The 72,089-nt window shown below is 39.2% G+C and overlaps 1 protein-coding gene across 2 annotated transcripts; it reads left to right on the top strand.

Moving 5' to 3' along the window:
- Positions 1-17,983: 17,983 nt before the first annotated feature.
- Positions 17,984-30,188, top strand: FOXG1 (forkhead box G1). 2 transcript variants are annotated; one of them, XM_033953448.1, is made up of 4 exons: positions 17,984-19,288; positions 25,135-25,206; positions 26,173-26,247; positions 30,145-30,188. In XM_033953448.1, the coding sequence occupies exon 1, from the start codon at positions 17,984-17,986 to the stop codon at positions 19,268-19,270; it is 1,287 nt and encodes a 428-aa protein (XP_033809339.1). In that variant the 3' UTR covers positions 19,271-19,288; positions 25,135-25,206; positions 26,173-26,247; positions 30,145-30,188. The 2 variants fall into 2 exon arrangements, with proteins under 2 accessions (XP_033809339.1, XP_033809340.1); XM_033953449.1 differs by lacking the exon at positions 26,173-26,247 and having other exon boundaries at positions 30,145-30,155.
- The last annotated feature ends 41,901 nt before the right edge of the window (positions 30,189-72,089 follow it).

Consider the following 72,089-nt stretch of genomic DNA (forward strand, 5'->3'; position numbering starts at 1 on the left):
ATGAGGTCCCCCGCTACCCCCCGACCTCCCAAGCACACCCGGGCCCCCAGGATAAGGAGGAAACGGAGGAGGGATTGACGCCCAGGGAGTTCCACTCCGGGGCGCGCACCAGGGACCTGTAGACCAGGGAGCCCACCCGCCCGCTGGGCCCGTTGGCCCACCTCCCCCCATTCCTGATGTCGAAGGGGTACCAGGAACAGCGGCAGACTCGAGCGCATTCCCCCCCAGCCCGATCTCATGGGGGACGCGGACGCCGCCGCAGGCTCTCTCCTCGGCCCTCCTCCCCCCCTGCAGGCAGGCTCCGGGGCCACCCCTCCCGGGTCCCCGACGGCCTTACTGAGCAGTGTCTAGTTCTGCATATTTCTTTCCATCAGTACCCTCCTTTTCTTCCAGAATAAAAACTGATTGGAACTGAGCTGATAATTTTGCAATGAATTGGTGCCACGTCAGGATCTCGGGCGTTTCCTAGAGGGAAACGCGCCCCTGGAGAAATAGACTCAATTATTTCGAGTTCAATAATATTCTTAAAGAAACCTGGGGCATTATCGTTAATATCCAGGATCGTCACCGTGATGTGAAAAACATTCAAAGGGTTTTCAACAATTGTTTCAATGTTTAGGAAACAGTGTGTGGATTCTCCACACATTTCCTCTCGGTCTATTCTGTCATTTACATACAAATTTCCATTTTCTGAATTTACGTTGAAATATTGTTTTTGGCACTTGAAATCATACGGAATTTCCGACTTGAAAAGTCTTTTGCGTTCAGACTCAGGTCTTTTGCGATGTTTCCCACAAATGAACCTGCTTCCATTTCTTCAGGAATGGAATAATGAATCTGTCCAGAACCCGCTTGAAAGAGCCAAAATAGAAAGGAAACAACCCGCTATAGCCGCATCGCTCCTCCCCCTTCCCGTGGCCGGGTTGCGGCTCCTGCCCCTGCGGGTAGACCCCACACCGTGGCGTGCACCCAGCGCCACCCCCACTACCTCCAGCGCTATAGCAGCCCGTGCCGATGCACGGGAGCGCCTCGGAGGCAACTGCCTGCCCCTCCCCTCCGCCGCACTCACCAAGAGGTCCTCGTCGAGGGAGTCGCTTGCAAGTCAGGAGATCTCCGCCGGGTCCGCGGCGGCGGCCTGTGAGCTCGCCATGCTCGCCGGCCACGTGGCAGCAAAAATTTTTTATTTTTTTTTTAAATTATACCTTGGCCGCGCGCGCCGGCGAGATGGCCCGCAGGCCCGACACGAAGCGAGCGACGAGGTAGGCCTCACCCGTGCGTTCGAACCCGGCCGGAAACCTGAACCCTGCCTAAAGCTGCTTCGGAGGACCCAAACTGTTCGGGTCCTCCGCGAGCCCTGCCTTTTAACCCTTCCCTCCCCCACAATTCCTTCCGGCCGCGACAACCAATGCGATCCCTTCTTAGCGACCGCCCCCTTTTGGGCCCGCTACCCCTACCCCTCCTTCGGCCTAACTAGTCCGATGGGCGATCCGGCGGGCCACCCAGCCCCGCGTTAAGTTCGCCCATCGAGACTAGCTCTTGGGCTTTTTAGTGTGCTGCACAATGAGCTAGCAAGTTGCATAGCAATTGTAAAACTAGGGCCTATTGACATTCTGCAAATGAATTGCAGGATGCCCATATTGAAGCCTCACCAGACCACGCCCATTCCACGCCCACATCTATTCCGTTAGCATGAGTTTTTCCAATGGGCGTCCATAAAATTGCGGACGCGCCTGCAAAGTGATGTCCACATCCATTAGATGTCCATGTGCCAATTAACGCTTGTTAAGACCCTTAAATGGTTCACTAGCCAATTAGTATGGATGCTTAAGTCCCGCTCAGTGGGACTTAGGCGTCCTTTATAGAATCGGGGCCTTAGTGTTCAGATCTGAATGTCTGGCATGTGTTTGAGTTGAGGGAGTAGGATTTGAGGTAGCGAAGGCCAAAAAATACCTCCTGAGATCCTGATTGTTTTCCAAACTAATGAAAAGCAAAGGAGATTCTATTTGAGAATACAATTTTTAGCCCTGAATCCATGCTTTATCATTTTTTTCTGGTAATATGACCTGCTGGACAGAGGAACACAAGTGTTATAATCCTAAGTAAAAGGCCTCTAGAATTTTCCAGCTGGGTTCATTTCTGATATCTGCATTTTTTATTACATATTCATTATATTTATTTAAGCATTAATCACCTGCAGTATCTTATCACTAAAGTTCAAGGCGAGGTGAGATACAAAAAACACAAACACACATAATATTTTACATTGTTTTGGGGAATGAGAACTTTAAAAACAGATCTGAATTACTGCAATAATTTTTTTTTGTTGCCTTCTGGGGGAAAAAACTTTTTGACAAAGATTAATAAATTCAGCTCTGTCTTCATGTCTTGCTCTTCAACATTTGGCCCAAATAAACTGCAAGAGAATGCCAAAATAGAGGCGGTGCTGAAAAGTTCTCAGCCCAACCAACCAGCTTCCTAAATTCTGAGCGTTATTTTACCGCTGTAGCTGAAAAAAAGTATTTCCTTAAGTGCCAATTTGTAGAAACCAAATTATCTGTTTTGACATTGTTTCATATCATTGAGTGAACCATATCCACACCATTCTCTTCTTGGCTGGGCTGAGAACTTTTCAGTACCTCCTTGTACCTAAAACTAAAAGCATAACTTAATGAATGCGGAGTGTTTGGGATCTAGTATGATATTCAATAAGGTGTGGAGCCCATTGATTGCATATGTGAAATTGCAATGAATGTCAGGTATCTCCATTTTTACAGATTTCTTACACATCCAGGGGGGTGGGGTGGGGTGGGGGAGGGGAAGGTATTTGGGATTGCTAAAGGTATTTATTTATAATATTGCAATTATATATGCATATGCAGTGTAATAGTTATGTGAGGAAGGGAGGGAGAAAAGGATTGGTAATGTATTAATTTTGTGTATTTTAAGTACGTTATGTATAATGCTCATGTTTAATATAGTTGTATTGCACTGTCAAAATTTGAAAATCAATAAAGAATTAAACATAAAAGCATAACTTCTAAGTTGCCAGGTTTAAAAAAATATATTTCTCTTTGATTATATATATTCAGTTGCTAATAGACAAAATGATTAAGATAGTGCACTTCTGATTCAATGTGATGTAGGAATATCTCGCAAAATCAGTGATTTGAAGGTTTTGAAGCCTTTTTCATGTTGTCCAGATTTATGGTTTAGAAACTGGGAGCCTCTGAGCTGTATGTCATTACCATCTGTTTCAGTACCAGTCCAATCCAAAGTGTGACCCCAGAACAAAGCTACTATATGATCTTAAGGAGTGAGAATGACTATGATAATAAACATAATTTTGTTAAATTAGATAAAGAAAAATAGAGGCCGAATGCAATCAGACGGGAAGGCAGACAAATATTTATTTTGAAGATTTGTAACTCTGGTACATTGTTTTAAGGTCTTTCCATACATTTCCTTAAAGTAGCATACCAAAGAGTCTTCAATATCACCAATATGCACAAAAATGTTCAGTGTTTGGATTTTAATAACTAACTCTACTCAAGTTTCAAGGACAAACGATTGTGGTACCGTTTTTAACATTTTGAATGAGGTCTTTTGGTTGAAATTATCAATGTAAAAAAATCTCATAAAACAAATAATAAAGGCTCAGAGCTCATGCAAAAGAAGGGGGAATTATTTTCATTAGTATGAATTTAAAGATTTGGAAATGATTTGCCCTTCTGCCCTTCCCTTTTTAACATTCATGCTGCTATTGTTTAAAGCAGGTAACTTGCGAAGTTCATGGTTGATAAAACATGTTTCCATCTTGTCATGGGGCTAATTTCCACTTAATAATACCGGAAAGACACAGTGAAATATTGCAATCTAACCCCTGCTTCATTTTCTCAAGTGTCAAAACCATTTAAGACTGTTAATTACTCTCAGCACATTGAGAAAGTGTATTTTAGTTTCATATGTTTTCAGAGACCTCCAACAAAGGCATCTTACAACTTATAACTTCTTAGAAAGCAATTAATAATGAATTATTAACATGATCAGTGATTATAGTCTTATACTGAATATGCTGTCTCTTGATACTTTTGTCCAGATGTAGTAACAATTCTGGATTCTTGTTTTTGTAGGATAGTGTGGATTTATATGTTCTATTATTATACACCTTTAAATAGTATTTAATGTTCAATAATTTTTACTGAGTTTTAAAAATAAAATATACATAACAAAAATCTTACAAAGAATATCATCTCAACTCAGTTAATACATTGTAGGTATATAAATTCAAAGAAATCAACAATCAATTATCATCACAATACAAACACGCTAAAGTACCTCCCAACACACCCTCCCCCCTTCCCGTCCCCCTCCCCCCTCCTCCCATCCCATTTCCAAATATTACTAATAAGTACTGGTGTAACTTAAACATATGTTTGTTTACACTGTATTCCTTTGTACTTGTTACTGTGCTCCTAGACAATTCTTTATAAGAGAATATCTGCCGGTTTTTTAATGACTCGCTTGTGTTTTTGTTTGTGTTTGTTAAATGTAGCTGTTATTCCTTTACACTTTGGTTATTGGCTGTTGGAATTTAGATTTTTGCATTCCATTTGGTGCAATCCTAACTCTTTTAACTGCTTGCTTTGTGTCTTATAATAAAGCAGTCACAGCTCTCTCTCTCTCTCTCTTTTTTTTTTTTCGATTTCCTGGCAATTTTTCTTCCCAATTATGAAAAATATTAATATTGTAACTGTCTTCCCTTCCTTTTTCTTTCCCTTATGTATCCGAGTCTGTCTGTTTTCTCAGTTTGTTTTTAACCCCTTTTAAAGCTGTAGAATGAACTCTAGATCTATCCTATATTTTACTGTTATTCGCTTAGTATGTAATAAGCGATTTATCAAATTTAAATAAACTTGAAACTTGAATTTACTCCATACAGAAGTTCCTATTCTGCTAAGTATTATATCTTTTTTTCAGTGTGTGGTTGTGCCTGAGAGGGGCTTAAAATAAGACCACCTCTTGAACTGTGCTATCCTTTTAACAGTCAGTTTTCCTGTGGAAGAACAGAATTTCTTGTAGGGTGTCAAAGTTACGCAGAGAGCCTAAGAAACTGCCTGCTAATATAAGAAACCTAATTCCAGACCTGACCTCCAGATAGATATAGAGATAAACATATGGGGCCGCTGAAAAGTTCTCAGCCCAGCCAAGGAGAGAATGATGTGGAGCCATGAAACCTGCAAGTTAGGCCACACTTTTCTTGACACTTTTCGTTTCATTTCACATCATTGAAACGAAAAGTGTCAAGAAAAGCGTGGAATAACTTGCAGGTTTCATGGCTCCACATCATTCTCTCCTTGGCTGGGGCTGAGAACTTTTCAGCTGGGGCCCCTCCTAGATCAAATCACTTTCGGTGGATCAGTCAGGTCACCCTCAATAGCTCTGCAGCCTTCTACAATAATAACAAAAAATAAAACCTTCAGCCCTAAATTGGAAACCCTCTGAAAGGTCAAAAGAGACCTATTCGTTGCAGAAAACACTAGACGTATGTCAGGGCATGCTGGGAATTTTTTAGGCAATGAAATCGAAACAGACTTGGGAGTGAACCTCTATACAGAACTGCAAGATAAAAAAAATTAAGCCAACATGCAAAATGCATTTTAGAATGGGATTTCAAACTCTGAATTGCGTATCCAATTCTTAGAGAGAAAAAATGCACAAATAATTATTGATCATTAAGTTTGCTATGTTCAAATAACTTGTGGCACACCATTTGTTTTTGTATTGTTTAGATTTATTTCATTCTTTTTGTGTCAGTATATGTTTATTTTTGTTGAGTTGAAGATAAGCTGTTTATGAAAAGGGAGATACATATGAAAAATAAAAGAGCTTAGGTTGTCCAACTCCTGCAAGTTGCCTTAGCACCAAGTTACCACTAGATGGCAGAAGTGTAGTTCAAAAAAAGGTCCTGCTTCCCTGCCACTATATAGCATAACCGCTAATGGAAAGTTGTTGATCTGTGTAAGGTGCAGTTTGTAACGGATCAGTTAATCATTCTTCCACAAAATTAGCAAAATATTGTATAAGGATGCCTGGGAGGGGGATTATTTCATATTTTTATTTCTCGGCTCTGTTGTGGTCTTGGTGTGCAATTGCATTAATATTCTCTCTCATTTTTCTACATTTTTTTTTTTTTTTTGGGGGGGGGGGAAGGTTTAACTGTCAGTGTTCTTGTTTTATACCCGAATCGTTTGCCAGGAGGATAAACACAGGATCTTTAACAGAGTTCTTGGGAGGTTACCACAAAAGTTCCAAACAAACTGCAAATTGTTGGAAAATGCCAGCTTTTGAAAACACGAGGTTTTCGCCTATTCATAGTCCCTTTTACTACCTATATATGACGTGCGGTGCTTTTCAAAGATGAGAACGGCTGTTGTATGAATTGGCTGTCAAAAATTGCAAAGCAGGAGATCGAGAGACAATTCCCCCCAACTCCCCTGGTTTCAGGTTTGGAATCCCTGGGGGAAACACTGGTTTGTGTGCAAACTTCTTCACTAGCTCTAGCAGGATTTGTCAACTTTACTGAGGATACAAAAAAAGTAGCAATACACACACACACACAAACAAAATCACGGAGGAACGGAAGAGCTGACTGGCATATTTCGCCAAGTATTCGGTTTGAGATTTTGAACCTAACACATGTCCCGCTGTGTGTTTCCGTTTTGCTCAGCAATAAAGAAATGCCTCAGCACCTCAATTTGTGTAAAACGATGAAAATTATGCAAAAAAAAAAAAAAAAAATCTTCAATGACTTTTTTTTTTTTTTCTTTTGTAGTTATGCTAATGCAGACATTAGCAGCCCAAACACGTAAAAATAAGGCCGACACCTGCCGTTTAATAAAATGAAGAAAGAGGATGAGAGACCTGTTAGCAACATTTATTAGTCCCCTCATGCTGCTGGTCACAAAAGAGTACTGCTCATGCAAAGAAGAGTAAGAACATCCATAATTCCTGCCTGGAGCTGCTATAAATTTTGAATTAAAATGTAGTTTTTATAAAATGTAAAGGAATAAGCAGAACTGGGGGAAAAAAATGCCGTGAAATCTATGAAAAGATTCGAGCTATACAAGTTGGAGGACAAAGCAATAAATGAGTCAGATTCCAAAATTACTCAAGTATTATTTTAGCTTTTGTAGGGGGGAAAGGATAAATTATGTGGGGGTTGTGTTTTTGTGTTGGTTTTTTTACTGTCTTAGTGAAAGATTAAATCGGATTAAACAAAACATTTGATATAGCTAATCTTAATAGCTTTATAAATTTATGGATCTCAAGCGATTGGCAGCATTATGCTCAAGAAATAACTTTCAAATGATGTTAACCTTTTCGACTGCTTCCTAATTTGCAATAATACAAAATGTACAGGGTAGTCGTAAGCGAATTGGCACCTAGAGACAACATTTTTTATCAAATATATGGATGATGGCTCTCGGAAAAAAAATCATTCCCCCATGTTATTGGTGAGACAACTGACTCATTTCGTGGACTGGTTTTCAAGCTCATGTAACTGAGAACTTCGAAATTAGTGAATTCTGTGCCTTTGAGTTAAATTGCTGTAAGATACCACACAAGTATTTGTTATTGTTCAATATGATCCATTGTGGTAAAGTATCAATATAAGTCTGTTTTGGTTAAATCGTCAATTCACTTGTTTTAACGTAGAATTTTTTTAAATTTACTTGAAGGGAAAAATAACAGCAGTGAACAACCGCTCAAATAACCGAAATTTGTTTATAATTTTAATTTGTTTATAATTATAATTTATGTTTATAATTTTAATTTTAAGCATGTTTATTTTCTAGTTTTTTTTTTAAATTTAATAAATAATCTGTGCTTCGGGTTTAAAGTGACTGAATTACTAGTAGAGGCTATTGGCCATTTTCACTTGCTGCCCAGCATTGGGGCTTTGCAGAATCCAATGGCTTATTTCCTAAAATAATTTATGCGATTTTAGATTAACCGGAGTTTATGAGTTTTTAGCAAGTTTGCGAGCACAAAAAAAAATGTTTATTTTACTTTGTACTAATTTTGTTTGTTTGTTTAATCGGAAACTCAAAAGATCTACGTTATATCATCCTTAACCAACAAGAAGCTCGTATTTTTAATCTAATTCCAGCAAATATTTATTTTCCCCAAGCTTTTTGTTATTGGGGCAAGGTTCCAAATGTAGGGAATAAGCCATGGCTTTATGACTACGGTTGAGTACCCCCACAGTATAGAGAGTTAAGGCCTTAGGGCTCCACCTGACCCCCAATGCATTAAGGCCATTTCCTAATTAATCTTGTTTGCATTTTCCAATAATTATTATTATTTGCTTTCAGTTGGGTTTATGAAACAAAGCTGTACCTCCAAAATATTCAGTAAAGATTATCAGATAATTATTTCTATTGAACTTCTACCCATATAATGATAAATTTGTTTTTCTAACCTCAGAGGTTTGTTGTATTTTTGTTCTTGTTGTTTTGTCCAGAAGATCAAAGTCACCCCCCTCCCCCCACCAATCATAGGAAAATGTTAAGGAATAGATATTAAATTATCATTCAATAATTTACTTTTTATACTGTGTTCTGTACAGACCCTTTCCTATAGGTGGCGCATTTTGAGTACCAGGAAAGTCTGTGATTCTTCAGAAGACCATAATAAAGCTTTCCATAGTTAAAAAATTAATATTGGCTCATCCTTTCTCTCTCTTCTCTTTCTTTCTTGAGTGTAAAAAAAGGCGTCCTCGGTTTTCCTAAGCAAAATGTGTTTCTTCTTCACTTGGTGGAACATTTTTTTAAAACTGTTTGAATAAATAGCTTATTTCTAAGCATTTTGTTGTCAAAGTGTTAAATGCTTCCGTCATTTTTATTCAAACACTAACATGATTACAGCCAATTATATATTCACCACTGTTCTTTATTTTAGAGTAATTGTGCCTGTCTCTAATAAAACAGAGACATAATGGATCGCTACTGTTCTGGATTCTACTGCAATTTTCTGTAATTTGATTGAATTATATGTCTTACCTGCTACGTCTTTTTTTATATATTATTTTTATTTTTCGGAATCCTATATTCTTGAAAATTGTAGCTATATTTGCCTATTCTGTTGCTTCTTGAGTAATATATACATCTGTAACATTTATAAATACAAATACTTCCTTTGGTGACACTACGGACTTCCACATTTCAAACGCTTTATGAAAAAAAAGGATGTCTATTTGCCAAATATGCATTTGTTTTCTCTGTATTTGCGTGAGACACGATTATAAGGGTGGGTTTTTTTTAAATTTTTTTTTTTTGGGGGGGGTGGAGAGTGATTTCCTATTTGTAGACTGTGCTTTACAAACAGAGCATAAAAACTCCCTGAGAGAGTTTTATTACTTTTAATGTAATGACTTTGTTGTTCTTCTTTGTGCTTCAAAGCAAAAGGAACATGTCGAGGCAAGTAGTTCAGATGTAATATTTATCAAGGGAGACTGTTATAGACAAAGTGCAACAAAAATTATAACGCCATTACATTCCTCCAAGCAATTAAAGCAATTATCTATATACTGTTCTGTTCTTTTTGGTGTGCATTACACAGTCACGGCTTAGCCCAGAGTGTTCTATATTTCTTTCCTTTAGACAGAGCTCTATTACTGTTGTATGGGAGAACTTCAGGTTGCAGAATTACAAATTGCTATAGATTTGTGTTTATAATTTTGCAAATGACTGCAAATAAATTAAAAATGCACTTTTATAAAACAGAGAAAAAATTCTGAAGAAACCATAGCTTAAAATAACTGGAAATTAAAATTAATATCGCTAGGTTCTGCTGTTCAAACAGGGGGATTCGTGAATTAAGGTCCATCTGATTGTTACCTAATATTATTAAAATATCCGCTTTCGGCTAATTTGTAAGGGGGGAGTATAATACTGCTTTGTTCAATTAGTAGAAAATAATGTTATGGTAGGGAGAATACACAGAACACTGTGGAAGATATGCAAGAAAAAAATGATTTAAATGCAAGAAAGCCATATTTTCCCTTCTATGCTTTTTTTTTCCTATCAAATCACTGTAAATCAAATCTACTTTATAGCGAAAAAAAAAAACCTGGCGTTTTAGAACTGAATTCCATTTAGTTTTGTATTTTATGTTGAATGGATTATTTCTTTAGCAAAGTGCAGAAACATATGAAACAATATAGGAATCTATCGAAAAAGCTTTTTTTTTTTTTTTTTTTGCATGTTGTGATTTTAGTAGAGGACTTGGCTATTCCAGCTTTCCCGTTGATTAATAGTGTACTTGTGTTGGAAGCTAAGAATAAAACCACAATTCCTGACACACCTTTTCGTGTCTGCCTTTTTTCCTCTCACCCAAGGGATAGTTATTTATTTCTTTGTTGTTTTTTGTTTCCTAAGGCTGTGCAATTATTTTAATGTCTAATAGCTGTTTATATCTTAAAGTTTACAGCATCAAATCTCAACCTTGATTTAGTGAATCTGTAGCTTGAAAACACAAACACCATAGCATTTGAAAACTGAAGACAAGAAAACAGATAAAAGAGGGAGAGTCTCAGGAGACACCCCCTCTCTCTCCTCCCCCTCCTCCCCCTCCCCCACCCATCTTTTTCTATATTGTCACCACAAGGAATGTCTGTTGCCAGCCGGGTTTGGTTTGTTTGGATAAATTAATGACAAAATACATATTTTTGACTTGGTGATACTGAGTCCAATAACTTCATGGAGTGGAACACAGTTGTCAAATACTGTAATTTATTTATTTATTTATTTTTTGCCAGTAACTATATTTCCATGATTTATTAATTCCTGTAGAGAATGAATGATAGATAAGAGTAGGCCTTGAAAATATGAATAAAGAACATAAAATATTACATTTCCAACCTACTAGAAAGCAAATAGCAATAACAAAGATGCATTTATTCCCTTCTCTGTCCCTATCTATTTAGACGTTTGCTTCTAGGTCAGGTACACTTTTCATTGGTCCATAAATGGTGCTACAATTGATCATTCATGTTCTGTTACGCAGGGAAATACAACACATTCCAATTTAGATTGGGATCAGTTCAGAAAACGTTTTGTAGAAACATCCCAAGAAAAATGCTCTCCTGGAGAACTGCTCTCTCTAGGCTGCCTGCTATTTTAACAGTCGGTGTAAACCGAGAAGCAAGAGGGACATTGCTAGTCCCCTGATACACTAACCTGAGACTGTCAATGAGAAGTATAGTATTGCCATTACATATGTTCTAAAATATCTCTCTCTGTGTATATGTATAGACCCTGTAAGTATATATTAGATCTAGACTTCAATTTTTAAGAGTTTTCAAAAAGTAAAACCATTTTATTAGGCTTTGAAAGCCTGCAATCGCATCCTCTGCAGTCCTTGGGTCAATACGAGGGGCCCCTGGAAAGTTCTCAGCTTAACCAAGAAGAGAATGATGTGGAACCATGAAATTTACAAGTTATTCCACACTTTTCTTGACAAGAGTGATATGAAATGAAACGAAAAGTGTCAGGAAAAGTGTGGAATAACTTGTAAGTGACATGGCTCCACATCATTCTCTTCTTGGTTGGGCTGAGAACTTTTCAGCGGCCCCTCGTTTGATGGTCCCTGATCCTTCTGACTTTCACTCGGGAGAGCAAACCTAAGCTATGATTTTTGACATTTCTTTCATTGCCTCCAATTGGATATTTACAATTAATTTGGTATCAAATTCTGGAAATCACTCTACCCCAAAACAAAAGACTTTTTGATTCCAGCCTCTTTTTTTTATTTTTAGGGAGTAATTTATATTTTCTTTTAGATTATTGAGCACTACAAACTGGATGATCCCCATTTTGAAGGGAAAAGGATACACTAATGCAAATAGCTTTGCCTTCCGGCATGATCTGAAATATATCTCGTTTTCTTTAGAAAAGAATACTCACCCGCATTTAAGGAACTGCCTGAATAATAGTCAAAACCTGCACAGGATATTTCCTCTAAGTATTACTAGCTTGCATCCAAGGCTGTTCCAAGACTACTGTAGAAAATTAACATCTTATGCCATCTCAAATAGCTCTTCCATAGATTTGTTGTTTCTTTTTTTTTTTTTCCTTCCATAGTTTTCAGGCAAATTTGCCTGTGCCACAATGTTATGATGGAAAGATGCTGAAATGACATACCTAGTAGACGTTTGTCTTAATCATTGGGTTCTTAATTTAGTTTTAGAACTGGGGTTTTTGTACGTGCATGGATCTGCATGTGCGTGTGTGTGTGTTTATGTGTGTGTGTGTGTGTGTGTGTGTACGCGCGCATCCGTGTGTGTGTGTATGCGCGCACCCGCGAAAAGCCGCTGACAACCTGCAGATTTCTAATGAGTGACGAGGCAGGGCTGCCGAAGAACAGTAACACTTCCCTGGTGTGAAGACCTCTTACTGGGAAGTTTAGTTCACTACTGTTCTCGCAAACCTAATCGTATAACCTGTAACCAAAACCCACAGAAGAAGGATACAACACGCTAAATAGAGTAACTTCTAATCACTTAATGTTAGCACCACTACCAGCTGTTGAGGATTAGATCAGACGAAGAGTTGTCGGCTCTATAAAGAGATACGACCCGCACTTATGTTTGTTAATGTATCTGTGCTTTTTGGCTTCATGGCGTACGGTTAAGACAACTGAGATTCTAAAGACAGAGGTAGACAACTTCAACCTGAGCTGATTTTATTTGATGAGAGGCTGCAATTTCCATAATCCGGAAAGAAAGACTTTAGTGTTGGATGGGGGGCGTTGGTTCACATCTCAGTTGAAGTATTAGAGAAATAGATCTTAATATCCAAATATTTGCTACTGGTTGAGAAGTCAGAGAGATAACGTTTAGAACAGTGGTCTCAAACTCACAGCCCGGGAGCCACCTTACTATTTTGAGGCCCTCGGTATGTTTATCATAATCACAAAAGTAAAATAAAACAGTTTCTTGATCATATGTCTCTTTAGCTATAAATGACAATATTATTATTAAGACTTAGCCAAAAGGAAAGATTTATAAACTATTAAGAGTTTTTACCTTATGCCAAACTGTCATTTCTTTAATAAGACATTAACTATTTTTTCTGAGGCCCTCCAAATACCGACAAATCCAAAATATGGCCCTGCAAAGGGTTTGAGTTTGAGACCACTGGTTTAGAACATCTCTTGAGAATGGCAAACAATCTCTTTCTTCTTTGACCAAAATAAACAAACACGGAGTCTCGCCAGTTTCTAAAAATGTCTACTCTGGGAAGGATTTGAGGCCTCAGTATTAAGGATAAGTGTACAGGTGGTGCTACATCTTTGATAGGATGGTGCCAGGGCTGCCTGTTTAAAATATGTTTTCTTAATCATTGGTCTTGGCCTCATTCAGCTCTGAAATTTTATGTTGTAAGTCTAAATCACTGTTATATACTGTTCTATGACTAAGTTGTTGGACGTACAACCAGTTGTTGTGATTTACCTGGTTTATTTCATTCTAACAGTGCTGGAAAGTTGCGGCATCCGCTAAACTTTTGAAGAATATAACAGTAGTTACTAAAAAATGAAGCGGGAGTAAGGTACAAACAATTCTGTGAAATACTCGTTTTCCATTCAGTTTACTGAGGGTTCCCCCCCCCAGTCATTCATTCATTCTTTCGTTCATTCATTTTCTTGCAGTTAACCTGCTTTTTTCCCCACCTTTCTCTAATTTTATTATGCTTTCCCACAATCAAATAGAAATGAGGGGAAACCTTATTTTCTTTTATTTAGCAGACAGAAATGAAAAGAGCCATAGAAAGCCTTACTCCGAGGTTCTCATTGGAATGTAAACCATGCTGGCACCATTACAGCGCCTTGTGTTATATTTTGAATGTGCGGGAGCAAATACATGAGAAATATTGGACAACCAACCATGCTGGTTTGACTCACTTGTACATCTCTCCCATGAAGAAGTGTGCGTGTGGAATATAGGATATCCACATCCATAAATACGTACATAAGCCCAGTCCTCCTTCTCCCCACCGCACGTGCCCACTTAGGGTGCCAACATTTCAAAATGATTGGGGGGTGACAAATGCAATAGAAACTACCCCTCCCTGGACACAATGGAGGAGCCTGTTTAATACTGGGGATGCTCAGCATCCACTGACACACACAGAGCTGGCTTCTGTGCCACATGCAGAAAGATATACCGACTGGTGTAGAAACGCTAGATGAAATTGGAAAAAAAAAAAAAAAAATTGATAGGATTTCTTCTTTTCTCTGCAATCATAAAAACACTGTGGTCTGAATTTCCACACAAACGCTTTCTCAAATCATAAAAAAAAAGGATGATTAGAACACCTCTGGTGGGCAAGAGATGCATTCGACTTTAAGCGATAGTGTTATTCTTATCCCTTTTCCTTTCTCTTACCGTGACTACATTCTTCACACACCAGGACGACTTCTTCTTTTTTTTTCTTTATTAATTTATATCATGTAGCCAACATACCCTTTTCAGGTTGAATTATAAAGTTCAAAGTACTGTATTACTACAGCTGAACCAAACGATCTTCTAACTAGCACCGTATCGGTTGGCCCTGGTAATAGATCCTATGACTTTCGGCAGGTGCAGTTTTAGAATGCCCAGTCACCCCTTTTACTGGTTAAGAAATGCATCTAGAGCCACGTCTAAATTAGCCTTCTGCAGCTACACAGTTCCAGGCACGTTCACCAGGCAATTTAATATCGGGTTTGATCCAAGAATCCCTCCCCGGATTAAAAAAACAACAAAAATCAACAGTCAGATTCAAGGCTACATTCAACCAGATCTGTTAGTGCGGGAACGGGATGTCAATGAAATGCCCAATGTTAACAAACAATAGACAAGCTAGGCACTTTTGTGTACTAAACTGATCAAACCGATGTTAGAAGGCACAATACACACTTTGTACAAACCTGATTGAGTTAATATAATATCAACAAATTCCACTGCAAAATGATTCAGCTTCATTTCTTTCTGCCTCAAACCAGCACAGATTACAAATTTTAATGATCTGAAAATGTTTGGTATACAAAATCATGCTTATTTCAGTATTAGCAAAAACACAAGAGATTTTTCAACACAAACACCCAGCTGTGTCTATTTTAAAAGCAGTTCAATGACAGCTTGCACTTATGAGCATGCAATCAGCTAATTTCCCTTTTTTTCCTTCTGTGTTAATCAACACTTTCCTTCCTGCATATCGGAGCACAAATAGTATAGTTAATCCACATCAGTAAATGTTTACGTAACCTGTCCTTTCCAAAGAATCCGGTTACACCAAACCACGTCATGCTAGACTGAGTTAGACTGAATGACAAAACGCACTGGGTCGAAGCATTTATGAACTCTGCAGAAAATACTACTGTGTGGATAACGACACCAGTGACACACACACACACAACACTACACTCTCATTGTGTGCATCTGTAGACAGATAATAAAGGAAGGAAATATATTCATTATTATTATTTAATCTGGGGTATTTTGTCTTTCAAAAATCCAGCACATAATAATTGTAGTTGGTTGTTTTTTTGGTTTATTTTTTAATTATTGCACGTGGGGAAGGGGCTGTCGATTGATGATGTTTTAATATTAATCTCTCCATAACAATGAGGGGAACTTGTTCGAAATTGTACTTTCCAAAATGTGGTAAATTGTCACACAAGCTAACCCTCGAAAATACAGTAACAGACAGGGCCATTCGAGGTTAATCTGAGGCACAGAGGTTAGTGGTATTCCTAAATTACAGTTGTTTGCTATTATAAATTCCACTTTTCCTTTAAGTTATATAACGTAGCTCAGTTTCCTGATGCATGTTGTGTGTCCTGGAAGTATTCTATTTAGCACTACTTTTCAATAACCTAAATATTTATTATAGAGCTAAAATATTAATGTTTTGTGACATTTCTCTTTTCATTTGATGGTAGCAGAAAGGGTAACGAGCATAAGGAGCAGTCCTATTTCATTAATTGCATTATAAACAAAGTGCGTGTATTATATATATCTATGTCTATCTGCGTGCACACACACACTCTTTCTTTTCATTATGAAATAAACATTTTGTATTTAAAATAGAGACGCTATATTTTACTCTTTCTCTCGCTTTCTCATTCTATGTATATTCACGCAGCATAGGATATTCCTGGATTCCTGGTCCATTACCGTTTCGTTCTTACTCCCCCCCCCAAAAAAAAAAAATATAAATAAATAAAGATCGTGCCTGTCAGCATGATTATTAAGTTGTTTAAATATTTCTATCAACAATATTTCAAGATCATGGATCCTACACAGTAACGGACTCCTCATCTCGCCTTCCAGCACTAGTGACCTGGAGCACAAATCCAGAAAGTCCTTTCATCGTCACAGCAATTTAGAAAGAAATTGAATGCAAACCGTAAGAAAAACAGCGTGGGTTTTTTTTTTTTTGTTTAAAAAGTATTTATTTTTTCATATTATTGCCATAGAGGCTTCTCAAAGGCAACACAAATGTATTCCTAAACAGAAGAAAAACATAAAACACAACAAAACAGCCGCAGATATATTTGCTGCTAATCCAACAAAAAAAAAAAAAATGGGGGAAAAATATCCTTAGAATAGGCAATGAATGATATATGAAAATGTGGAAAGAAAACCAAAGAGAGAAAGAAAATGAAAGGAGGGAGGGCAGAGGAACGATTCAATTCTAATCTATGAGAATCCTGACAGATCTTTGAAGAAGAATCCTTGGAAAACAAAAACGATGGCAGATGATCACATATTTTGAATGGAACTAAAAAATTACAGTTTGTAAGCAGACGCCTCTCTCGGAATACTGTTCCAGTTTAAACGCTATGTTTGCAGTGCACACTTACAGTATGAAGGGAAAAAAAAAAGAATAAAAAGGGAGTGTGTGTGTGTGGACGTGGGGGGGGGGGGGGTGGGGGGTGTCAACCGAAGGGCTTAAACAAAATAGTTAAGAAAAGCCCGAAACTCTGGGCTGATTCTTATTTGTTTGTTTGCTTCATCCAGGAGGATCTATATATTGAAATGTATAATTAAAAAAAAAATCACTCTAACATAAAGCCGCCATACAGTGGCTGTCTCCAGAAAGTAGTACCTCCATTTTAACCACATTTCTTTCTCCTCTTTCATTATTTCCCCCCTCTAAAAGGTATAAACAAACTTTAATCAATAAGAGAAAATATTGACGTATAAAACTGAAATTCTCCAATGCAATAAGATGAAAGCAATGTCATATATTTTGCAAAGGGGGATTTGCGTTGAAAACGAAAAGGGGGAGGAGGAGTGCGCCGTGATGCGACCTTCCTTAGGATCCATACGCGTAGCGAGGGCGGAGGGAAGAAGCAAGAAAAGAGGCGTTCCCGCGTCGTCTCGCAGCCCGATTGGCTGACGGTGTTCAAGGCTCGTTTGCATGCCCAGTTCGCTGATTGGTTGCGGAGTCCAAAGGTTAAACCAAGTTTGTCTTTTCTTTTTTTTTTTTAGTCTTTTTTTTTTTTTTTTTTTTTTTTACAGCCTAGTGTCTCTGTCTCGGAAATTAATTGTAGCTATAGCTGTCTCTGGTCGACGTGCTGGTGTTTTTTTTTTTTTTTGAAAGGACATGAAGTAGTTGAAGGTTGTGTGTGTGTACATGTGTGTGTGTGTGTCTGTGTGTGTGTATGTATGTGTGTGTGCGTGTGTTTTCCTGCCTCCTTCTTCTACATCTCCTTGCTCTTCTGCTGCTGCTGTGTTTGAGTGTGGCTCTGTGTGTGTGTTTTGTTTTGTTTTCCCCCCCTCCCTGTACTACATGACTTGCCAGCGATTGCAGCCTGCGGTCGAACCGAGCTGCTGCTGCTGCTGCTCCTGCTGCAACTTCACCTGAGCGCTCTGCCCCCGTCGCTCCTGCCTTCGGCTGCGGCCGCTCGTTCCCCTCCCGTCCTTCCCCGGGTGATGCTGGACATGGGCGAGAGGAAAGAAGTGAAAATGATCCCCAAGTCTTCCTTCAGCATCAACAGCCTGGTGCCCGAGGCGGTGCAGAGCGACAACCACCCCCAGCAGCACCAGCACCCGCACCCCCAGCAGCACCCCGCGCAGCACCACCACCATCGGCCGGGGCCGCTGCCCGACCCGGGCGAGCTGGAGAAGAGCCTCCTGGACGGCAAGGCGGAGCCCCTGCCGCCGGGCAAGGGCGACCCGGCGTCCTCCGACCTGCCCCCGGGAGACGAGAAGGAGAAGGCGGAGGACAAGAAGCCCGACAAGGAAGGGGAGGGCGGGAAGGACGGGGACAAGAAGAACGGCAAGTACGAGAAGCCTCCGTTCAGCTACAACGCCCTCATCATGATGGCCATCCGGCAGAGCCCCGAGAAGCGCCTGACCCTCAACGGCATCTACGAGTTCATCATGAAGAACTTCCCCTACTACCGGGAGAACAAGCAGGGCTGGCAGAACTCCATCCGCCACAACCTCAGCCTCAACAAGTGCTTCGTCAAGGTGCCCCGCCACTACGACGACCCGGGCAAAGGGAACTACTGGATGCTGGACCCCAGCAGCGACGACGTGTTCATCGGCGGCACCACCGGCAAGCTGCGGCGCAGGTCCACCACCTCCCGGGCCAAGCTGGCGTTCAAGCGCGGGGCCCGGCTCACCTCCACCGGGCTGACGTTCATGGACAGGGCGGGCTCCCTCTACTGGCCGATGTCGCCCTTCCTGTCGCTGCACCACCCCCGGGCCAGCAGCGCCTTGAGTTACAATGGCAGCGCCTCGGCTTACCCCAGCCACCCCATGCCCTATGGTTCCGTGCTGGCGCAGAACTCGCTGGGGAACAACCACTCCTTTTCCACGTCCAACGGCCTGAGCGTCGATAGACTCGTCAACGGGGAGATCCCGTACGCCACGCACCACCTGACGGCGGCGGCGCTGGCCGCCTCGGTGCCCTGCGGCTTGTCCGTGCCTTGCTCCGGCACTTACTCCCTGAACCCTTGCTCGGTCAACCTGCTGGCCGGCCAGACGAGTTACTTTTTCCCCCACGTTCCTCACCCGTCCATGACTTCTCAGAGCAGCGCCGCGATGACGGCCAGGGCGGCGGCGTCCTCCACCTCGCCACAGGCGCCCTCCACCCTCCCCTGCGAGTCCCTTAGACCGTCTTTGCCGAGCTTCACGACGGGACTTTCCGGAGGACTTTCCGATTACTTCACGCATCAAAACCAAGGCTCTTCTTCCAACCCTTTAATACATTAACCGCAGTGGAGTCAGACTGTAAGTGAACGTTTTACACACATTTGCATTGTACATGATAATTCCAAACAAAACAAACAAACAAAAAAAATAAGTACAGGTATTTTTTATGAAGTTCCCCATTTTCTGTATGTTTGTTCAGTCTTTAGGGTTGTTGATTACTGGAATACGGTGTGGATTGACAGCAAGGTGCAATGTGGGGGAGAGTACAGTGTAGACTATGACCTTTAAAAGTCATAATTATCGTAGACTGTGTATCTAAATAGTGACTGCTTTGCAATTTTATTTTATTTTTTTTTTAATTCAGATATAACTAAAAACCACGAAACGTCCATGTTTGCAGTATTATAAGTTATCATGGACAGATTGGTGGATGTTGACCGTGAAAACAATGTTAAATTGATGAAACCATTAAATCAAAATGAAAAATGTTTAATTTGTATTTAAATTGAAGACTCCCATATTTTGACCACTTACAAGGGAATGCTGAAAAGTTCTTAGCCGACCAACCTGCTTCCTACATTCTGAGCGTTATTTTGCCATTGTAGATGAAAAGAGTGTGATCTCGTTTGGTTAAGTGCCAATTTGTAGAAATAAAAATTCTATGAGTTGTTTTTTATTTTTACATTGTTTCAGATCACTGATTCAACCATATCCAAGTCATTCTCTTCTTGGCTGGGCTTAGAACTTTTCAGCACTTCTCCTATGGCGTTGTTCTTTTTCTTAAAGGAGCTGTTTTTTTCTTTACTTTACACCAAAGACTGGGTATTAGACAATTCACTCAGTGTACCAGAGGTTATAAAAATAAGAAACAAATCAGAGGAAATAATGTTTCAGTTTGCAGCACTGCCCGTTCAGATGATTTGGAAGGGGACAAAATTAACGACTGCCTTCAGTTTGCGTTGTGTATATTTTGATGTATGTGGTCACTAACAGGTCACCTTTATTTTTTTCTAACGTAGTGAAATGTTAATACCTATTGTACTTATAGGTAAAAACCTTGCAAAAAACATGTAACCTGTGTTGCGCAAATGGCGCATAAATTTGAGTGATTGTTAATGTCGTCTTAAAATTTCTTGATTGTGATACTGTGGTCATATGCCCGTGTTTGTCACTTACAGAAAATGTTTACTATGAACACACAGAAATAAAAAAAAAAATAGGCTAAATTCATATATATTGGATAGTTTGTCTCCTTTTTTAAAAAAAACATGAACGTAATTAAGACTTTTTTTAAATAAATGTTACAATGAAAATTGAAATCCTGCCTTCTAGGCCCATATTCAGTTAGCAATTCTTTCTATTTGTGTAGCTATCAATCCATAGAGCGAGAGACATGCATTATATATAAGCTATGAATATTCAAAGTGTGATTCCATTGTTTATTATCAAACTTAGGTCGTTTGTTATCAAAAATACAATATTTAAATCAATTAAGTTGTCAAAGTACTTTAGATTCTAGTTCCAGGAAAAACATATAACTGGAAGAGGGCAATTCCAGGGATTTGTGTTCTCTTTATGTCAATTGCTGACTTAAAATTGCTAATTTTAACAACGTTTTTTCATTTTCCTGCCTTATTGGAAATATTACAATTTTTTAGACTCCTCTAAATCAACAAACCTATTTGTACTTTCTTAAGGTACTGATTTTCAAATACTTTGTTTATGGATACCTGGTAGGAAAAGAAGTCTCTGGAAAAAAGGGGCTCTGTAGATATTCCTATGTGTCAATGCCAGAGATTTTTGCTTTTAATTGTTTACCACATACAAGTAATTCTGTATGGGGTGTTTTGAAAATGAGCAGATATGAATGAAATGATGAAGGGATTATTATTTTTTTTTTTGCCACAAATGATTATATTTTACAACTGTTACCAAGGAAATTAATTCAAAGAGTTCATATATTATAGGCCTACTTTTTACTTAACGTTATTCTTTGGTGATGAATGTTTAAAGCCAGATATTTTAGCTTTTACAAAAGACATAAACTTCCCTTTTTAAGGGATAGAACTGAGGATTATATTTTTTATAATATAAATGTATTTTAAAATGACGCGATTCCCATTGGAAATAAAAGTAATGTATTGTAAATGAGTTAAAAGAAAACCGACATATTGTTCTACTCTCTTGAAAATCATTAAACATCTTTGGAAAAATAGTTGCAAGAATTAATTGGATCCCGCGGTGATGTGAAGAACAAATTGTTCACATGTTACCACTATATAGTATTGAATTTGTTCTCCAGTAATGCAGTAAGCTGGTAATACTCACAATAGGCCCAATGAAAACTAATCTCAATCCTGGAGATGCTATCTTCAAATTCCTCACAGTACAAGATTTCAGACAGGAAAAGGGGTAGAACAATACACCCACACACATAAGAGAGAGAAAAAAGACTATATATATATATATATATATATATATATATATATATATATATATGTAAACAGAGAGAGGGAGAGATGTAGTAAGCAAGTGTGTAGATACATACAGAAACTGAAATTAGGATAAGGAAATAATGTATCAGTGATTAAGGGAGGGGGAGGAACAGCTATGGATCACCCTGCTTATTTCCAAGCACTGAATAATGGAATATCTGTAGAAAACCACAGTGTGCATATGCATTGTTAAGCCTCTTCTTAGGCAAATACATCATTAATAATAATATTAGAAAAAAGATTCTATAGAAAGATGTTAGTTAAACCAGTTATACCTCTGATTGAATATCCGCCCCTCTCCACCCCCAAGAGCCAATAAAGGCTAACCTTTGTATGGTTTCCTTGTGATGCTGGTGCGTGTTGTGTCTGTCCGTCTATCTATCTATCTATCTACACATGTACCACATATACACACACAGTAGAAAGCGTTCATTCTGTTATAGTTTTAATTTATGCGTTCAGATTCTAAAACATAAAAGGGGCCCTCTGAAAAGTTCTCAGCCCATCCAAGAAGATGTTGTAGAAGCCATGAAACTTAACAAGTTATTCCACACTTCTGTTGACATTTTTCATTTCAATGATATGAAATGAAACAAAAAGTGTCAAGCAAATTGTGGAATAACTTGTAAGTTTCATGGCTTTCACATCATTCCCTTCTTGGATAGGCTGAAAACTTTTCAGCGGCCCCTCTACAACTGTTTTAAAATATTCTATTATAACTTCAACTTGCAGCACACACAACTGATCCTCTCTCTCTCTTAACTAAACCAGTTGTGTGTGCTCCAAGTTGAAATTTGGTGCATAATTACGTATGTAATTGTTAAGAGGAAGGCAAAAATATGCCAATTTTGAATATGAAACAAATAAGCTATTTTATATTGTTTAAAAATCAAAATAGGGAAAATGGAATCTGAGGAAATTGACAAAGAAGATTGCTTACTATTTTATGGCTTACAATTTGTTGTATTTTGAAAGTCCATTGTAGCCATATTGCAGTTACAAAAGTTTGTCATTTTATTAAAAAAAACAACCATATTTTAAAATGTATAAGGCAGATTGGTACCTATTTGATTTAAACCATAAACCATAACAAAGTAAGCTTATAGATTTCTGGCATGCATGAGCATGGATATTGAAATTTTAAGAAATTAGAGTTTAAAATTCCTAGTGAATGCCTATTTTGATATTAATTAGGCCTATATAGTTTAGCAAATGGGAATGATGACTGTGCATTTTGAAAGAAGAATATTTTGGGGGAAAAAACCCTATAATAATTTTAATACTATAAAAAAAATAATAAAATTATGGGGTGCTGAATATAGGTTATTAACTTTTTCCTGTTGTAGTGGGGTCAAAAGAGTTTGATGTCCAAACATATTGATAGTACAGTTATCGTGTTACCTGAGCAGCAATGATGACTAGGAAGACTTTACAAAAGTAAAATCAAAGTACAATCTCAGCCGTAAAAGAAAAAAAAAAAACTAAAAATATTTGTCTTTTATTACAGATCTCTCAAAATGAAAAAAATTGGTTTATTTCTCTTGAAGAAGTTATATTTTAACATATACACTTATAATGAATTGTTTAAAGCTCATAATAATAGTACATATATACAAACACACAAACAATTTTCATACTTATAGGGCTCCTTTTACAAAAGCGTGCTAGGGCCTTAACGCACAGAATAGCGTATGTGAAAATGCCGCGTGCGCTAGCTGCTACCGCCTCCTTTTGAGCAGGTGGTAGATTTTTGGCTAGCACGCACTAATCTGGTGTGTGCGGTAAAACCCGTAGCGCACCTTTGTAAAAAGAGCCCATAGAGTTGCAATATTTAATATTTGTGTACAATACACACATTCTAAAATTATAACGCACATGCACATGCTTTCGTATAACATATTTATGCAAAATGGATTTAGAAATATTTATTTAAAAAAATCAGGAGTCGATAAGAATTTTTATATTATTGATACAAACTAGAGGAGGAGGTGCTGATAGATGTGAGCACAATTTATTGTAACATTTTTTTTCTGTATCCTCGCCTTACTGCGTTCGTACAACCCATAGTTGCTTTTGTTACCATCTTCCTTGCCTCCTTGTTACTATTGCTTTCAGATTCCCAACTGAATAAAATAATGCCTCAAGAGCCTAAATGACTTTAATATTTTTCAATGAACTATGAAGTGAGCATAGTTGGAATTATATAATGGAGGACTATTAATCAGGTGTGGTAAATGATTATTTATTTTTACTTTTTTTTTTAAGTGATTTTTTTTTGTTTGTTTTCTAATAAGGAAAAGGAAGTTGTAAGTTATAGGACCACCATCAAGAATAATAAAATTCACACCATACCATAGAGTCATTTTTTAACCACATTAGAATTGTGTTATGCCGACCCCATATGTATCTTATTTTTTTCAGAGTGCCCATTGATGGAGAATGAAAGATACATTTTGGAATAGGGGCTTAGGCATAAAATCAAGATAAGCTCAGTAGGTCGTCCTTTGAATGAGTCTTCTTTTATTTAATGCTGTTTACTTTTCTTAAAAATATACCACAGCATTAAATGTCAGGAAATCAATGTACTGTTACATGCAAGTCTAAAACAGATGGCAAGTCTAAAACACGTTTGTACAGCTTCTCATGATGTACTTAGTAGGTATGTCTCGTCCTGATTTTATTTGGAAGCATAATTATGGTAAGGTGTTAGATAAAGTGGCTGGGTATTTGGGTCAAAAGTGGCAAAGAACTGGGTTAGTAATAGGTGAAGGTGAAGATCATTTGAGGTTTTAGGGCTGGCTGTGGCTGACTTGCTGGGTTTGTATGACTGTGCCCAGAGGGCGGAGTTCCTACACATTCCTACCTCACCGGAGAACCTTCCCTCAACTCTGCTGCATCCTTCAGACAGATGGCACCCTCCAGAAGAAAAACCTGACCAGAAATTCGAGCAAGCCTCCCAGGTTCAACCAGGGTAGGTGAACTTAGAAAACCAAACCAAACTACACAATATAAAATAAAACTATTTTTTCCCCCTCTAGGTAGTACCTTGGAAAATTATTCAGGTTTACGTTTAACTATCATTATATCAAACTAACATATACAAATACTGTAAACAAACAAAAACCCCTGTAAAAAGGGGACTTTTTCCACATTTAATGTATTCAGTTAAAATTTTCACCAGGTATGGCCCTGAATTAGAAAACAATCACCTTTATAATCTTTGTGTATATGTTCTATGACTTATTTTTTCAGTTCTTTTAAGTTGGTCAAGGTAGCCTAAACAATATAGTAATGCTTGTTTGAGCATGGTGATTTTTTTATTTTTTTACTTGTGCTGTAATTACAATTTGCATGAAAATACAGAAGGACGGTTAATTATTTCTACTGAATTTTATTTTATTCCTCTTTCTTTTTTTTTTTTCTTTTTAGCTAAATATGAAATGCTTCATCCGAAGACAGTAGGAGGAGACTTACCTATTCTGTCCTTTCCCTACCGGACCGGTAAGAATGCTTTTAAAAACTCTGTTTTAATGAAAGGGAAGAGGCTGTGATAGATTACTTCTCTCATAATCTGACAAAGAAAAAAAAAAAAAGCTAGCATAAACACAAACCAAGTCAAATGGTCATGGCCCTGTAGAATGGTGTGCAATTTAACTTTTTCAGAGTTTTACATTTAAATAAGTACAATTAGAGACGCATAGCTATGGATTTAAGCATATATTTGCATACCATACTTTACTTTTATGGATGGTTTTGCTATCGATCTCTAGTATCCGTTTTTAGAACATCACTCATGTCGCTAATATAGAAAGAAGCAGTAAACTTGACACATCCTAAAAACACAGACGAGAGAATTCTAAAATAATTAAACGTGCATGCCGGGAGTTTCGATTCATTTGAATAAACCCAGAATTCCTCATTTAAAGTTATTTATGAACGTCATCAGTGTATATATTTTTTTGCAACTGAACAGAAAAAAATATATTGAATCTTATTTTTATGGAAAGGTTCTTCCTAGCATATTAAGTAATATGTTGTCAAAACAAGGAAGGTTCACTTAATATATTTTCAGATTTCGTAAGTTAGAATTTATATTCTCCCCAGATTTTGAGATAGACAAAATATACAAATACATAAATATTCACAGAATAGCACAGGTAAATATGGAACCAACGTATAAATGAGATTTTTACATACAAACAAGGAAATAAATAACTTTGGTGGAGTCTAATTTCTATGTAATTCGAAATTGTTTATGTTCATACTACTGTTTACAATGACACGTAAATTACAGAATCTGTGGCAAGCTTTGCAGCACAATTATTAAAAAAGTAAATGGTAATATTTTCGTGGGATATCATTTCTTTTTGGTTGATTTGTCCCATATTGCTATGAAGAAAATTCAATAATGAGTTTACGGTATCTATATTTTAGTGTTAAGATCCTATTTTCACAACTGTTTTATAGGGACAGAAATGGGTAGAGTTTGTGCAAAACAGAGGATGTGGAGACCCTAAAATCTCAGAAAATCATTGGGAAATTGTAAGCATCCACGTTCCACAGAATGATTAGCATATATATATATATAATTTTTTTTTCTTTGTATGCTGGTATAATAGAGGATCGAATTCCATTTTATTTATCAATTTAGCAAGACTGCATTGTTATTTATTTTGGTAAACAATTTTCAGGGTTTCTTCCAGTGGTAGTAAAGATAAAGGCAATATAAATGGACTGATGGACTACAAAGAAATGTACATTGGTACCAGAACCCGTTATGTGTCACCTAAGGAAAGCAAATCCAACCTATAAACTGTCTGTTTTTCAATTAGGAAAAAACTTGTACTTGAAAACTTGCACTGTAGAATAATCAGGGTAAATTATAACCAGTAAACTGTATGTTAGTATTAGACCCTAAATATGTACTGAAATTATGGCTAATCTAGTGTAAATTGTAACCTGTTAACTATATACCACGTATGTTAAACCTGTAACCCGTTCTGGGCTCTTTGGGGACAACGGGATAGAAATCGAAATAAATAAATTGCGATCTGGACCACTATTGAAAATGAAGTAATGCTACAAGATGAGGGCGCTATTGTCAAGGGATAGAAATCGTGGCTCTTTTGTCATAAATGTTCGATTTCAGATGGCAAGAAAATTGTCTGCATTACCGAGAGATTTTTTTTTAAAGTCGATCCGTAATGTTTACACGGTACTTGTTTCAGATCTCAGCACTTATCTGCCAGCTGATAAAACTGTTTTCTGTGATAGTCATTTTCTTGGATTTTTTTTTTTTTTTTGTAAGATTCTCTCCCAACCTCCTTTCTTTCACTGTTAGGTGTCTCATCAGTAGTAAAAGGACCTTTCTTAAATGAAATGGACTCCAATTTCTCCCTCTCTCTATTATATGATTTGCACATTTGTGTGTGTGTGTGTGTATGTTTATATATATATAACAAAAACAGGAGTAGCGTTGATAATGATATTAAGCTGCAGGCTGAGTCCTAGATTGTATATTAGTATGTTTGTTTTGCCCTTAAAAAGTAAAGCGAAATATGTTAAGCAATGCATAAAAAACCAAACAAACAACAGAACAAAAGAAACAAACAAACAAACCGCAACAGCAACAACAACACAAAGAAACCCACAACTAGATGTATTACATATCACAGGAAGTATCATAATGTAAATGTCACTGGACATTAATAGCAGCAATGAATATTTTTCTTATGTTTCAAGTAAATATTATGAAATAATCCATATATGAAGAAGATCTATTGCTTTTATTTCATGTAAATACAGGTAAACACAAAAGGTAGTTATAAAAACAAAATTCATTTGTGCACTAATTGACTATATATATTGGTATAAAGCCATCTAAAAGAATCCATTACAGTTGCTTTCAACATATACATTAAAATTGTCTAAATGTACAAATTATGAATGGTTTCAAATCATATATCCGAGTTAACGAATATTTAATTGAATAGCAGGGTCTGATACACCAAAGGGGTTTTTCTATTTGGAATCTATAGGATAAAAGTTCACTGGCCCCCATTTATTTGCTATATTTTGACCCTGTATCTAGACTGCAAATTAATGTGAAGGAGAAATAGTTTAACTTTGAATTCCAATACATGGCGAGGAATGTTTTAAATAGATTTTGAAAGATTGAATTCTTCATATTTTTCCCCCTGAAAATAAAGGCCTAATAATACTTTTGGAGCCTTAATGGCCATACTTTCTAAATGTAAAGATATATGTGACTATGTGGATATATCAATATTTATTTATTTAAAAAAATCTATATCCATTACATCCATCAATTCTGTGTGGGGTACAATAAAATATAAATAATAAAATCACAATAAGAAGAACTAAAAGAAAAGAAAAGCAAAAATTAATATGGAATTAATACTTTTCTGTCTAGCATTTTAACAAAGCACACACAGATATGACAGGCAGAATTCACTATCTCTGCACTAGTAAAGAATGGGAATTTTACCTCTATCTAAAACTGCACATTATACCTCCTTAAAAATATTAGGGTTGTATATATAATTGAAACTATGTTGCTTTGTTACTGTATGTTTCCGTTTCTTAGAATAATTTTAAAAGCATTGATTAATAAAAACATGTTAAGGGAGTTTTAGAAACAACAACAAAATCTATATTCTGATAAAGCAAGATAAGAAAAGATAAATGACTCATACATAATAAAAAATGTAATTTAAATATATCTTTATTTGTTGAAAAACACGTTATTTAGTTGGGATACAGACACATGTTTCAAGCAAGAATACATACAAGACTTCTAATAATCTAGAACATTGTGTATAGTTATATATTTGATTTTCCTCTATTGTTATACTGTCAAAGTTAAGTTGTAAAGGTAATAATGGTTCACAGGATATCTTGTTCTTAACATATCAGAAGCTACTTGTCTACTCCTCTGCTTCTATCATTAACATTTGCAGACAATCCAGTTCTTAAGTATAACCAGAAGATTTAGAAACACCAGTAATTAAATCTCGATTACACATTAGAACAGCAAAATCGATTGTTTCCTCAGCAATAAGACAAGTGTTGGCTAGTTTTATCGATTTGTGTGTTGATTTAAACAGTGCTTTAGGTATTTACTTATATATATATATATCGGGATTGTTGTCTCCTAATTACTATAACAGCTTGTTTTTATGCCACAATAGAACATGAATTTTGACATTCATCCTAGAAAACTTGATATGGAGGATTATTTCACTTCAATAACTTTAACAAATTACTTTACATAGGTGGCTTTCAAATAGCTGAGAAGTTGTTTCAAGATTAAAAATACAGTATGTACTTTTTGGGTTTACATGAAAACAGGCAGTTTGCTACACAGCACCGTTTTCTAGTTCAGTCTTCATAACAGTCTGAATTAAATGAAATACAATAAATCGGAGTCTGAACTATTTTCTTGGGGAATAAACATGCTTACTTATAACATCGTTTGTCTGAGGCTTTTCTTTCGCTTAAGTAATAAGCTAGCTTTCTTGGCTTGTGTGGTGCTCTTGTTTTGGAGTGATATTTTTGAATACATAAGTTCATACACAACTTTCAAATTTTAACAAATCTTGCATAAAATATATATATATATATATATTTTAGGTAAACATTTATTATAACTAGGAGCTCTTCTTTTTTTCTAATGGGGTTGTTTACAGAATGAGGGAAATTCTTTGGATTACTGATCCCGCTTGCAGCACTGTCACCAATAATGAGTAATGTATATAAACAGCATATTATTTGTAATATGTTTTCTCCCATCTAAATGTCAACATGGGGTTCTTTGGTAAAATCCACGTTGATTTGCTTTGTTTATTTTTAAATAAGCCATTGTTTTCAGTCATGGAGGGTTGATATCTTCTTAATACAACAGTAAGCCTTGGAAGAGTAGATTATTCTTGGTACTATTCCAGTCTGCAGAACTTCGGAGGGATGACTATGAACCCTGTATGGATTTCAAGATACCAACTCATAAGGAGATCATAAATGGCAATGACCATAGCTCTTCATTCTGCGTCACCCAGATAATATCATAAGGATTGAAACAGTAAGCCTTTCCTGTGAAAGCACTAGAAAACACTCGACAGGTCGTGAATAATCGCTTTAATGAGTGTGTAGAGCTTACAACGGGGTGAGCGGGCTGTCTGGTTAAAAACAACTTGTACTCTGTTGAAACCCAAAGTGCAAAATAGTTTCATTCCAGTTTCTATCCAGATTCCAGAAACAACAGATCAGTTTAGTTCTCCCATTAAAAAAAAAAAAAAAAAAATGAACAAAAAGGTCACAAAGGTGGCATCTACAACACATTTATTAGGTGATATTTTACTGAACATTGCTGTAAGATCAATATTTGACTGCAAAGCCTCAACTATATCTCTTTCTCCTTAGATCATGGGGAGTGAATGATATGAATAATTTCAAGTTATCCCGAGCCATTAACTAAGGTTTGTTACTTTTTTTTTTTCCCTTTGTAAATTCATCTGTTGTTTACTTATCAGGTTTATCAGATAAATATTGTCTATTACCAAAAAATGTATGCGTATCTCGTTTATTAACTTGGAGTCTAAATTCTTAAACCTAAGTCTGGGTCTTGGTCTCTCCCATCTAATCCATTTTCATGATATCATATTGCATACAGGAAAAACTGAAAATTACAAGAAAGAAACGTCATTTCCAACCTATTGACCTCTACAGAATATTTACACAGTTCTGCTTTAGAACTTAAAGGGAGGGCTTTAGTACCTAAGGGCAATAACATTTGCTCTATCACCATGTTTTCTCCTCCCTCTCAATTTGGAATTCCATTGTATTTTATTAATTTTCAAAAAAGATATGATCATCAACCCTACAGCACCCAAATGTGTTCATGAAGTATCAGCATTAGCATGTATTACATTTCATGCTGTAAAAGTTATATAAAGCAACGTTTACTTTTGGAAAATACAAAATCTCATTACAAATTATTGTGAGCTATAATTGAAATAAAATGAAAATTAGATGATTGGATTTAGAGATTATCTTAAATAGATTTTCTATAGTTTTACTTCCGTCAAATACAGTGGGTACCATCTTCTCTAATCTGGTGCTGTAACCATCTGCTTGCTAATTTGGAAAAGCAACATCTAAAACTGGACAGTTGTTATTGAAAATAAGATTATATTAAATATATTATATTCACATAAAAACTTTATAATTTGGAAATAATTTTAAGGGCTCCTTTTATGAAGCTGCGTTAGGGCATTAATGTGCGGAATAGCGTGTGCTATATTGCTGCGCACGCTAGACGCTAATACCTGCATTGAGCTGGTATTAGTTCTAGCCGCATAGCACACGGTGTAGTGCGTGGTAATATCCTGCATGCACTAAAAACGCTAGTGCACCTTAGTAAAAGGAGCCCTAAACGATAACGCCCAGACTGAGACTTTCAGAATAAATAGGCAAACGATAATTTATTTGGAGATGTTTCAAATAATTAACTCTAATAAGTACTGCAGTGGAATTTGTAACGAATGTTGGGAGAGCCGAGATGTAGGGCTCCTTTTATCAAGCCGCGCTAGCGGGGGTTAACGCGCGCGATGTTTCATCACGCATTAACCCCCGCGCTGGCCTAAAAACTACCGCCTGCTCAAGGGAGGCGTCAGCGGCTAGCGCGGCCGGCGGTTTGGCGTGTGGTATGCGCGTTCAACCGCTAGCGCGGCTTGATAAAAGGAGCCCATAGTAATCGGTAGGGGGCTCACTGTGATTTACCAAAGTTTTCCTCTCCACCTGCGTCTCAGAAGAAAATCTTCAAGAAACGGGGCTGCTTTTGGTTTATGGTCATCACCGAGAGATCCTGTTAAGGGCCTAGTTTTTGAAAAACATTTGCATGGCAAAAAAATGGGGAAACTCCCATTTTGCAAACAAGTAAACAAGAAAGGTTTCAGCGAATAATGCCTGAACCGTCCTTAAATATTGATAACAGATAAGCAGTAGAAAAGGATGAAACTAAAATCAAAAGAAAGGATGTGTAAATCTCTCAGTATTTGTAGATAAGAAATTAGCGCAGTGAAGGATAACAGCAGCCGATTTAAATGAGATTCGGAACTGACATTTGTTAATTTATTTCTTTGCTGCTGGTGAATAAGGATGATTTAGGTCCATAGCACTTACAAGGGAAAGGATAAAATTACTAATAGGAGAAAATAAAAACAGATAGTGGCTGATCAAAACCAGAGGCAAGTTGATAGATTACCACCAGCCAACAACAAATCACTTTCTTAAGCTTAATTTTGAGTGTAAACGATTATTATAAAAAAAAGAGATCTTTTAGAATCCGACATATTTGTCACTATCACTTTACTGTAAATTATTTTCTGTTACTGTTCATTTATTTTAAGGTTGCAGGTTGTGATGTGTTGTGATTTTATACAATTTCTATATTTGATATAATTTAAAGAAATAAAAATATATACGGCTCTAAATTACTGGTTAATATGCGACCTAAGCAAATGAGATTCAAATTATAGAAGGGGAATGAGATAACTTTATTCCCTGACAAACAATATTCTTGAGAATAGGTCCGTAGACCTTACGTAAGAAGATGTTTTGGTAAGGTCACTTTAGCTCCTGAACATCTATGTTCTCATGCCAAATGAGGCCAATTACAAACCTTCCAGCTTGGAAGAAATCTTTAAATTGCGAACAACACAGTAGATCTAAACATTTATTTTGCTAGTAAATCCCTAGCTGTTCCGGATTTGACGTCACTATCAGGGAGCCCTCCGGCACTTCAGACTATTCAATCTGCAATACAAGTTTTCAATGGCATTCCAGAAAAATGTGGGCAATTTTTTGAATTAGCAAGTTCATTATGGTATCATGCTAGTCAGCAAATAGTAACTTTTTTTTTGTAATTTATTTAGAATTCGTGTTCCGAGATTCGGTAAAATAAGTCAAACTACTTTTTCCTGGAACATTTCTTTGGAGTTGTGTAGAAATCAAAAACGGATGAGCACTGTCCAATTTACTGAGTATTTTCTGTAGCTGTATTGGTTTCTGGGATGTATTTCTTTATCCAATCAGGTACCATGGAATTGATGAGGGTGAGGCAGCCCACGGGAGAATGCACCTGATGAATGAATGAAAGGAACCCCACCATAAAAACTAGAAGTCCAGCAAAATATGTATTTTGTCTTTTCAACTCCTTCACTGAAAAAGACAAAGGCAAAAAAAAAAAAAAAAAAAGGAAGAAGAAAAAAGATAGCTGGAAGAAGTGGCTGTAAGAGGTGTAAACACAAGCTCATCTCTGTAGGAAAGATGGCTTTTGTTAAACCTGTTAGTGCCATTGTGGTGAAGATAAAAGCAAAAGGACACAAGACCAGCCAGGGATGAGGATTCAGACTTAAATCCGGAGCAGCAACTATTCAGAGACTTGACACGGAGGGAAAAAAAAAAAGAAATTAGGCCTAAAATCTCCAAGGCAGATGTCCGGGGTTAAAATAGGTTATTTGTTAATTGCTTTTGTATTCTGGGGGCGGGGAAGAACCTGCTGAAGGCAAACAAAAAATAAGCCTTCAAATACTTTCTGGCTCCTGTCAGAGACCTCGTTTTCCAATAAATACCATTTTGAAAGTGCACCAAGTGTTTAATAATGTTTTAAATCATTAATTTACGGATAATGTCAAAGGTGTTTGTGTCGCTATCATCTGGATTTTGAAATGTGTTTTGTGAACGAAAAACAAAAGCATTTTCTATGAAAATAAATACAAATATTTTAAATGCTAATTTTCAAATGTGTTGTACGTGAAAATTTACTCATAGTTCTAATAAAAATCTGAGGCAATTATTACGCATTTATTTATAAAACATTCCAAACACGTTTTTTTTTTTGTTTTAAGTCATCTCACAGTAATTAAAGTGACCATAAGATACAGGGCATTACACCACAGAGTAGCTTAAAGAAATTCTGATTACAATTCCTTTTTTGCCACATATTTTGTTGTTGTTTTACTGAATTCAATGACTTGCAATGTGAGGTTTCATCTTAAGTTCGCTGCTCGTTTTATGCTGACTAGTACAAATATGGGCAAAATTCAGAAGACATATGAAATAACAAAACTTGTGAAGTCACTTTGTCTGTTCGATGAGTACCACCAGAAATGCTAAACTATAAGGTTTGTATAAATTAGCACAATCCTAAAAAAAAAAAAAAAAAAAGCCAATTCAATTTATGACTGAAACCCACTTTCATACTCTCTCTTTCTCTCTCGCTCTGAATTATTTGCAACCAAAATGCATTGTTCATGTACAATATAAGGGGGTGCTGAAAAGTTCTCAGCCCATCTAACCAGTTTTCTAAATTCTGAGTGTTATTTTGCCACGCTATCTAAAAAGAGTGTTACAGTATCTTATTTTGTCAAATGCCAGTTTGCAGAAATGAAATTTTATGCTTTTTTTTTTGACATTGTTTCAGATAATTGTTTGAATCATATCATTCTCGTCCTGGTTGGGCTGAGAACTTTTCAGCACCCCCTCATAAGCATGTCTCCTTAATATAAAACCACAGGAAAAAAAATATCCATGTAGAGCAAAGACATCACTACTCCATAAAATAGATAATGGTGCAGAGACACATTGGGCTCCTTTTATCAAGGTGCGCTACGGGGGTTAGTGCGTCGGAGATTTCATCATGCGCTAACCCCCGCGGCACACCAGAAAACTAACGCCTCGTCAATGGAGGCATTAACGACTAGCGCGGCAGGCGGTTGAACGCGCGGTATTCCGCGTGTTAACCGCCTCCCGCAGCTTGATAAAAGGAGCTCATTGTTAGGTGGTATTTATTAAGCAGTTAAGCATGATTTCACTGGTACAAGCCTTGAAAACCAAAATAATTCACTTGCCATCAGATAAAATGGGGAGGGGGAGGGGGAGAGATAATAATCTGGATCAATCAAAAATAATTTCAGAAGGTTTGATTACTAATTTTAATTCATTAAAATGCTCTTGTTTAGTAATCCCAGTAACAAATAAGGCTAGGATAGTTTTGCCCAGTTCTTCCACGGGACAGTAAAACTAATAACTCCAGGGCAGGCCTTTGTAATTGTGCAATCAAAATTACCCAATAGAGACATGAAACAAACAGGCTGTTGTTTTACCAGGAGGTGCTGAAAAGCTGTCAGCCCAACTAACCAACTTCCTAAATACTGAGCTTTATTTTGCCACAGTCGCTGAAAAGCGTGTCATCTTATTTTAAGTGCCAGTGTGCAGAAACAAAATTCTTTGTTTGGATATGGTTTCAGATTGAACCATATACGCGTCTTGGTTGGGCTGAGAACTTTTCAGCACCCTCTTGTAATTTGTCACTTACCCCCTGTTTTACTAAGGTGTGCTAACTAGATTAGCGCATGCTAATTGAATTAGTGTGTGATAAACGCTAACATGTCCATAGAGTAACATGCACGCATTAACGTTTAGTGTGCACTAAATCGATTAGCGTGCACTAATCAGTTAGCGCACCTTAGTAAAAGGGCCTTAAAGAAAGATGACGCCTAAAGGTGAATTAGTTCAGACGTACTTTTAACTTTCATAATAACAATCATAATAATCAAGACATAGCTTTTGCAAGTCTAGATATTATCTTTCTCAAGCAAATGAGCAAACAAGATGTCTAATATAAAGGGGATAAGATTGCCCAGGACCCAGAATGTTAGAATAATGGTAAAAACAAAATAAAAGAAACAAGCAAAACAAACCCAATAACAGCAACAAAAAAAACAAATTGAAGGAATGCTGAAAAGGAATTTGTCCGTTTGCATATCAATTTACAGAAATGTGATTTTCACAACTGTGTATTGTTTTTTTTTATTTAATTTGCTTTCCAATAATGAATCATTTATTTTTCAAAAAAAGAAAAAAGTGGAAGAAGCAAGTTTTAAAACAACTAATTCAGTACATTATTCTAAAATTGAATCTCTCCTATTGCATTCAGTTTAGTTTGTGACACGTAGATTGGGCTTTCAGACTGAGGGAACTCAGAAAACCGCTATTTATTTTGGACTCCAGTGTGGCCCAGTGGTTAAAGCTACAGCCTCAGCATCCTGAGGTTGTGGGTTCAAACTCACACTGATCCTCGTGACCCTGGACAAGTCACTTAATTCTTCCAATGCCCCAGGTACATTAGATAGATTGTGAACCCACCAGGACAGACAGGGATAAATGCTTGAGTACCTGAATAAATTAATGAAAACCGTTTTGAGCTCCAGGGAAGAACGGAATAGAAAATTGAATAAATAAGCACAAATATAAGATCGTTTCAAGAAGAGTTTCTTTGTTTTTTGCAGTTCTCTTGCAAACTTGAATCTAATCCATTGGGATTAGAATTGAATTTTATACACAATAATATGAAGAAGCATGCTAGCTTATGGTCAAAAAGTCTTCTGATGCAAAAAAAACTCAGGCTTGATACATTTTAATTACTTTAAAGCAAAAGTAACAAAGTCTTGGAAAACATGAATAAAAGGTTCTTCAACAACATAACATATAAACCTAGTTTTATGTAATCTTAAACTTTAATTATCTTATATACTATTGGGAGTTGGAGACCATCTCAGAGTAATGGGGTGTAATCGGAAATTCAAGAAGGAAACTCCATTATTTGTGGGCGATGTGCTGATCTCAGCCATCTGAGCGGCTGTCAGACTGCGAGGTGAGAGAAAGCTAACAAGTATCAAAATGCTACAGGCTAGGATGATATATGGCTAATTTCACTACTCCTTTCCAAACCTCCGGGGAGAAACTATCTTAAAAAAAAGAATGGTTATTTAATTATTTTGAAATGGCGGGAGAAAAGTGTTACAATGGTTACAGGCAAGCTCCCCATGACAATAGAGAACTGAACCCCGGGGCTTCCTCAGGATCCAGAAAGCAAAGATTCTACGTTTTCAATTTCTTATTTTTTTTATGCCTGTGCTAGACTGGCGATATTCTTTATTTAATACATCTATCTCCGTGCAGACACAGAAACGTACACGGAAGGATGAATAGTTTCACAAACACATGCACCCCTCCCCCCCCCCAATACTGTGCAAGAGAAAACAAATATTTGAGGGCAATAGATAATCTGATACGATGCAACATTATTATACATTTAGAAGGTGACTAGCAACCTATGAAACTTATTATCTTATGATAAGTAGTAGTAATAGTAATATGTGAGTAAAATGTAAATTACTGATTAAAGGGGCAACCCGAATTCCTATTAGAATTCCATTGCTGTCCCATCAAATCGCAGAGAATTTGTTCTCTGTGTGGACGCTGTCTTTCAAGTTGTTCATTTTTCAATCAGTCGCTTTGGAGTAGACAGTCTTGAAACACATACAAATAAAGGTCAGTAAAAATCAGCATGGAATGGCCATGTAGAAAGAAAAGAAAGCAACAGTTTATTTATTTATTTTTTACCCAAGGTCACAGAGGGTCATATGTAGACTAGAATCAAGGTATTGGTGGGACAGAAGCCTTATTTTATAAGCGACTTTACTGCTTCAAAGCCCTGATTGCACCATTTCACCTCTTTCAGTTTGTTTTTGCTGTGGTGGCTGAAAATCCAAAACTCAAACCAAAATGTGCAGTTTTTAGTAAAACCATAAAACAAATACATTTAAATTAGGTTCATGTGGCCATACAAAAGGCTCAACCATAGTTTTTACTAAAAAAGCAAAGCACAAAGCTCTTGGCTTAAGAGTCTATAGTAAACCAGCTTATCATTAAACAAGATATACTTAACTCACAAATTGTCAAAGTAAAGAAAACAACATTTCCCAGTAAATATTTCATAGGCAGTAATTATATATACCTATCTATCTATATCTGTAGCAAACTGTAGCAAATCAAATCAGGCAGCTCTCTAGTTTTCTGCCAGCTGTAGTTTGCTTTGACTGGGGTTGAGAACACCTCTAAGGGCTTGTTAATTCTCCTTCCCCTAAAGTTTATGATTTCCAATAAAGAAAGAAATCTCTGGAAATGTTGGTTTTGCTGAAAGCGAGGAGCTGCTGAAAAGTTCTCAGCCCAATCAAGAAGAGAAAGACATGGATATGTTTCAATCAATGATCTGAAACAATGTCAAAAACATAGAATTTTGTTTCTGGAAATTGGCACTTAAATAAGATGACACTATTTTCAGGTACAGTGGCAAAATAACGCTCAGAATTTAGGAAGTTGCTCACACTGACTGAGACCTGGATCTGCCCAGATGATTCTACCTCGGCTGCCACTCTGTGTCATGGAGGCTACCTGTTCTTCCCTATGCTTCACCCGGCTGGTCATGGAGGTGGCGTTGGGCTGCTGCTCTCACCCTCTTGCAGATTTCAACCCCCTTATTCCACCATAGTCTCACTGTTTCTCTTCCTTTGAAGTCCACTCTGTCTTTTTGCACCTCTGCCCCTCCACATAACTGTCATTTACCAACCCCCTGATAAATCCCTCGCTTCATTCCTCATTGACTTCAACTCCTGGCTTTCTCTCTTTCTTGAACATCCATCTCTCTCCCTCACCCTTGTTGATTTCAACATTCCTGCTAACAACCCCTCTGACTCTTATGCTTCTAGCCCTAACATCCTCATTTGATCTTCAGCTGAGCTTCACCACCCCTACCCACCAGAATGACCACTGCCTTGATCTTATCTTCTTCTCTAACTGATCTATCACTAATTTCTTCACTACAGTTCTTCCCCTCTCTGACAATCATCTGATAACCTTCACAATCTCTCAGTCTCCATCCCAGCCCCAGACGATCTCCACCTGTACATTTAAGAATCTTCAGGCCATCGATTCCGGCACTCTCTCCACTACTGTTTTGCCCCTTTTCTCTACCACTATGCTACAGAAGTCTGTAAATGAGGCTGACACATAACATTACTATCTCATTTGTTCTAAATATCTTTGTTCCCCCGATCTCACGCTCTGTAAGGCGCCCCAAACCCCAGCGCTGGCTAAACTCTAAAAACTGCTACTTACGCTCCTGTAGGTCTATTGAATGGCTCTGGCTCAAATTCTGTACTCATGCTGACTTCATTTATTTCAAATTCCTCCTGTCCTCCTTCCAGTCTGCTATGTCACATGCCAAACAAGATTACTGCACCCATCTGACTGACTGACTCTGCTCCAACCTTCGCCACTTCTTTGCCACACTGAACTCCTTACTCAAGGTTCCCCCACTTCCCACCCCTCCATCACTCTCCTCTCAGACTACGGCTGAGTACGTCTACGACAAGGTTAAAAAAACTTAACCTTGAGTTCTCATACGAATCACCTTCCCCAGCCCTTTCTACCAAACCCCACCTCGTCCCTTGCCACCTTTTCCTAGATCCTGAAATTACTGGAGGAAACTACATATTTTCTTTTCTCCTCAAAACACACCTATTCCTCTGATCCCTTCACCACCCATCTACTTACCACTATCTCTCCTATTGTCATCTCCTGCTATATCCTCAGTCTATCACTCTCCACTGCAACTGTGCCCAACACCTTCAAACATGCCGTTGTTACACCACTCCTCAAAAAACCCTTTATGGATCCTAAATGCCCTTCCAACTATCATTCTGTCTCCCTCCTCCCCTTCTTATCCAAGCTACTTGAACATGCTGTTCACCACCATTGTCTTGACTTTCTTTCATCTCAAGCTATCCTTGACCTGCTTTAATCACTCTATTGCTCTCTTCATTCTACAGAAACTGCCTTTATGAAAGTCTCCAATGACCTGCTCCTGGCTAAATCCAAAGGTCTCTACTCCATCTTCATCCTTCTATCTGCAGTTTTTGACATAGTAAATCACCACCTACTCATTGACATGCTGTCCTCGCTTGGATTTCAGGGCTCTGTTATCACATGGTTTTCTTCCTATCTTTACTATCATACCTTTAGCATATACTGTATTGCATCCTCCTCCACTGCCATCCCGCTGTTGGTCAGTGTATCTCAGGGCTCTGTCCTGGGCCAATTTCTTTTTTTCATCAACACTTTTTCACATGGTACTCTAATTTCTTCCAATGGCTTTTAGTATCACCTCTATCCCGATGACTCACAGATCTATATCTCTACACCTGATATCTCGACAGACATTCAGTCCCAAGTTTCAGTCTGCTAGTATGACAGCACTACCTGGATGGCTCGCTGCCATCTGAAATTAAACTTGTCCAAGATTGAGCTCCTTATCTTTCCACCTAAATCTGTCTCTCCTCTTCCTCTGTTCTCTATTTCTGTGAACAACACCCTCATCCTCCCTATCTTGTCGGCTTGCAACCTTGGGGTAATCTTTGAGTCATCTCTCTCCTTCTCTTCACATATCCAACAGACTGCAAAAACCTGTTTTCTTTTTCTGCAATACTGCTAAAATCAGACCCTTCCTTTCTGAGTACATTGCCAAGACCCTCATCCATAACTTCATCACCTCTCACCTAGACTACTGCAACCTGACCTTCCGCTAAACCATCTTTCTCGCCTTCAATCTGTTCATATCTCTGTTGCACACCTCATATTCTACCAATGTCACATTACCCCTCTCCTCAAGTCAGTTCATTGGCTCTCTATCCGTTTCCGTATGCAGTTCAAACTCCTCTTACTGATCTACAAGTGTATTCACTCCACAGCTCCTCAAATCTTTCCTCTCTTCCCACAGTTCCCCCTCCCCCAGGCACTCCACTCATCGGATAAGTCTCTCTTATCTGTACCCTTCTCCTTAATAGCCAACTCCGTCCCTTCTACCTTGCTGTACTGTACACCTGGAACAAACTGCCTGACTCGGTACGTCAAATTTTGTCTCTTGCAGTATTCAAATCCGGACTCAAAGCTCACTTCTTTGAAGATGTTTTCAATTCCAAACTCCAACTTATCTGCTAAGCACCAATATCTGTCTTGTCATTCCCTCTGTAATCCCCCCACCTGACACAATGTATTGATGCACCTTCTTGTCCAGTTTGTCTTTGTGGCATAGTGGTTAGAGCTACAATCTCAGCACCCTGAGGTTGTGGGTTCAAACCCTGTCTGCTCCTGGTGACCCCGGGTAAGTCACCACTATTGTATAATAGGATATCTATTGATAAAGGCCCTCTTTTACTAAGATGTGCTAACTGATTAGTGCGCGCTAATCAATTTAGTGCGTGCTAAACGCTAATGTGTGCATGTTAGTCTAGGGACACGTTAGCATTTAGCGTGCGCTAATTGGTTACCGCACCTTAGTAAAAGAAGGGGATAATCTTCCACTGCTCCAGGTACATTAGATAGACTGTGAGCCCACTGGGACAGATAGGGAAGATGCTTGAAGTACCTGTATGTAAACCGCTTTTGAGTGTGGTTGTAAAACTACAAAAAGGTGGTACCCATCCATTTCTCTCTTTTGTGTTTTGATGTACAGCACTGTGTAAGTCCAGTTGCACTATAGAAATTATTATTAGTAGTTGTAGTAGTAGTAGTGGGTTGAGCTGAGAACTTTTCAGCACCCTCTTATAGTAACTGTCTTAAATGAGTCTAAACAGGGATATGCCATTGCTTCTTCCCACTCCTAATCCATCCCCCCAACCACCAAATTGTCCCAAAGAAATACCAACACCTAATATGGGTTTAAACTTGGAACAGCTTTATTCCAAATAACAAACAGAATAGCCCAAGCCATGGGTAAGCAATTCCGGTCCTCGAGAGCCACAACCCAGTCGGGTTTTCAAGATTTCCACAATGAATATGCACGAGATTAATTTGCATGGACTGCTTCCATTCTATGCAAATCAATCTCATGCATATTCATTGTGGAAATCTTGAAAACCCAACTGGGTTGTGGCTCTCGAGGACCGGACTTGCCTACCCCTGGCCCAAGCCATAAACGTACCAGCCTTAAATATCAAACCCAAACAGCCCAGGAATCCATGTCACTAGCTAGATCAGGGGTGGGCAACTCCAGTCCTCGAGGGCCAGAATCCAGTCGGGTTTTCAGGATTCCCCCAATGCTTATGCATGAGATCTATTTGCATGCACTGCTTTCAGTGCATATTCATTGGGGAAATCCTGTCAACCCAACTGGATTCCGGCCCTTGAGAACCAGCGTTGCCCACCCCTGAGCTAGATGGTCCCCATGTATCTAAGTCACCTGAGTCCCACCATATCAGCTCAACTCTCAGTTCATGCCATGCTATTAGCTGTGAACTACTAATATCTATAGACCTTGCACCATGCAAAAGAACTCTATACCCAAACATGCACCGCAAACCTCCCAACTAAGCACCATTTTTTCACCCTTAATGTCTCCAGACCCAGGGACCCTAGCCCCCTCAACTGCGACAAATGTACCACAAGGTGCCACCAAACCACTTGCAAAGACAGGGCGGGAAGGAGGGACAGCAAACATGGCGTGAACAGCAGCCTGAAGAGGCACTTCAGCTACCGAGTAAAATGTTCTCGACGTGTACCTCTCTACCCCCGCACCCCGACAATCATTAGGTGATCACCACTCACTTACTCTAAAGCCACATTCCGAAGCCACAATTCAAAGCCTGCACCCCAGTTGCACGCCATTCCTTCCCCACAAAGTCATCTCTTCCCCCAGTGCTACAGTCACTGAGCCAGCCCTGGTTCCCAGGCCAGGGCTCATCTGCCTCGTTCTGGGGTCCCTTTATTAAGGTGCGGTAACTGATTTAGCGTGCGCCAAATATTAATGCACGCTAAATGCTAAGGTGCCCAAAGAATATAATGGATGCCTTAGCATTTAGCACACACTAATCTTTAGCACGTGCTAAATCGGTTAGCGCACCTTAATAAAATGACCCCTCTTTAGTTGGGATATACGCAGAATGAACAACATGGCATTTGACACTTCTCAAAAATAGAAGTTTCAGATGTGTAGAATGCAGAACCCTTTATCCTGCCTAGAAATGTCCCCGCAAGGAGTTATTCATAACCATATTTTTGTTCTTTTTGGTTGCCACCTGAAGCTCTACACCCTAAATATATTTATCGCTGTTAGGAATATTTCCTGAAGGTCCAGCTGTGGATGAGCAGATTCCATTCTAGTCTAAAGGGGACAATTTAGTCACTTGCATTTCCTTTTTGTCTTATTGCAATAACAGCATCTCTAAAAGAAAGAAACCTGGTTGTTTCAATTTTCATATGACATGAGAAGTGACATAATATTTATGTAAAATAGGCATTTTAATGGTAAAGAATTAACTAGAAAAAATACAGTACTTTTTTTTTTTTTTAGATGCTCCTTCTTGGAGGTTGATGGATCGTGTCTTTTGAAAAAGGAGAGGAAGAGAAGTCATTCGTCACCATTGTATCATATTTATTTAGATTTATTAACCACCTTTACATAAAGAGATTCGACCAAAGTGGTTTACAATACATTGAATAGTAATCAGGAACTCAAATATTTTCCCTATCTGTCCCAGCAGGCTCACAATCGAACTGTGGTATCTGTGGTATCAGGGTTAGGTGATCTGCCCAGAGTCAGTGGCGTAGCAGGGCAGGATTAATTCGTCGAGGGCTCCTAGGCACACAAGTCCACTGGGCCCCTGGCCCCACTCACTTCATGCCGTATACCCACCTGCCCTCATGCCACGCCCTTGTCCCACCCATGCCATGCCTATTTATTTACCCATTTCTTATTTACTTCTTTATTTCCACTTTATTTCTTTTATTTTAAAATTCAAAACAAACCATAAAGATTACCATACCAGTGCTAGTGTACAGTTTTTCTTCTATGCAACCTCCAAACATCTCTGAACAAATCCCCCCTTCCTTCTTAGAGGAAGAAATCTTCAGCTGGCAGGGCTTTGTGAAGCCCACCAATTTATATTTTGCATTTGGGTAGGAGGCATGGGGCATGGCGTGAAAATTTAGTGCCCAACATTTTATTGAACTAGTACATTTCTCAATTAGCTTTCAGAGGTTAAAACATCTTTCTTCAGGTCAGTAAATTATATTGCTGTTACAGTATCCCTGTCCTGACCTGAGGAAAGGAGTTATGATCTCCAAAATAGTAAAAAAAAATGTAATAAAATTAGTCCAATAAACAGGATCACCTTATTTCCATTTTCTATTAATAAACGATTATCAACACAGTTACAATAATACTTTATCCTAAAGCAAAAATAAATAAATAAAACAAATAGAAATTTGTTTCTACCTTTCTTGTCTGGTTTCTGCTTTCCTCTTCTTCTCATCATGTTCTTCCTTCCATCCACTGCCTGCCCTCTCTCTCTGCCTCTTCCATATGGTATTTGCTCTCTTTCTATTCCTCTTCCAGAAACTGTCTGCCTCTCCCTTCCATTTCTTCCCCCCCCCCATTGGTGTGGCATCCATCTATTTCTCTCCACTCCCCATGGTCTTCTTCCCTTCCATCTCTCCCTCCCAGCAGATTTTAGCATCTCTCTCCTCCTTTCCTCCCCACAGATCTAGTATCTGTCTTCTTCCTCCTTTCCTCCTCCCTGGTCTTGTATCTGTCTCCTCCCCTTCCCTTGCTCTGGCATATGTCTCTCCACTCCATTCTTCCTGTTCTTCCCTGTTCTTCCTTCTCAATTTATTTTCAGCCTCTGTCTAAATTCTTTCTTATTATTCAGTCCTCAATTTCCCTGTTTCATTGTGTCTACTTATAGCTTGATACCTCTTTCCCTCACCCCTTCCAGTATCTAATTCTATCATCTTCCCCCCAATCCAGCATGTTCCCTCTTTCCTTTCTCCTCCCCACTTCCTTCCAATGTCTCTCTTACCCCTTCATTCAATGTCTGTTCCCCTTTCCCACACTTCCATTCAGCGTCTGTCCCCTCTCTCTTGCCCCTTCTATCCACTGCCCTCTCTGCCCTTTCCATCCAGTGTCCGCCCTCTCTCTTTTCCATATGACATCTTTCTATGTCCCTTCAATAAATTGTTTGTCCTATGCCCCTTCTCTCCTTTGTACATGATTCATTTCAGCTTCACCCCTCTCCATTTTTCTGTCTCCATCCCTTCCCCTATGCCTGACAACTCTCTCCTTTTCTTCTCTCCTATCTCTCCCTCCCCCTTCATGCTCTGGCAACTCCTCTCCTTCCTTTCACTCTGGTCTGGTATCTGTCTCCCTAGTTTCCTTTCCCTACCCCATGCCCTGGCATCTTTCTGCTCTCCTTCTCTTCTATCTCTCTCCCCTGAAGAGCGCGGCAGTCAAGTTCACCGCGTGGTGGCAATCAGCTGATTGCTGGCTGCCGAGGAACATCAGAAGAAAGACACGTCGGCGCATGCATGGGTTCCTGCACATGTGCAAATATGCCTCAAAGTAGGCCACAAGTCTGGCTAAGGTGCAAGAGTACGCCAAAGACTCCTAAGGGGCTGGGAAGAGCAGAGAAGGTCCAGGGAAGCCAGAAGACAGCATTGGGCTGGTGCCCCGATTGGGGACCGAGTGTGAGGGGTTTTGCCGGTAGGCATCGGGAGCTTGCCGGAAGGCTGGGCTCAGCCCAGCATCACAGTGGGTGTATTTATTTAGTAACAAGAAGGGAAGCCGGCACAGTGTTAGGGCCCTGCGGCCTGGGTTCAGTTCACTTGTGGGTGGTTGGAGGGAAGCTGACCTCACCAGGCAGTCAGGGGCCCCCTGCCCTGTTTGCTCTCCCACTAATGCCAGCCCTGGGGCTCCCTGATATTTTAGATCCTGAAGCACGTGCCTACTGGGCCTACCCTTTAATCTGGCCCTGAGGGTGAGCAGTGCCTGGGGAGGTTACACCCCTCCCTTCCCCTCTTCCCATCCCCCTTCCCTTTCCCCGTACCTTTTTAACTTCTCCAGCATGAGCAGCATGCCCATGTCAGTATTGGCTTGCACTTTGACATCACTTCCTTGGCATGAGTCCCTGTAGTGATGGCAGGGAGAGCGCCAGTGCTGATGCGGGCAGCAACCTCGTGCCAGGGAAGTAAAAAAAGGTATGGGGGAAGGCAAGGGACATGTGTGTGTGTGGCAAGGAGAGAAGTGGGAGGGGCAGAGAGAAGAAGGGGTGCTACGCCCTTAGAAAGACCGAGCACGGGGCGGACCAGTCCCTTGCCCTCCCCTTGCTATGCCACTGCCCACAGTCACAGGGAGGAGGCTGGGATCAAACTAGCAACCTAAGAGTGCTGGGGCTCTAGCCATTAAGCCACTCCTCCACTTTTCTAGCTAAAGGACAGACATTTCACTGTGGGAATGAAAAGGAGAAAAGGCGAATGAAACATAAAACGCCCCAGGACGTGGAAAACAAAATATTCCCAAAAGCAAAGCAAAACTGTAGAGATGATGATCTCAAAGGCCAGTTTATTTGTAAACAGTTAAAAGTCTTTACAAGTAAAACAAATACTTGACAAATCCAAGTTATATGCAGTCCAAGGTTTGTGGCATGGACCCGACAAGGTCCATGTTTTGGCATAATACAACCTTCTTCCGGGGTCCGTGTTGGTTGCGCCACAAGAAATAGAAATGCTAAATTGCATCCAAAATACTGTGTGATGAAACCTGATTGCGGTCAACACAGGGAGTCCAGGGATCTGGATTTGTTTTACTTGAGAAGACTGTTAAACTGGCCTTTGAGATCATCATCTCCCCAGTTTTGCTTTGCTTTTGGCTGTCTCCTTCCTACTGAGGTGAACTTTCCTTGTTTTGCTTCCAACAAAATATTCCCTACAGTTCCATATCTGAACGTGGCGTCATTCCACACTACTCTGTGCTCTTTAAGATGTATGCGTGTGTCTCCTGGAGGAAATCTTGAACTTCAAGAGGCTCTTTAAAATACCATTTGTATGGTCTCTATAAATGTCTTTTCCTACAAATAAGAGACATAAAAGTAAAAAAGGCTAAAAACCCTTATATATTGTTCAATTTCAGCTTATTATTTCTATTTCGCCTTTGTCCAAGGCGGATTACAAAGGATACACACATAATAAAACAATTATTATACATACAGTACATACTCACAAAGCAGAATCTGATGTCATTTGAAATTCAACATTACTAAGTACCATATTTCATATTACAAAAAAATATGTTTTTATAACATTTGCTTAAATTCTTGCAAGTTTGCCTTTAATATAATGTACAGTACAGGCAGCCTATTCCACTCTAATGGTCCTGAACATAAGAACACACTGTTCCTTGTTGACTCATACAAACTTTTCTGGAAGGGACAACCAAACTTCACTGTGTAGAAGATTTCAAGTCTCTTGTGGGTACATGAGGTATCAAGCAGTTCTGTAGATACTTAGATGTCATATGATTCAGGCTTAAATGAACCATCAATAATAATTTAGACTTTACCCGGCATTCCATAGTTAACCAATACATACAAGTAGCAATTAAATGTCTAATAACATGTTCAAATTTATCAGTCCCACATAACAGATGTATTATGGAGCTCTGCGCCAGCTATAAAGCGCATATGCATGTTGATGGTATTCCTAAAGCACAATGTTACAACAGTCCAACCATGTAAGCATTGAAGTCGGGACAACTTTCATGAAATCATATTTAGGCAAGTATCCCTGATGCTTGCTTAATGTTCACAATTTTTAAAAAAAGTCTTTTTTATTATACTAAACCAGGGGTTGGCAACCTGCGGCTAGCGAGCCACATGTGGCTCTTCTTGCATATGGCTTTTTCTATCCAGGCCCCGATCCTTTAATCTCCCTCCCAACCCTCTGATCCCCCCCCAAGGGCCCACAAAGGTACCTTGTGGTCCAGTGGGGGTCTTTGTGGCAGGAGCTTAGCCCTCTTGCTCCTGCCTCCTCAAGGCTGCCTTCTAAAATAGCTGCTAAGACCTCTTGTAGCTGCTCGTGGCATTTCCTATAGTATCTTGTGCATTTGGGAAAGATCTGTAAGCAGCAAGTTAAAGTCACTTTTGTCATGGCTTTAGTAAAAGGATCCCACTGTTAGGGGTACCAGATTTTACTTTAGTAAAATCCAGACCCCTAGACCTACCCCAGGCGTGTGATGTCATCACATGACATCCGCACATGTGCGGTTTTCCTCCTGCCTGACGTGATTTAGAGGAAGCTTTTCAAAACCTGGACAAAGTGCTGGGTTTTGTAAAGCCGTCCGGACCCTTGGACATGTCCTTGAAAAGGAGACCGTGTCCGGGGAAATCCAGACGTCTGGTAAACCTACCCATTGTGCATTGAAGTAACATTTGCCTCCTAGCTACTTGTAGTTTTTTGAGTCGTCCAGGAATCACTGGTGCATCTTGGAAATCATAAGCTACTCCTTCTGAAGGACAGGTGAATTGACTGTATGCTATTAACAGGATTTGCATGAATCTGAAAACATAAAACAAACACACTATTTAGGTGAAGGCTTTGACTAGATCACTTCAAACTACAGTAGAAATCTACTGCTCTTTATTACATTTGCAGCACACTCTGGATTCATCAGCATAATGTGGAAATTCCAATACCTCCGATTTTATATATATAGATTATATGCATGAAACATCAAATTAATGAATTCCAGGAGAAAGCTCTGCTTCTGAGGGGCATAGGCCCCCTCCTCACCTTGTTTTGAGCTTTTAGAGCTTTTTTGTGCTTTTGACGCTGAATCATGGTTGCATTTCACCGGGGACTTGTGCTGCTCTCCAGAACAATTTTGGATTTTTTAGCTACATAGTAACATAGTAACATAGTAGATGACGGCAGATAAAGACCCGAATGGTCCATCCAGTCTGCCCAACCTGATTCAATTTAAAAATTTTTTTTTTTTTTTTTTTCTTCTTAGCTATTTCTGGGCGAGAATCCAAAGCTTTACCCGGTACTGTGCTTGGGTTCCAACTGCTGACCTATGGATGGACTGAACACCAGAACCCCATGTAGGGGCGGGGGTGGGGGATGGCCTAAGGCAGTTGCTACCTCCCCCCTCACATGCCAAGCAGCACATGGAACACAGATGATCCTTCGACAGCCATCCATCACAAACAATGCATAAATCTAAAGTATCCTGCTCTGCGGAGTCCATCCTAACAATTTTTAAGCAAAGACAATGAATATTGAGACAGATAAAAGACTTAATTCAAATCAGGAAATCCAATATGGCCGCTGCAGCAGAGATTTTAGTGCCAGAATTGGCCAGAGAATGGGAAAATAAACCCCCCAAACTAGCGATTTTAAGATTTTACAGGTGGGGGAACCCAGGACTACCCTCCAAACCTCCCAAAATGTATTTTTTTTTTTCCAGTCAAAGCACTTGTTAAAGAAATACCCTTAAGAAGAAGAAGAAGAAAAAAAAAATCACCCAAGCATCAAATACAATAACAGGATACAAGTTCTTCCTCAGACCACATTTAAAAAAAATGGAGGGAGGAAACCTAAAACTGAAGAGAGTAAATTAATGAGGAATAAGGACTAACCAGACTGAAATTCTCAGATGTTATTACATACAAAGTCAAACCACAGAACTGGTCAACTTCTTAAAATCTAAAAAGGATCTAAATTGTTCTGGTAGAAAAAAAACTTATTCCTCTGTCTCAAGAAGTTTGGAATCTGGACTGCCTTTGTGTTTTGACCGCCTCTCAGGCTCAACGCCCCGGCTGGAGACTTCTATCCCTCCCGGAACCTGTGCATGCAATAGGGTGGAGGAATGCAGTCGGCTCTGATCCTGGATAAACCAATATGTAGCCATGCAACCTGCACTCAGACCCAAAAGTGGATGAACCTGGGGTGAAAATGCTCTCAAGGGAACAGTCTCTGAGCCCTGAACTGTAAATGCAGGTTGTCTAAGTGAGTGCACTGCAAAGCAGCCAACCCCCTGGAAACAGATGTTGGCCTTCAAAGTCTGCAATCTCCCACAGCCAGAGCTGTCCTTCAAGGGGATCCTCTGCAGCATGAAAATCACACAAAACATTGAAAATAAATACTGAAGAGAAAGAAAATAAGCACAAGCAGAAAAGACTACCCCCTACTTTCTTGCTTATAAGACTGGAAGGCAGTCTAGAGGTAAAAGAGGAGGAGCAAAACTATGCAAATGAAGCTTCCTACAAGAGATCTCATGAGATGGGATTGACTACTCGAATGTTCAGGAGTAGAGTGGGGTTGTACAAGAAAGAGCAGTTGTGGGATTTGAACTGGGTTTTGAACCATATGGGAGATGGATCTGGTAAATATGTATTCTGGGTTTACATATATGAAAGCTGAATTCCTTTCATGATCATATTTAGAGTTGCTGTGACTTGTAAGAAGTCTTTCAGGGTAGGTGGTCTAAAAGGTAGCATTCCCCTATGGGGCAATTGAGGTTCAGTTTCTTACAATCCCTGCCCTTTCTATCCTGTGTCACTATTTGATGACCTGAGCAAACAAACGGTGTATGTTACTATCTAAGCTGCCAGCATTATAAATTTGTTGCCAGATAATGTGGTGAAAGCAAGGTTTAAAAAGGTTTTTGATAATTTCCATAAGTCCATAAGAAAAGTCCATAAGTCATTATTAAGATGGACTTGGGGAAATCAACTGCTTATTCCTAGGATAAGCAGCATAAAATCTGTTTTACTCTTTGTGATCTTGCCAGGTACTTGTGATCTGAGTTGGCCACTGTTGGAAATGAGATACTGGGCTTGATGGACCTTCAGTCTGTCCCAGTATGGAAACTCTTATGTTCTTATCAATTAGGGTGAAAGAAAAATGCAGACATGGCAATTTTTTTTGTGCGTGTGAGTGGGGGGACTTCCAATATTGCATAAGAACATAAGAATTACTGCTGCTGGGTCAGACCAGTGGTCCATCGCGCCTAACAGTCTGCTCACGCGGTGGCCCCCATTGCAAAGACCAATGCCCTAATCGAGACCAGCCTCACCTGCATACATTCTAGTTCAGCATCAACTTGTCTAGCCTCGTCTTGAATCTCTGGAGGGTGTTTTCCCCTATAACAGACTCCGAAAGAGCATTCCAGTTCTCCATTACTCTTTGGGTGAAGAAGAACTTCCTTACGTTTGTACGGAATCTATCTCCTTTTAACTTTGAGAGTGTCCTCTCGTTCTCCCTACCTTGGAAAGGGTGAACAATCTGTCTTTATCTGCTAAGTCTATTCCCTTCAGTATTTTGAATGTTTCGATCATGTCCCCTCTCAATCTCCTCTTTTCAAGGGAGAAGAGGCCCAGTTTCTCCAATTTCTCACTGTACGGCAACTCCTCCAGCCCCTTAACCATTTTAGTTGCTCTTTTCTGTACTCTTTCGAGTAGTGTACTGTGTCTTTCTTCATGTACGGCAACCAGTGCTGGACGCAGTAGTCCAGGTGAGGGCGTACCATAGCCCGGTACAGCGGCATGATAACCTTCTCCGATCTGTTCGTGATCCCCTTCTTAATCATTCCTAGCATTCTGTTCGCCCTTTTCGCCTCCGCCATGCATTGCGCGGACAGCTTCATTGATTTGTCGACCAGTACTCCCAAGTCTCTTTCATGGGGGGTCTCTCCAAGTACTGCAGTGGACATCTTGTATTCCTGTGTGAGATTCTTGTTACCAACATGCATCACCTTACACTTATCCACGTTATGTCATGCTTTGTAGTTGTTAATGCATTGCATGCTCTTTTGTTCTCTATTAAGTACCTTACTATCAAGAATGTGAATTTGTTTGAAATGATCTAGGAAATCTGAATAATATATCCCTTATTTCATGTCTTTGTATTTTTTTTCTGCAACATCATTTTTCTGCAACATCAATAGTGCACACTCTTTTTAAAGAGTGGAGAAGTAACCCAGTGGTTAGAGTAGCTGCCTCAGCACCCTGAGGTTGTGAGTTTAATTCCTATTGCAGCTCCTTGTGATCTGGGCAAATCACTTAACACTTCATTGCCCCAAGTACAAAATAAGTACCTGTCTAAAATATGTAAAGTGGTATATCAAATCCCATACCCTTTACCCATTGAAAGAGTACTTATCATTCATGAAGAGTGTGCATTGCTCAGAGTTTGCACTCACTATCGATATTGCTTTCAATTTTCTTCAAAACATAGGACCCGCCATTGAGATAATGTGAGATCAAAAGCAGACCTTACCTGCCTCTTTAAAAGAGGGAACCAAGAGAAAATCCTCCTGACTGTTCCATAAAGAACAAATTGGCTAGTTCACAGATATTTTGGGGCTCTCCCTGACTTCTCTAAAGATTAACCCCTGGATTCTGTAACCAACGCTCACATTGGAGGCCACTGTAAAAGCGGCCTCCGATCATGTGGCTATCACGTTACAGTGCCAGTTATAGAATCGCACCTAAACAGTATAGATAGGTGGCTGAAATGTAGGCCCAGAAAACCCTGGCCTACATTTCAGCCACCTATCTATGCTGCATGATCCTAAAGTCAGCCCACAGCTGCCATTAGCTGAGCGGGCAGGACTCCCCAAGCCACAGCTTCAGAGAGTCCTGATTGGGAGGAAATCCTCCTTCTACAATCAGCTGAGCTGGCTGAGGTGACAGAGTCCCGTCCCCCTCTCCACACACACACCTCCAATTGACAGGATGGATGCCAACTCCCTCCTGCCTGACATCACTTCAAGTTTTTTTTTGTTTGTTTTTTTACATCTTTAGCCAGACACAGTACTCCTGGTGGGGTCTCACCAATGACCTGTACAGGGACATCAACACCTCCTTTCTTCTGCTGGCTATGTCTCTTTCTGGCATCCTTCTGGCTATAGCCACCACCTTGTCACACTGTTTCGTTGCCTTCAGATCCTAAGATACTATCACCCCAAGGTCTCTCTCCCCGTCCATGTATATCAGCCTCTCACCTCTCAGCACTTATGGTTCCCTCAGAATTCTACTCACCAAGTGCATCACTCTGCACTTCTTCACATTGAAGCCAAATTTATTATATCACTCTATGAACATATGTGTTCTGTTCTCAGGAACAGTGCTAGTGATTGAAAATCTGTAGGCAGGCAATAAGAGAACAGTGAAATCTTTCACTTCTATTAATAAAAGGGAGGGTACTAGTTAGGGCACTCAATTATCCTTTTATTTCTATTAGTTCCAAAAATTAAATATAGAAACATGAAGTCAGATAAAGGCCAAATGGTCCATCCAGTCTGCCCATCCACAGCATCCACTATCTTCTCCTTTCCCTAAGAGACCCCATGTGCTTGTCCCATGCTTTCCTGAAATCAGACACAGTCTTTGACTCAGCCAACTCTACTAGGAGAATATTCCACGCATCTACCATCCTTTTTGTAAAAAAGTATTTCCTTATATTACTCCTGAACCTATCACCTATTAACTTCATCCAATGCCCTCTCATTCCAGAGTTTCCTTTCAAATGAAAGAAATTTGCCTCGTGCATTTATGACATGTAGGTATTTAAACATCTCTATTATATCTCCCCTCTCTTGCCTCACCTCCAAAGTATACATATTGAGATCTTTAAGACTTTCCCCGTATATCTTATGATGAAGACCAATAACCATTTTAGTAGCCTTCCTATGGACCAACTCTATTCTGTTTATATTTTTTTTAAAGTGTGGTCTCCAGATTTGTACACAATATTCTAAATGAGGTCTCACCAGAATCTTATACAGGGGCATCAATACCTCATAAGAACCGTCTCTTCTCCAAGCTGAAGCGCCCTAACTGCTTTAGCCTTCCCGCATAGGGAAGTTATTCCAAACCTTTTATCATTTGTGTTGCCCTTCTCTATGCGTTTTCTAATTTTGCTATACCTTTTCTGAGATACAGTAACCAGAATTGCACACAGTATTCCAGTTGCGGCCGTACCATAGAGCAATACAAAGGCATTATAACATTTTCATCTTTGCTTTCCATTCCTTTCCTGATAATTCCTAACATTCTATTTGCTTTCTTAGCTGCCACTGCACATTGAGCTGAGGTTTTCAACATATCCTCAACAATGACACCTAGATTTTTTTCCCGTGCAGTGACTCTTAACATAGAACCCAACATCATGAAGCTATAGTTCTGGTTCCTCTTTCCCACTTGCATCACTTTGCCCTTGCTCACATTAAATGTCATCTGCCATTTTAAAGCCCAGTATTACAGTCTTACAAGGTCCTCTTGCACTTTTTCACAATCCTTTTGCGGTTTAACAACTATGTGTCATCAGCAAATTTAATTATCTCTCTAGTTATTCCCATCTCTAGATCATTGAACGCCTGTTTGTTTGAGGAGGCTTATTCTGAATAGCTGTTTGCCTACTGTTTATGATATTTAATTCTGTAAAGAACCTATTAGCGGCATTTTTAAAACATTAAGATGTCCAAAACCCAACATTAATTGGCACTTGGATGTCCAAATCATCAGGACATCCAAATGCCGATTTTCAAAACTGCCTTCTGAATGTCTTGCGAGGTGTCCTAGCTGCTGTGCATGGAAAACTACAAGAGGACATGTTGGAGGTGTGTTCTGGGCAGGCTTTGGGCATGCTTAGACTTGGATGTCATGTGGTAATAATCAAACCTTTCCCAAGACGTCCTGGAATGGAACTTAGATGTTCTGAACTAGACTTGTTTAAAAGCATCTAAGGATCAAAAGGTTATCCAAATGGACCAGATGACCACTGGAGGGATTATGTTATGAACCCCCACACTTCTCCAGTGGTCACTTACCCCTTCCTACCCCACAAATATCTGAATGAAACAGTACACACCTGTCGCTAGAACAGCAGCACCTGGTATGGGAAAGTCTAGTAAAGTTGCTCACAGGTTGGTTGGTACTATATATAAAGCTTGGTTGGTACTATATATAAAGCTGAAACAAATATAGTACAATCTCAGTTAATCATGTCTAGGTTAACCAGCATTCTCAAAAAAGTAAAGACCCCCGAAGCACCAGCGGCAGTGGTTCTGAGCTGAAACTCCCCTCCCGCCCCAAAGCACCAGTGTGGCAGTGGTCCTGAGCCACAAAACCTTCCTCCCTCAAGCCCTGAAATGGAAGAAGCAGGCGGTGGTCCTGAGCAGCCAACTCGTTTGCTCCCTCCCTTCCTTATCCATAGCACAGCCAGTTAGCAGCAGGCAGCCTCAAAACAGGCTGCTTGCGGCCAGCCCCAGCAGGGCCTTTCTTTCGAAGTGTCAGAAAGAAAGCCATCAAAAGGAACACTAAGATTGAAATATGAGAGGGTACTTAAGGCAAATGACCTATTAGTTTAGTATGAGTGTTGTCCTGAGTCAGACACTGAGCAGGGTTTAAACAAGTTTGGATAATTTCCTAAAAAAAAAAGTGAATAAGCCATTATTAAGATGGACTTGGGAAAATAAGAACATAAGAGTTGTCATACTGGAATAGATTGAAATTTCATTAAAATAATAAGCTTTGCCATACTGGGACAGTCTAAAGGTCCATCAAGCCCAGTGTCATCTTTCCAACAGTGGCCAACCAGGTCCCAAGGAGAAAAACAGATTTTATGCTACTTATCCTAGAAATAAGCAGTAGATTTACACAAGCCATTTTATGCTTAATGACTTCTCTTTTAGGAAATTATCAAAACCTTTTTTAAAGCCTGCTATGCTAACTGCTTTCACTACATTCTCTGGCAATGCATTTCAGAATTTAATTTCCTATTGGTTTGTTTTAAATTTCCTATTGGTACTTTCTTTGCATGTCCCCTAGTCCTAGTCTTAGTCTTGGATAAGCAGCATAAAATATGTTTTACTCTTTTGGGATATTGTCAGGTACTTGTGATCTGGATTGACTACTTCAGTCTGTCCCAGTACATATGTTCTTATGTTCAGGTGCAAGTTTGGAAGTGGAAGTCTGCAATATACACAGTAATACTGGCAGATAAAAGATGATGATCAGTCAACTTTCAGTTGATTTACTTCATTGTTAACAAAACAAATGTGGAAATGTATTGTATTAACTTTTTTCCTCATGAAGATTTATGTTAAAATCTCCATTGCTACCTTTGAGTTGTTGGTTAATTTAATAAAGCATGTGTTTAAGTTGCTAGGCAACTTAATAAGCTTTGATTCAAAACCCAGCTTAGGAGTTCATGCATTTGTTTAAATCTTGATAATAAGTTTCACATTAAATTACATTATGGGAATCAACAGAGACATATACACTGGACGATAAACTGCAAAAATTTGTCACAACTCTGCCCTTGTATATAGTTTTTGTTATTAATGCATATTTGTTGTGCATCAAAATTACAGTTCCTGAATGAATGTTATAAAACTTCCAAAGATTATCAAACCAACAAGGGCAATAATGAAAAAAAATATATTTGTTACATGGTATGTACTTGTATTTATCTTAATCTTTTTTCATGAAAAATCTTATCTACTGCACACTTATCAGACTCTAATTATGACCCCCTTTTATCAAGCCACGTTAGTTTTTTTTTTTTTTTTTTAAATCACTGACCGCTCTGGTAAAAGCTCCGACGCTCATAGGAATTCTATGAGCATCGGAGCTTGTACCATAGGGGCCAGCAAAAAAAAAACCCTAACGCGGCTTGATAAAAGGGGACCTATATTCTTTTTGCAAAGAATTTCTTCAACACCCTTCATTGCCTACATCCTGTCATCATATCACATTACCTCTATAATCCAGCTTTTTTCTACATTGCCAGTACCCATAATTTTTAAAAGCCATTCTTGAACTCTTGCCAGCAGATATGGTGAAGATAATATTTTATCCCTAGCAAGTTGGGCCCCCTTTTATCAAGCTGTGTTAGGGTTTTTATCACAGGCCGCTGCAGTAAAAGCTCCGACACTCATAGAATTCCTATAAGTGTCAGAGCTTTGACTGCTTTGACATGCAAGAAAAAAACCCTAATGCAACTTGATAAAAGGGGGCCAATGATTTTTAACATTTATTACCGACTCTGGCCTTAAAATGAGCAGGGCAATTGAAGTCGCGTACTAAAATCCACTTCAACATTTAGCACAACAAGTGGAAGTTATTAGATATAAATGAAAACAACATTTAGGGCTCCTTTTACGAAGGTGCGTTAGTCGGTAGTTTTTCGGCTAGCGTGCGCTAATCCAGTGCATGCGCTAAAAATTCTAGTGCACCTTTGTAAAAGGAGCCCTTAGTTATATAAGCTGGTTTCTGAGTGGATCAACAGCCACAGAAGACAAATCTGAGATCAATTGCTCTTCAAATATAAAGCACCAAGTTGCAGTAAGAAGATGAAATGACAGTCAATGATTTATGCTAATTTGATAAGAAAAAAAAAGTTTTGCTAAGAAAATTCATATAAATCAAAGGGGCTGTAGCCTGTTACCATGGTTACCCTTGACATGTCCATAGAGTTACCAAAGACTGCTGGAAGTTGTTAGCAGACAATAAAGATCACAGAAAAAAAAAATCCTGCAGAAATTCAATTACCAAAATTACACTAAAAACAGAACACCATCCTTAAATGGGTACAAATGAAGATAAAGACCTCTCTAGCTTGTTTATTCTTTCTGCTTATTACAATGATACATACAGTGTTTGGTCTGCGTCTTTACAATCACTTCCTTGCAAAGAAGAATCTTTTGTATTTGCCTCAGGTTTTTTGCGCTTCAATCAACTACAAAGATATACTACTGTCCATTATTTATTACACTTTCTGGGAAGAGATATGTCCTTATGTTATTCTGAGAGTGTCTCTCTTCCACCTAATACTCTTACTTTAATAAAACTTCCTTTCCAGCAAAAGGCGCTTCCCTCTTAAATGGTGTCCTATGATATCATCTCAAAATTTACATTTCTTCTTCCCTTATAAATACATTGAAGATGAATAATATAAATGAATAATATAAACTATGAATAATATAAACTATGAGCTCGTAGAAGAGGGCAGATTGCACAAGAAAGAAGGAATTTAAAGGGAAAGGATAATAGAGAAGTAGAGATGAATAAAGAATTAAAGAGAAGAGAGAGGGCATGGAAGGAGAGATCGAGAGATAGTGAGGGGTATAATTGGCGGAGGCAGGACTCAATAAGAAGGGTAATTTTGAAAGCCATGACACTGCTCTACAAATGCAAATATTTGGGGGTTTGTTTTTTTTAATTTGCCAGCCCTATCTAACTAATTTTTGCCTGTAACGTTTCTCAGTGAAATTGGTATGTTGTCTAAATTTTACTTGTGCATAATAAATAGCAGATGTAAATGGGGGTAGTTTTGCAGCCGTAATTTTCAAAGCAAAATTGTGCATCTACTTTCATCTTGAACATCCAGCAAAGTTCACATGGCAAAAAGTAATGCAGATATTTTTCACTAATGGAAACAATTGTCAAATTGCTCCTTCAGTGTATACTGTTCAAAATGGAAAAGTAATTTGAAGTTTCTGTATTTCATAGAGTGCGGCATGATGTCACTATGAAATAATGGCATAAAAGAGTGAGTCATGGATTTGATACATGAGTGCCAATCTCTGCTTACAACCAAAGTCGTTTAAATACATATTATAGTTCTTCTTCTGCCTACTTAAATTGCTTACCACTGCCTAATCCACAATATTCAGTGGCACTGAAATAGGCAGTGTCACTAAATATCACCTCTGACTGGCTCCAGAAAAAGTGGGTTGTTCGGAGGCGATACAAGGAGCAGCGTTATGGAAGAGCCAGGGGTTATGCAGGTGCCAGCAATATTCAGTGCCATGACTTGCATAGCTAAGCAGACTAATTAGGACAACTGTGTGTGGCACAGTGGTTTTAGCTACAGCCTCAGCAGCCTGAGGTTGTGGGTTTTAATCCACACTGCTTCTTGTGACCCTGGGCAAGTCACCTAATCCCCCCATTACCCCAGGTACATTAGATAGATTGTGAGCCCACTGATACAGATAGGGAAAAATGCTTGAGTACCTGAATAAATTCATGTAAACTGTTCTGAACCCCTCTGGGAGAATGGTATAGAAAATTGAACAAAATAAATAAATAAATAAACTGTCCTAAATTAACCTGCTTAGCTGTATAGGTCCTGACTGAATATCATCCAGGACCCTCATAACTTTTGAATTTAATTTCCCCCTGATGCCTCCCCAAAGCTGCCCTCCCTTTTCCCTCCCTCCCCCCCCAATTCTGTCACCATTTGAAGCTCACAGCTCCCACAAGCATATCTCCAACTCCCAATCCTCCTCCCCCTGGTCTAAGTAGGTCCTTTGGGCCTACCTGTATCTCTGGTGGTCTAGTGGGAGAGTGATGGGGGGGGGGCATAAATAAAGCCCTTGTGGCTGCATTTTGTAAATGACTGCTGCAACTTCTCATGGTTGCTTAATTATTTCACATGTACAGTAAGCTGCATAGGGAGGTCACAGCAGCCATTTCCAAAAGGCAGCCGCATGATAGAAACAGAAAGGAACAATCCCAGCCCGCCACATGAAACAGGACTTCACAGAGAAGGCCTCTAAGAAGAGGTGAGTCTTAAGAGGAACCTAGAACATCAAATATGAAGATTTGGCATGGATTTCCGAAGGGAGGGAATTCTACAAGGCAGGTACAATGGAGAAGAACGCTGAGTGATGGGTGGAGTTGAGTTTTGTCTTATGGACAATTGTACACACCCTAAGGAAAATTTGTAAACAAAAGGAGTGAACTGCTGCATGAAATCTGCAGGACTCTTAGAAATATAGCAGTTTATATATATAGAGAGAGAGATATAGATATAGATATATATATATATATATATAAAATATGGTAGTATATACTGTAGTTAGTCAACTATACTGTATGCCTGTGGCAATTTTCCAAGAATCCATATATATGGAGCCCAAATTTGGGAGTGATCCTGAGATATGCAAACAAGAATTGGTTAACGAGCATTAACGAGCAATAGTTGAATGCAAAAAAAAACAACTATTTTTGAAATTGACATTGATATTGATTGGAACCCATAACATTCAATTCCATAGGGGAATTAGGAGGGGCATGGACTTGTTAGAGGCATTCTGAAAAGTTGTGCTCACTATTATATAATATGGGGTCAGCACGCTCAACTTGAGCACTCTGGCCTTGATTCTCTAAAAGACGCCCACCAGTAGGTGCTTAAGAGGGGGTGCTGTAAAGTTCTCAGCTCAACCAAGAAGAGAATGACATGGATATGGTTTAATCAATGATCTGGAACAATGTCAAAACATAGAATTTCATGTCTGCAAATTGGCACTTAATGAAATAAGATAACACTCTTTTCAGCTACAGTGATGCTCAGAATTTAGGAAGTTGGTTGGGTGGTCTGAGAACTTTGAAGCCCCCTTATAGATCAATGATCCTACTGAGTTAGGTGCCTAACTTAATTTTTTTTTTTTTACTTTGGATAATTGATGCTGATAATTGATAATTTGGATAAGTGGTGCTGTTGTATTTCTTTGTAATTTTCACATTCACCATAAAACAGATTTGAACATAAAAAGAAAATTCAATTTAAGGTTACTTGTATGGTCCATAAAGCAATATTCAGTGAAAACTCTAGTCTCTAGGATCATAATTACGAGTTCCTTTTATAGCTCATTACATGTTTGCCAGAAAAAGATACATGAATCTACTTTCAAATTTCAAGGCCCCAAAGTTTGGAATGATCTGCCACTGTGCTTACATCAACTGGACTCACATTACCACTTCAGGAAACTGTTAGATATACCTCTTCTCTCTTTAATCCTATACAGTTACAGTTATACAGTTATCGTTAAATATATTTTATTGAGCACAACAATCAAAATCAAAAGCAGAAAACAACAATGTAGCTCAAATTTGTATACTAAAACCATCAAACCCACCCTACCAACCCAACCCATCCCCACCCTCCCCCTCTCACTGATGCCAAACAAAGTGAGGTAAATAAGAGAATAATATCCAATACCCTAGCAGTTCAGAATGCGACTACGAGCCACCGGAGATAATGTAGACCAAAAAGGCTCCCAAATTCATTGAAAGGCCCGTCCAGGCAAGGAAGAAATGTCCTGAACACCTCTCCGTTCTCAAGAAAGCAACGTAATCATGTGACTACGCCAAAGGGAATAGTCAGGAGCCTCCGCCTCCATCCACTTAAACAAGATGCACTTGATAGCAATCACAGCCATCCAACGAATGAATGCAGAGGCTCCAAGCCGATGAGGATGAAAATGCAAGGAGGCTCCAAATAACACCAGGGCTGATCTCCGAACTGTAATGTTCCAGATGTCATCCACAAAAAGAAAAACAGCGTCCCAAAAGGTCTGTATGGATGAACAAGACCAAAACATGTGACCAAGACCAGCATCCGGAGCACCACAGCGCTGGCAGTCCGCAGTCGGGCAGAGCCCCACCAGAAAAGCTCTCCGAGGAGAAATATATAGGCGGAGAGTCAATTTAAAGTGTTGTTCCCAAAAGATAGCATATTTACTATACTATTTGATATACCGCCATTATTAACAAAAAAAGTCAAATCAAAGCAGTCAACTGTTGAACATGTTTAATGGTTTAAGAATCTTATTGTAAACCACAATGAATTCTTGCTGAAATTTGCAGGATATAAGAAACTGTATGGCATAGTATGATATGGTATGGTTCTATAAATGGTACAAGTCCTTTATAGAATTGCACTTAGGGTGATCTTTTATGGCATCAATTTTGAGCACCATTTATAGAATCCAGCCCAAAGTTCCTTGTACTTAATATTTCTTTAAGCAGTGAATAACTATCCAAGGTGCATTTCTGCTTTTAATCTTTCTCAGCCTTTTGTTCCATCTTCAATTAACAAATCAGATATTTTTGTTTATATAAATGCATGAACTGCTACTAGCAACCTTACCATGCAGGATCAGTGCTTTTCTCCTCTGTCCCTCCCTAAATAAAACTACCAACTTTTCCTCTAACCTCCCTTCTCTGCTGATATTTCAATTTACCATAGGAGCCTGTACAACTGGTTTTGTATTTTAGCCACAACAGGTAGAATAGGCAACAGCAAATGCCAGAAAGTTGCTGGGATGCAAAGGGAAAGGAATGGCCAACAGGAAAAAGGAGCTGATAGTAAAAAGTTCTGGTGAGACCCCATTTAGATTACTGTGTACAGTCCTAGAAACTGCTGGCCCTTCAAAAAGATAAAACAGGACAGAGTTGATTCAGAAGACAGCTCCTAAAATGGTCAGTGGTCTTGTCATAAATCTTCAGATGGTATATATGCCACTCAGATTTGGGCATGCACAACTTAATTGGCTAATGAGCTTGTTAACCATCAATAATAGGATGCTAGCAACCAATTATTATGCTAATTGGCACTGATTAGGATTTGCATTTACATCTGGCTGTGCGCTATTCTATATTGCTGGGTGTCTAAATGTCGTAGCATGCAACCAAAAAGGGGGCATATCTATGGGAGGGGCATGAGTGGGTCAGAGGTATTCCAAAATGTTGCGTGCAGGGTTATGGAATAGTGGGTCATTGTACCAAACTTGGGCATCAGGGTTTATATTAGATTTCAGCAGATGTAAGTCTGACACCCAGAGAAACAGCACTAAGGGGCAAATTCTATAAACAGTGTCCTGATTTTAGGTGGCCTACCACTGTCTATCAGCCAATCGGGATGCACTTTAAAAAAAAAAAAAATCCCTAGGCAGGCAGCCTACATTGTAGGTGCCTCCGCGAGCCGAGAGGTGCATAGGGCTGCCTAAGCTCGCCTAAGGCTAGGCATGGGTGTGGTTTCATCTGGAAGTAGCCTTAGGCACCTCCCTAGGCCCACAGTAGGTGCCTGAAATTTCAAGTAGATGTGGCCACTGAACTGATTGCAGCAAGGGAATCTCCCTGCTGTGATCAGTTTAGCAGCAGCAGCAGCAGGGAAACCATCCCCACCCACTGTGAAAATAATGAGTAGGAGTGATGCCCAGTCCCTCCTTCTGGGACCCCTGAATCCGACCTCCCCCTGAATGTCTGCAGCAGGAGGAGTGTCCAATTCTTCCTGCCGCCACCCCTCAAAGACATCCCCCTGCAGGAGAGATGCATAATCCCTCCTGCCGGAACTCCCCGAAGATCATCGGCAAGAGGGATGCCCAATCTCTCCTGCTGGAATTCCCCCATCCCCCCATCTCAGCGGTTGGCAATTGAGTGGAGGAAGATTTTTTTAGGTGGTCAGTTTCAAATAGTGAACTGATCAGTTTGAAGAGTTCTTTGCTGTTGTTTGTGGAGGATCCTATTTTTTGGAGTAAAAGTTGCGACGTTTTTCCTTGAAGATTCTTTTGTATTCGTGGATTTTGGATCTCCATGTTGCTTTGTCCTTTTCCATCTTCATTTTGTTTCAGATTCTTTCAAGTTGGCATGCTTTTCTTTTGATTGTAGCTAGTTCTGCGTCATACCACCCATCAATTATGTGTTGTCTTTTTTTGCCTTTCTTTAGTGGAGCAATTTTGTCTAGGATTTGATTGCTAAGGGTGTTCCAGTTTATGCTGAAGTCTTTTTCTGAGTCTGAGTTAGATAGTAGGTTCAAAATGGGACCAGAATTCAGTAGGATTGAGGGTAGGTCCGAAGTATGCTTTCTATAACATATTGGTAAGTCTATGGACAAATGTATTTCATATTACACCCTTTCAAGATATTCTGTAACTGATTCTTTCCTTCAGGCTTACACATTAAAGGAAGAAGCCTACATGGTCTCAAAAATTAATATAATGCAACATCTTTGGATTAATTTGACATTGGTCAAATACAACATATCCACCTGTTGCAATGCGCTGTCGCACAAATCTCCAATGCACTTTTATAAAACTATTCTTAGAGATTAACCGGGATCTCAAGTGCTCACAGCCATAGTATTGAGGTATTTTTCAAAATCAATGGCCGATACCGTGAGCTATCATTGAACCCTTATGTATTCTCTATTTTCTCTATATTTATATTATGTGCATTTTATTTTTTTATTTTTTTCTATTATAAAATATATAAATATATAAATTTTTTGCTTTGCTATTCCATATAGTGTAGGATCACTTATGTTTATTCACTTCAATATTTTGTTCTCACTTCCTTTACTTCAATGTTCTATTTGTGCAAAACGGAAGAGTAGAGTCTTGTTTTTGAAAAACAGTTTGTTTTGCAATATAACATATAAGTAAGTTAAGAGTATAATGTAAAGAAAAACATATAACCTATAAGATGTAGTAGAGAAAAATTGTTCCCAATAGCGTTCACCATATTACTTAGTTTAGCGCAAAGAAATAAAGAGGTGGGGGCTAAGGTTGAACCCCATTTTTAAAGAGAATACTAATAAAATTTGCTTTTTCTGTAGTGAAAGTTATCGCTTTCCTGACGAAGCCCCGTAGTAAAGTTTGGGTGCGAAACGGAGATCTTCCGTAGGAGAAATGAATAAAGTGAAAGGAAGTGAAATATAACATTGAAGTAAAGGAAGTGAGAACAAAATATTGAAGTGAATAAACATCAGGAGAAATACAAAGAAAAAAAGATAAGTGATCCTACACTATATGGAATAGCAAAGCAAAAAATTTATATATTTATATATTTTATAATAGAAAAAAATAAAAAAATAAAATGCACATAATATAAATATAGAGAAAATAGAGAATACATAAGGGTTCAATGATAGCTCACGGTATCGGCCATTGATTTTGAAAAATACCTCAATACTATGGCTGTGAGCACTTGAGATCCCGGTTAATCTCTAAGAATAGTTTTATAAAAGTGCATTGGAGATTTGTGCGACAGCGCATTGCAACAGGTGGATAGTGAGTTTTCACAATAGTAGATTGAGTGGTGATCAAATACAACATATCACAATCAAACTAAACATCCATTTAAGACTTCAGTGTAGTTGCTTCTTAACTTGTGCCTCTTATTATCAAGAAAAATAATCAAATAAATTCTACGTATCACTAGGTTTTCATAGACTGCCATTAATTTGTTTGAAAAACCCACACCATAAACCCCACCATATGACAGAGAAAAGTTTTTGACAAATACATTTTAAAGAGGGCTAATAGAGGTTATGAAATAAAACAGTAAAGATAGTCCTAAGTATGTAAGTTCTAAATCATGGATAACTTAGGGGGCTACTACTTGTGATGCTTTACTGGCAAATTATTAGAGCCTGTTATTATATTCGACGCCCTAGTTAGGCAATTTTAGGTGCCGTAATTGAGGCTACCTAGTGATGCCTAACTAAAATTCACGCCTAACCTAAATTAAGTCAATTAGCTAAAATGGCATGATAATTGACTGCACCATTGAAGTTAATTGAATAATTAATTTAAAAAAATTGAAATTAAAAGGCACAGAATTCTGCACAACGCCCAAGTCGAAGTGCCTTCTGATGCCTAATGATGCCTACCTAAAAAGTAGGCATGGTTAGGGGTGAAGAATAGATATGGTTGACTTAGACATCAGTAGGCGTCCAAGTTAGGTGATAGTAAATTAGGCCCAGTAAAACCTGGCCTAATATACTGGTGCCTACCTCTAGGATGCCTAGGCGCCGCTAGGATGAATTCCATAATTGGCTAGGAAGGATTCCATAATTGGCGTTTACCATTTTGAGTGCCTTTAATCTGGCCCTTAATGGAGTGGCTTGTCATTTTCTTCCCTAGTCATCTATACACCTCAGCTAGGTCAGGCATTCATTACTGACCGAAAGTTGATGAATGACTGAGTTGGTCAGATGCCAGCTATCTTAAAGCAATGCCAAGCTACCAGGGATTTGAACTCTGATCCTGGGTATGATAGGTGAGTGCCCTACCAATTACATTAGAAGTCTCTTTGGTCACATAATAAATTTGGTCATTAATTTTTCAAAGAAAGAAGATTCACTCACGAAGCCTAAGAATGTTTTCTGCAGTCATGGAATATCATTCCTTCTTGATGCTTCCGAAGCATGAATGTAGACCACCTGGCAACATGACTAAGCAGGTTATCTTATGCACCAGTGTGTCTCATGCAAATTAAAATACAAAATAAAGTCAGTCATTATCTACCAGTTGCTTAGTTAGCATTGCAATTTTCCATGCTTCTCTTTTATAGACAATGGATTTTTTTTTTTATTTTGTTCACATTTGCAGTCATCCCCCTGTGAAACCAGAATGGTAATTAATATTCCTTAGGAAGTCATTACGATTTTATGTAGGTTGACTTAAAGAGATCGACTATGAAAACAGTTGTTACAATTTTTTTTTCTGTTGCTGCACAGCAGGGTTTATTCCTAGCATCTGACATGTTTTCTCAACTACTGGTTTACAAGGAAAACAAGAAGGTACTCTGGGGGAGGAGAAGAATGTGATAAAAGCAACAACAACAACAAAAAATCTTATAATACTTGCAAGATAAATGACAGCATTGAAATGTCACATCTGGATAAAAAATGTTTCTTCTATATACCTGAATAAACAGAGATAAACAAAGATAATTATGATCATTACACAATGCATGTTTCATATAACAGCTTCTTGCTTTTCATTAATGATCTGATTTGGTTGTGAAGCACACTAGGCCTTTCTTATTTTGCCTTTTGTGTTACCACAAAAACTATGTTATTAATTAGGAGAAATGCATTTGACTTTTCTGTAAACATTGTCGTTTTTATTGGTAGTGTGAGGATTTCATATAATTATCACTCAAGTTTCCATAGGAATGAAAACATATAGACAAGATTAATTCCTCTATTTTGTGCTCTTAGCTTTCAAATTTAAGTACAGAAGAATGCTTTGAGAACACAATTAGGGTCATAATCAAAAAACTAAAATGTCCCCCCAAAATGTCTAAGTCATATCAACTGGGACGTCCAAATGCAGATAATCAAAACCCTTGGACATCTAGAGAGATGTTTCTCCCACTGTGCATCCAGAATTCCAGGGGGCCATCATGAGAAATGTGTTATGGGCAGACTCAAGGCAGGCTTAAACTTGGATGTCTTGCAGTAATCAAACCTTTCCCAAAACATCCTGGACAGAAATTAGACATTTGGAGCAAGAACTGTTTTAGAAGCATCTAAGTGCCACAAAGATACCCAAACTAACCAGATGTCCACTGGATACATTAATGTATGACCCTCCACACTCCTCCACTCCTAACTAATTCCTTCCCAGATCCACAAAATCTGAATGAAATGGTGCATACCTGTCTGTAGAACTGCAGCATCTGATATGGGAAAATTAGTAGAGCAGCACATAGGTGTCTTCATAGGTTGGTGGGGGGCTAGTGAATAATAGAGAGGAGGACCCAGGCCTATACTATAAACCACTATAACCACTACATTTATGGTGGAAAGTGTGAAGCCACCCAAACCCTACTATACTACTATATAGGTGCCACATATAGTAACATAGTAGATGATGGCAGATAAAGACCTGAATGGTCCATCTAGTCTGCCCAATCTGATTCAATTAAAATTTTTCCTTCTTAGCTATTTCTGGGTAAGAATCCAAAGCTCTACCCAGTACTGTGCTTGGGTTCCAACTGCTGAAATCTCTGTCAAAACCTACTCCAGTCCATCTATACCCTCTCAGCCATGAAGCCCTCCCCAGTCAATCCTCAACCAAAAGGCCATATACAGACACAGACCGTGCAAGTCTGCCCAGTACTGGCCTTAGTTCAATATTTAATATTATTTTCTGATTCTAGATCCTCTGTGTTCATCCCATGCTTTTTTGAACTCAGTCACCATTTTCCTCTCCACCACCTTTCTCGGGAGTGCATTCCAGGAATCCACCACCCTTAACATAGCATAATATAACATTGTGCTTATTGACCACATAACCAGAAGCTTAATGCGGTTTACAAAAAGTTATAAAAGTAAACATGTTACATGAAATAAGATGATTCGTTAAACAATCAAATATTTAGAAAAAAGATAGGTCTTCAATTGTTTTCTAAAATAGAAACATAGAAACATAGAAACATAGAAAAATGACGGCAGAAAAGGGCTACAGCCCATCAAGTCTGCCCACTCTACTGACCCACCCAATTTAGTCTGTGTGCTAATGACCCAATTCTTTAACTTGATCTTCGTAGTGATCCTACGTAGGTGTCCCATTTATTCTTAAAGTCAGGTACGCTGGTGGCCTCAACCACTTGCACCGGAAGCTTGTTCCAGCGATCTATCACTCTTTCCGTGAAGAAGTACTTCCTGGTGTCGCCATTAAATTTCCCTCCTCTGAGTTTGAGCGGATGTCCTCTTGTGGCCGAGGGTCCTTTGGGAAAGAAAATGTCATCTTCCACCTCGACACGTCCTGTGATGTACTTAAATGTCTCAATCATGTCCCCCCTCTCCCTACGTTCCTCAAGAGTGTAGAGCTGCAGTTTGTGCAGTCTCTCTTCGTACGAGAGACCCTTGAGCCCCGAGATCGTCCTAGTGGCCATCCGCTGAACCGACTCGACTCTGAGCACGTCTTTATGGTAATGTGGCCTCCAGAATTGCACACAGTATTCCAGATGAGGTCTCACCATGGCTCTGTATAGTGGCATTATGACTTCAGGTTTCCGGCTGACGAAACTTCTTTTGATACAACCCATCATCTGCCTTGCCTTGGATGAGGCCTTCTCCACTTGTTTGGCAGCCTTCATATCTGCACTGATGATTACTCCTAAATCTCGTTCTACTGAAGTCCTAGCCAATGTTTCTCCATTCAAGGTGTAAGTTCTGCATGGATTACCGCTACCAAGGTGCATGACCTTACATTTCTTAGCGTTGAAGCCCAGCTGCCAGGTCGAGGACCAGCATTCCAATGTAAGCAGGTCCTGCGCCATACTGTCTTGCAAGTTGCTTTCACTTACTATATTGCATAGTTTGGCGTCGTCGGCGAATAATGTTACTTTACCTTGAAGCCCTCGAGTCAAGTCCCCTATGAATATGTTAAAAATGGCCATAGGAATGGGTAGTAAGCAACACTATTCGGAATTCGTTGTCATGAAGAGCTGCCTGAGATGCCAAAGTAAAGTAGAATTTCATAACATTGCTCTTGAATCTACCACCCCTCAACCACAAATTATGTCCTCTGGTTTTACCATTTTCCTTTCTCTGGAAAAGATTTTGTTCTAGGTTAATACCTTTCAAGTATTTGAACGTCTGAATCATATCACCCCTGTCCCTACTTTCCTCTAGGGTATACATATTCAGGGCTTCCAGTCTCTCCTCATATGTCTTCTGGTACAAATCTCCTATCATTTTCGTTGCCTTCCTCTGGACCACTTCAAGTCTTCTTACGTCCTTCGCCAGATATGGTCTCCAAAACTTGAACACAATACTCCAAGTGGGGCTTCACCAATGACCTGTACAGGGTCATCAACACCTTCTTCCTTCTACTGGCTATGCCTCTCTTTATATAGCCCAGCATCCTTCTGGCAGCAGCCACCACCTTGTCACACTGTTTTTTCGTCTTTAGATCTTTGGACACCACCACCCCAAGGTCTCTCTCCCTGTCCGTGCATATCAGCTTCTCACCTCCTAGCATATACGGATCCTTCCATTTATTAATCCTCAAATGCATTACTCTCCATTTCTTTGCATTGAATTTTAGTTGCCAGGCATTAGACCATTCCTCTAACTTTTGCAGATCCTTTTTCATATTTTCCACTCCCTCTTCGGTGTCTACTCTGTTACAAATCTTGGTATCATCTGCAAAAAGGCACACTTTTCCTTCTAACCCTTCAGCAATATCACTCACAAACATATTGAACAGGTTCGTCCCCAGCACCAAACCCTGAGAGACTCCACTACTCACCTTTCCTTCCTCCGAGCGACTTCCATTAACCAACACCCTCTGGCGTCTGTCCGACAGCCAGTTTCTAACCCAGTTCACCACTTTGGGTCCTAACTTCAGCCCTTCAAGTTTGTTCAACAGCCTCCTATGAGGAACTGTATCAAAGGCTTTGCTGAAATCTAAGTAAATTACATCTATCATATGTCCTCTATCCAGCTCTCCGGTCACCCAATCAAAAAATTCAATCACACAATTTTCCTTTTGTAAAGCCATGTTGCCTCAGATCCTATAACCCATTAGATTCAAGGAAGTACACTATCCTTTCTGTCAGCAATACTTCCATTGTTTTTTCAACAACCGAAGTGAGGCTCACCGGCCTGTAGTTTTCCGCTTCATCCCTGTGACACTTTTGTGAATAGGGACCACATCAGACATCAATTTGTTGATTTTCGGGGAAAAAACAAATAGATGTCCATTAGGAGACCATTGAATTATAATCTGTGAACATAAGAACATAAGAATAGACTTACTGGCTCAGACCAATGGTCCATCAAGCCTAGTAGCCCGTTTTCACAGTGGCCAATTCAGGTCCTTAGTACTTGGCCAAAACCCAGATAACAACATTCCATGCTATCGATCCAGGGCAAGCAGTGACTTCCCCCATATGTTTCTCAATAACAGACTATAGACTTTTCCTCCAGGAAAACCAGTTTCTTAAAACCAGCTATACTATCCACTCTTACCATAACCTCTGGCAATGCATTCCAGAGCTTAACTATTCTCCGATTTAAAAAACATTTCTTCCTATTGGTTTTAAAAGTATTTCCCTGTAACTTCATCGAGTGTCCCCTAGTCTTTGTCATTTTTGAGGGAGTGAAAAATTGATCCACTTGTACCCATTCTACTCCACTCAGAATTTTGCAGACTTCAATTATATCTCCCCTCAGCAATCTCTTTTCCAAGCTGAAGAGCCCTAACCTTTTTAGTTTTTCCTCATACAAGAGGAGTTTCATCCCCTTTATCATCTTGGTCGCTCTTTGAACTTTTTGTAGTGCTGCTATATCTTTCTTGAGATAAAGAGATCAGAATTGAACACAATACTCCAGGTGAGGTTGCACCATTGAATGATACAGGGGCATTATAACATTCTTAATCTTGTTAACCATCCCTTTTTTAATAATTCCTAGCATCGTGTTTGCTTTTTTGGCCACCACCGCACATTGGGTGGAATGACACCCAGATCCTTTTCTTGGGCACTAACACCCAAGGTGTACCCTAGCATCTGGTAACTGTGATTTGGGTTATTCTTCCCAATGTGCATCACTTTGCATTTGTCCACATTAAATGTCATCTGCCACTTGGATGCCCAGTCTTCCAATTTCCTAAGATCTGTCTGCAATTTTTCACAATCCGCATGCGTTTTAACAACTTTGAACAGTTTAGTATCATCTGCAAATTTAATCACCTCACAAATCTTTCCAAATTCCAGATCATTTATAAATAAGTTAAATAGCACTGGTCCCACTGGCACTCCAATGTTTACTCTCCTCCATTGAGAAAAATGACCATTTAACCCTACCCTCTGTTTTCTATCCAATAATCAATTCCTAATCCACAACTGAACTTTGCCACCTATCCCATGGCTCTAATTTTCTCAGGATCCTCTCATAAGCAACTTTGTCAAAAGCTTTCTGAAAGTCTGGATACACTACATCAGTGGTCTCAAACTCAAACCCTTTGCGGGGCCACATTTTGGATTTGTAGGTACTTGGAGGGCCGCAGAAAAAAATAGTTAATGTCTTATTAAAGTAATGACATTTTTGCATGAGGTTAAACTCTTTATAGTTTATAAAACTTTCCTTTAACAGTTTTACCTTATGCAAAATTGTCATTTCTTTAATAAGACATTAACTATTTTTTCTGCGGCCCTCCAAGTACTCTATTTTTTCTGCAGCACTCATATTTAAAGTTTAATATCTTTTCTTTCTCAAAACTGGAACATTTCTATTACTAAATTGAAAATAAAATCATTTTCTTACCTTTGTTTGGTAATTTCATCAGTCTCTGGTTGCACTTTATTCTTCTGACTATGCATCCAATATTTCTTCTCTTCTTTCAGCCTCCTGTATGCTTCCTCTCCTCCAGGCCTCATTCCCTCCCCCAACTTTTTCTTTCTTTTTCTATGTCTGTCTTTCTCTGATTCCTTGTCCCATTTTTTTGCTTTGTTTCTGGCTTCTTGTCCCCCCCCTTCCTTCTTTCTTCCTTCCTGCCCTCCCCCATGTCACCGCCGCCGGGGAATAAGCTGCTGCTGCCGCCATCGGGAACAGGCCGAGATCTCCACGGGGCCAACTCTCCCCGCCCGACGTCAATTCTAACATCAGAAAGGATGTTCCGGGCAGCGATTAGCTAGCCAGAACGTCCTCTCGATGTCAGAATTGAGGTCGGGCGGCGAGAGAAGCAGGGAGCTTAAAGAGCATGGTGCCGGCGGTGAGAAGGGAAGGGAAGCAGTTGGGCACCCCTGCTCTAGACGAGCCGCACTCAATGAAGAACAGTGGAGGGTGACCAGTTGTGAGGACCGCTCCCCCCTTGGTACGCCACTGGAGCAGCAGCGTGTCTGGCCGGCTCATTCCATTCAAAGCCGCGGGTGGCGGCTCCTTGCGAGATCTGCGCCTGCGTCTGAAGCCTCTCTGATGTTGTGATGTCAGAGAGGCTTCCGATGCAGGAGCGAATAGCGCAAGGAGCCGCCAACCCGCGGCTTTGAACGGAACGAACCGGCCAGACCCGCTGATGCTCCAAAAGGAAGGAATTATCC

The sequence above is a fragment of the Geotrypetes seraphini genome, chromosome 7 (assembly GCF_902459505.1).
Source record: "Geotrypetes seraphini chromosome 7, aGeoSer1.1, whole genome shotgun sequence".
Classification (NCBI taxonomy): domain Eukaryota; kingdom Metazoa; phylum Chordata; class Amphibia; order Gymnophiona; family Dermophiidae; genus Geotrypetes; species Geotrypetes seraphini.

Coding starts and splice junctions, on each gene's coding strand:
- FOXG1 (XM_033953448.1), top strand. CDS start 17,984: ATGCTGGACATGGGCGAGAGGAAAGAAGTGAAAATGATCCCCAAGTCT.